General features: G+C 48.1%; 4 protein-coding genes across 4 annotated transcripts; 3 read left to right on the top strand and 1 right to left on the bottom strand.

The window, feature by feature from the left end:
• Positions 1 to 17,520: 17,520 nt before the first annotated feature.
• LOC136110712 (olfactory receptor 14J1-like) lies at positions 17,521 to 18,117 on the top strand. Its single transcript, XM_065854313.1, has one exon. It carries the CDS (start codon positions 17,521 to 17,523, stop codon positions 18,115 to 18,117), a length of 597 nt encoding a protein of 198 aa, XP_065710385.1.
• Positions 18,118 to 35,403: 17,286 nt separating this feature from the next.
• Positions 35,404 to 36,369, top strand: LOC136110966 (olfactory receptor 14A16-like). Its single transcript, XM_065854723.1, has one exon. It carries the CDS (start codon positions 35,404 to 35,406, stop codon positions 36,367 to 36,369), a length of 966 nt encoding a protein of 321 aa, XP_065710795.1.
• A 4,263-nt stretch (positions 36,370 to 40,632) lies between these two features.
• LOC136110955 (olfactory receptor 14I1-like) lies at positions 40,633 to 41,550 on the top strand. Its single transcript, XM_065854705.1, has one exon. It carries the CDS (start codon positions 40,633 to 40,635, stop codon positions 41,548 to 41,550), a length of 918 nt encoding a protein of 305 aa, XP_065710777.1.
• A 13,675-nt stretch (positions 41,551 to 55,225) lies between these two features.
• Positions 55,226 to 58,812, bottom strand: LOC136110711 (olfactory receptor 14C36-like). The gene is made up of 2 exons (XM_065854312.2): positions 58,734 to 58,812; positions 55,226 to 55,842 (listed from the first exon to the last, which is right to left on the bottom strand). Exons 1-2 carry the CDS (start codon positions 58,810 to 58,812, stop codon positions 55,226 to 55,228), a joined length of 696 nt encoding a protein of 231 aa, XP_065710384.2.
• Positions 58,813 to 71,292: the final 12,480 nt, after the last annotated feature.

The raw sequence follows: 71,292 nt of genomic DNA, 5'->3' as shown, positions 1-71,292 counted from the left end.
CCCTGGGCAATGGGTCATCCCTGGGAAAACACTGAGGAGCAGGGATGTTCTGGGGGTCTGCAGTGGGGTGCATGGGAGCATACTGGGGCACACTGGCATGTTCTGGGGCACACTGGGATGCCCTGGAGTTTCATGGCCATGGGAGGGAGGGTGTGGGCCCAGCAGAACTTGTGACACCTACCGCAGCCCTCTTCACTCACCCAAGTTTGAGTCCCCCCTGTAGAGAGACCATGAGACCTCACTGGTCACTGGGATGTCCCAGCCCCAGCGAGGGAGGGGAGGACCAAAGTGCCCTCAGTTCCCCAGACTGGATGTCCTCCAAGTCCTCCCCACTACTTACATGCAGGAGAGAACCTCCACTTGCTTCCAGCAATGTTCCTGGAAATGCCTATGAAAGAAGAGAAAGGGGTTGGTCTGGGTTGGAGACAAATGGGGCTGTGGGTGGGGCACAAGTACCCCCAGCTCCTCCCAGGCCCGTGGATTCTCCCTCATCTGAGCCTGAAAATCCCTTCTGCTCCCCCCAGCCTCACTCCTCCAAGTTTCAGCTGGGATACCTGTTCATGCAGGTACCAGGGCTCGGGTTGGAGAAAAGGATAACATGGGAATTTGGGGCCTCCAAGGAGAACAGTGCTCTGGTTCCAGCCCTGTCCCTTCCAGGGACTTGGCCACAGCTCACCAAAGGCCCTTGTCCCCACTGACTGTCCCTTCAATGCCTCCATCCTCGGCTCAGACCAGCGCTGTCCCTGAGCAGGACATGGCCATCCAGAGGGACAAGATGGTCCCTGCCCTGGCACAGTCCTGGGGTGCAGGGACCCTGCTCTGCAGAACAGCCCTGGGCACCCCTGGGGGCACACCCAGATGCAAACCTACACAATCATCCCTGGCAGAAAGCAGCCATCATGCCCTGTCTCTCTAACGATGCATCAGGGAAGCCCTGCTTTGGAGCACCTCCTCTGTCTCTAACTTAGAGAAACTAAGAGTGTCCTCCTGACAGATCCCATAATCTGTGGCATGCTCCAGTTTTCAGAGGTCCTTCCAGGAACTGAAGCTGAATTGCCCTGCACCCAGTGACTCACCACATAGAGGGCTGTGAAGATTTCTCCCTCAGTAATCTCTCAGCATCCTCCCACCACAGACTGTCCTTAAGCCATCTCAGCCTCACAGGTCTCTTCTCATTGCCTGCAGGGAGTGATCCCAGCCCAGCTCCTGGACAGAGCTGTCTTGCTGTGCTGTGCTGCCCATTTACCATGAGCTCCCTGTGTCCCAGGAGCCCAGCCCAGCTCAGCAGCAGAGGACCAGCCCAAGGTGATACTTCTGTGTCCTCTGGGTTTCCTCCAGATTTCTCTGAGCTCCAGGGGAACCTGCAGTGAAACAAGCTGAAGGAAATAATGATGTTCCTTTCCTCAGCTGGGAAGAGACAATTTTTAACTGTAGTGTCACTTCTCCCATAAGAAAAGGAATTAAATCCAAGAACCACATTATTGTCGTCTCATATTTGACAGAACACCCAGACAGAGACAGGGAATTATCTCATTTACCATTGCTGAGAGAAGGCGTTCAGCCCCCATTCCATGTAGTCCTCAGCTGCCCCCACTCACACACATCACAAACCCACAGGAGGTGGATTCCTCTGTTCTCAGCTCAGGTGCACACACAATAGACACCTGCATGAGAGCGCCTTGTCTCATCTCCCATGGTAATTAATGGAGATGGAGGCCAGGACTGATGTGCTGAGATACAAAGACCTGGTGACCTCTGAAGTACTGGAGCTGGTCCAGGTTATGTGGAGCTAGCTGCCAGCTCGAGTGGAGCAATGCTGAGAGAAAGGGCAGCATGTGGAGGTAACTTATTGTAGGCTGGTGGGGAATCTTTTGGGCCGACAGAAATGGTACCTGATGCCCACTTCTAGGACAACAGAACCTGTCTCTATTTGTTATGTTCTGAGCAGCTTAAGCAGGGAATCATCTGATGAAATGGAGTCATGAACCATCAGGAGAGATAAATTCCTTTCATTAGCCAGGTTTACTAGATCTCCATTGACTATACTAATGTTTGTGTCAAGAACATCCCCACTTTGCCTGATAAAATTCAGGGCAGTTACTCCGCTTAGCACCAGTTACAGGCCTCCAGTCTTACATGAGGTGCCGAGGGTCTCACACGCAGCTACAAATATCTGGCAGGGGCAGCAATGGTCCTGTACCAGGAAGCCATCCCCATTCAGACATTCAGAGTGTGTGACAAACACCCCAGATGGCATTGCAGAGCTATTTGGTGCCTATGTACAAGAAACTGGTTGCCACCACTGCAGTGTGTCAAGGTCTGTCCCTTCTCTATCCAGCAGATGTAGGGCAGTCCATGAGTAGGAAGCACATCACACTGGGGTCTCTGTGCACGTACCTACATTTTCAAACTTTGTTTTTTCTCTCCACGAACCTTTACTCACCTCCTGGATAACACAGTCAAGGACAAGCGAATAAGGGGGACGCTGTTATGAGTGTTTACTACAGGCCACCTGATCAGGAGGAGGAAGTTGATGAGACTTTCTACAGACAGCTGGAAATAGCCTCACCTTCACATGTCCTGGTTCTCATGGGAGATATCAGTCACCCTGACATCTGCTGGGTGGGGGATACAGCTACACAAGCACAGTCCAGGAGGTTCCTACAGATCATTGGTGACAACTTTTTGGAAATGATGGTGGAGAAGCCAGAGAGGAGAGGTGTGCTGCTGGACCTTGTCCTAACAAATCAAGAAGAACTGGTTGAAGAACTGATGAGTTGGGTCATGAACTGGCTGGATGGCAGAGCTCAGAGGGTTGTGACCAACAGTGCAGAGTCTTGTTGGAGGCCTGTAGTTGGTGGGGTTCCCCAGGGATCAGTACTGGGTCCAGTCCTGTTCACCCTGTTCATTAATGACCTGGATGAAGGGACTGAGTGCACCTCAGCAAGTTTGCTGACAATATCAAACTGGGAGGAAGGGCCGACACAGCAGAAGGCTGTGGTACCATCCAGAGAGACCTGGAAAGGCTGGAGGAGTGAGCAGGGAAGAACCTGATGGTGTTTAACAAGGGCAAGTGTAGGGTCCTGTAGCTGGGGAGGAATAACCCCGGGCACCAGTACAGGTTAGGGGCAGACCTGCTGGAGAGCAGCATTGCCAAGAAGTACTTAGGAGTTCTGATCGACAACAGGTTGACTGTGAGTCAACAATGTGCCGTTGTGGCCAAAAAGGCCAATGGTATCCTGGGGTGTATTAAGAGGAGTGTGACCAGCAGGTCGAGGGAGGTTGTCCTCCCCCTCTGCTCTGCCCTGGTGAGCTCACATCTGGAGTTACTGTGTCCGGTTCTGGGCTCCCCAGTGTAAGAAGGACAAGAAACTACTGGACAGACTCCAGCAGCAGGCTATGAAGATGATTGGGGGCCTAGAGCACCTTTCTTATGAGAAGAGACTAAGAGACCTGGGTCTGTTCAGCCTGGAGAAGAGAAGGCTGAGAGGGGATTTCATCAATATTTATAAATATCTCCAGGGTGGGTGCCAACAGGATGGGACCAAACTCCTTTCAGTGGTGCCCAATGATAGGATGAGGGGCAACGGGCACAGACTGAAGCATAGGAGGTTCCATCTGAGTATGAGGAAAAACTTCTTTACTTTGAGGGTGCCAGAGCCCTCGAACAGGCTGCCCAAAGAGGTTGTGAAGTCTCCTTCTCCGGAGACATTCAAGACCCACCTGGATACATTCCTGTGCAATCTACTCTAGGTGTACCTGCTTCAGCAGGTGGGTTGAACTAGATGATCTCCAGAGGTCCCTTCCAACCCCAGCCATTCTGTGATTCTGTGAGATGTCTTGACTGAGGGCAACCTCAGCTGCAGTGACCATGAAGCAGTGGAGTTTAGGAGTCAGGAGTCAGCTGATCGGAGCCAGCGCAGCGAGAGCCAGAGCCGGCGAGGTTCAGTCGACTACGAGGTTTAGCCGAGATTAGAAAGCCCAGAGGGAAACGTACAGGGACAGCGTGACTCCCGGCGGTCCCGATCCCCCCGAAGCCCCGGTAGCCATTGCGAGAGAGCGGCTGACGTGGCGGGGGGCGTTCCCACGGTGACGGCGACCACACCTCCTCCTCTTGCCTTGAAAAAACCTTTGGGAGGGCAGCGACTAGCCGCTGACCACCAGGTGCAGAGAGGAGCAACTAGCTAGCGCAGCGGGTGTGGCAGCTAGCGCAGCGGGTTGCAGAGAGCACTTGTTTTTCATTCCCACCGACTTATTGCCAGCGTCCCAGACCGCTGATGACCATGGTCGCCTCCAGAAGGAGAGCATGTCTCAAAAAGACTGTGGCAACGCAGGCTGAAGTTCTGTCCCAAACGGTGGCTGTTCAGGTCTCCGGCTGCAAGGAGTGCCAGAGCCTGCTGCTGCCGGAGGAGGGAGGCCAGCACTCCACTTGTGTGAGGTGTGAGCAGGTGCAAGATCTGCTCGACATGGTTGTGAAGCTTAAGGAGGAGGTTGAGACGCTGAGGTCCATCAGGGAGTGCGAAAGGGAGATCGACTGGTGGAGTAACACCCTTACGTGCCGGTCGGAAAGGCCCCAGGGAGGTACCCCCGAAAAGGAGATGGACCTCCTGCCCTCCCGGACAGAGGCGGAGGTCCTGAGACAGCCCCACCCTTGTCGCTGTCGGGCAGAGGTAAATGACCTAAAAAAAGATGAGGGTTGGAAGCTTATTCCAGTTCGGCATCACAGGCAGCCCCCCTCCCGGCCTGATTTGCCTCCCCAGGTGCCCCTCTGTAATAGGTTTGAGGCCCTGGATCTTGAAGAAGAGGTAGGTGAGGAGGTGGTGCCAAGCCTGCCTACAAGATCACATAGGAAGAGGCGGTTGACTACACAACTGAAGACTACCTCTGATAAGAAAGATAGAAGGGTGATTGTAATAGGAAATTCCCTTCTGAAAGGAACAGAGGGCCCAATATGCAGGGTTGACCCTCATCTTAGGGAAGTCTGTAGTCTACCTGGAGCCCGGATCAAGGATATTGCTAGAGAGCTCCCCAGACTGGTGCAACCGACAGACTACTACCCGCTGCTGGTCTTCCAGACAGATGGGGAGGAAGTTGCTTCCCGTAGTCTGAGGGGAATGAAGAATGACTTCAAGGTCTTGGGAAGGATGGTGAAAGATTCAGGGGCTCAAGTGATCTTCTCTTCACTCCTTCCCTCTTCAAGTGACGATGTGGGGTGGAATGGGAAAATTCAATCTCTAAATGGTTGTCTCCAAGACTGGTGCTACAGGCAGGGCTTTGGTTTTTTTGATAATGGCTGGTTTTATAAGACTCCAGTCCGGACAGTGTTATGCAGGAAAGGCTTATCTCGCAGAGGCAAAAGGATGCTGGGGCAGGAATTAGCTGGGCTCATTTGGAGAGCTTTAAACTAGGCTCGAAGGGGGATGGGGTTGTAGTTGGGCTTGCCCCAGAGGGGCAGCATTCTAAAACAGATGAGGACCGGGTGGCCTCCTGTGCCCCTAGGGAGAAATTGGTGTGCTCTGCTCGCTCCCTGAAATGCCTGTACACCAATGCGCGCAGCATGGGGAATAAGCAGGAGGAGTTAGAATCCTATGTTCGGTCGGGAGATTATGATCTGGTGGCAATTACAGAAACGTGGTGGGACAGTTCACATGACTGGAATGTGGTCATGGATGGCTATGCCCTTTTCAGGAAAGACAGGCCAGCCAGGCGTGGTGGTGGAGTTGCTCTCTATGTGAGAGAGCAACTGCAATGTACTAAATTCTGCCCAGGAGCAGATGAGGAACGAGTTGAGAGTGTATGGGTCAGGATCAAGGGACAGGCTGGTAGGGGTGATACTGTTGTAGGTGTCTATTACAGGCCACCAGATCAGACTGAGGAAGTTGATGAGGCCTTCTATGCGCAGCTGAGAGTGGCCTCACAGTCACAGGCCCTGGTTGTTGTGGGGGATTTTAACTTCCCTGATGTTTGCTGGAAGGACCATTCAGCCAGCCAGCCACAGTCCAGGAGGTTCCTCCAGCGCATTGATGATAACTTCCTCATGCAGATGGTGGAGGAGCCGACCAGGAGAGGTGCACTGCTGGATCTCATCCTCACTAACAAAGAGGGTCTGGTTGAAGCAGTAAAGGTTGAGGGCTGCCTGGGTTGCAGTGACCACGAGATGGTGGAGTTCAGCATCTCGTGTGGCAGGAACAGAATAGCAAGTAGAATTGCAACCCTGGACTTTGGCAGGGCTAATTTCGGCCTTTTCAAGCAACTGCTGAGGGAAACCCCATGGGCAAGACTGCTTGAAGGAAAAGGAGCCCAAGAGAGCTGGATTGCATTCAGAGATTGCTTCTTCCATGCTCAGGATCAGAGCATCCCCACACGTAGGAAGTCGAGGAAGGGAGCCAGAAGGCCTGCGTGGTTGAATAGGGATCTGTTGGGTATGCTCAAGCAGAAGAGGCGAGTTTACAGGTCATGGAAGCAGGGACTGGCCACTTGGGAGGAATATAAGGCTGCTGTTAGAGGATGCAGGAAGGCAGCTAGGGTAGCCAAGGCCTCCTTAGAATTACAGCTGGCGAGAGGGGTCAAGGACAGCAAGAAGAACTTTTTCAAATACATAGCAGATAAAACTAATACCAGAGGCAATGTAGGCCCACTGATGAATGAGGTGGGTGCCCTGGTGGCAGAAGACACAGAGAAGGCAGAATTGCTGAATGCCTTCTTTGTCTCTGTCTACTCCGCTGGAGGATGTCCTGGGGAACCCTGTACCCCTGAGACCCCGGATGAAGCCAGGTTAATGGAGGAGTTTGCTTTAGTCGATGAGGACTGGGTTAGGGAACAATTAAGTAGTCTGGACGTCCATAAATCCATGGGTCCAGATGGGATGCATCCGCGGGTGCTGAGGGAGCTGGCTGAAGTCATTGCTAGACCGCTATCCATCATTTTTGCCAAGTCTTGGGAAACGGGAGAGGTGCCCGAGGATTGGAGGAAAGCAAATGTCACTCCAGTCTTTAAAAAGGGCAAGAAGGAGGACCCGGGTAATTATAGACCGGTCAGCCTCACCTCTGTCCCTGGGAAAGTAATGGAACAGCTTATCCTTGGTGCCATCTCAAGGCACATCAGGGATAAGAGGGTCATTAGGGGCAGTCAGCATGGCTTTACCAAGGGTAAGTCATGCTTGACCAACCTCATAGCCTTTTATGAGAATGTAACAAGGTGGATGGATGATGGCAGAGCGGTGGATGTGGTCTACCTTGACTTCAGTAAAGCCTTTGACACAGTCCCTCACAGCATCCTCACAGCTAAATTGAGGAGGTGTGGTCTCGACAATAGAGTAGTGAGGTGGGTTGCAAACTGGCTTAAAGAGAGAAGCCAGAGAGTGGTGGTCAATGGTGCGGAGTCCAGTTGGAGGCCAGTATCTAGTGGAGTGCCTCAGGGGTCAGTACTGGGGCCAATATTATTCAATATATTCATTAATGATTTAGACGAGGGAATTGAGTGTACTATCAGCAAGTTTGCTGATGACACTAAGCTGGGAGGAGTGGCTGACACGCCAGAAGGCTGTGCCGCCATCCAGCGGGACCTGGACAGGCTGGAGAGTTGGGCGGGGGATAATCTGATGGAATTTAACAAGGGAAAGTGTAGAGTCCTGCATCTGGGCAGGAACAACCCCAAGTTCCAGTATAGGTTGGGGCATGACCTACTAGAGAGCAGTGTAGGGGAAAGGGACCTGGGGGTCCTGGTGGACAACAGGATGACCATGAGCCAGCACTGTGCCCTTGTGGCCAGGAAGGCTAATGGCATCCTTGGGTGTATTACAAGGGGGGTGGTCAGTAGATCGAGAGAGGTCCTCCTTCCCCTCTACTCCGCCCTGGTGAGACCCCATCTGGAATATTGTGTTCAGTTCTGGGCCCCTCAGTTCAAGAAGGACAGGGAACTGCTGGAGAGGGTCCAGCGTAGGGCAACAAAGATGATTAAGGGAGTGGAGCATCTCCCTTATGAAGAAAGGCTGAGGGAGCTGGGGCTCTTTAGTTTGGAGAAGAGGAGACTGAGGGGTGACCTTATTAATGTTTATAAATATATAAAGGGTGAGTGCCATGAGGATGGAGTCAGGCTCTTCTCAGTGGCAAACAATGATAGGACAAGGGGCAATGGGATCAAGCTGGAACACAAGAGGTTCCACTTAAATTTGAGAAAGAACTTCTTCTCAGTGAGGGTAACAGAGCACTGGAACAGGCTGCCCAGGGAGGTTGTGGAGTCTCCTTCCCTGGAGACATTCAAAGCCCGCCTGGACACATTCCTGTGCGACCTCACCTAGGCGTTCCTGCTCCAGCAGGGGGATTGGACTAGATGATCTTTTGAGGTCCCTTCCAATCCCAAACATACTGTGATACTGTGATACTGTGATCCTGCATGGAGGAAGCAGGACAATAAATAGGACTAAAACCTCTTCAAGGTCCTGCTTGGAAGAATCCCATGGGATAGGACTCTATGCAGGGGGGTCCAAGAGAGATGTCTAATATTTGAATGTCACTTCCTCCAAGCTCAAGATTGATATAAGCAAGATATCAGGTAAAGGGAGTAAGAGTCCAGCAGGGATGAGTAAGGAACTCCAGTCAAAACTCAAGTGGAAGAGGAATGTTTATGTAATGTGGAAAAAGGGACAGACCACCTGGGAGGAATATAAGGAGGCTGTTAGAGTATGCAGGGATGCAGTGAGGAAGGTCAAACTCCACTTGGAAGTAAGTCTGGCCAGAGATGTCAAGGCCAATAAGAAGGGCTTCTTCAAGTACATCAGCAGTAAAAGGAAGCTTAGGGAAAATGTAGGTCTGCTCCTGAATGAGAAGGGTGTGCTGGTGATGGATGATACAGAGAAGGTAGAGCTACTGAATACCTTAATCTCTCTGTCTTTACTGCTAAAACTGGCCCTCAAGTATCCCAGACCCTAGAGATGAGAGAGAAGGTCTGGCAAATGGAAGCCTTTCCCTTGGTTGAGGAAGATCAAGTTAGAGATCGTTTATACAAACTGGACATCCACAAATCCTTGGGCCCCAATGGGATGCACCCATGAGTGCTGAGGGAGCTGGCAGATGTTATTGCAAAGCCACTCTCCATCATCTTTGAAAGGTCTTGGAGAACAGGAGAGGTGCCTGAGGACTGGAGGAAAGCCAGCATCACTCCAGTCTTCAGAAAGGGCAAGAAGGATGAAGCAGGAAACTGCAGGCCAGTCAGCCTCACCTCCATCTCTGGAAAGGTGATGGAACAGCTCATTCTGGACATCACCTCCAAGCATGTGGAGGAAAAGAAGGTTATCAGGAGTAGTCAGCATGGATTCACCAAAGGGAAATAATGTCTGACCAACCTGATAGCCTTCTGTGATGGTATGACTGGCTGGGTAGATGAGGGGAGAGCAGTGGATGTCGTCTACCATGACTTCAACAAGGCTTTTGAACCCATCTCTCACAAAATCCTCATAGGCAAGTTCAGGAAGTGGGGGCTGGATGAGTGCACTGTCAGATGGATTGAGAAGTGGCTGGATGAAGGAGCTCAGAGGGTCATGATCAATGTACAGAGTCTGATTGGAAGTCTGTAGTTAGTGCGGTTCCCCAGGGGTCAGCTCACTAAACTGGGGAGTAACTGTTTCCAGCATTGTGGTTTGTCCTACCAGAGTGTGGTTGACTATAAAGGCAAAAGTGTTCCCCTTTGGAACCTCCATTCCTCTACCATAAGAAGAAGACAGGCAGACAAAGGAAGGGGCTGGCTTCCCGTTTGCAAGGAAAGGATTCAGCTGAGGCAACACAGGCTTCTTCTCTCAAGCTGGAAGCTTGTCTTCTCAAGACCACCCACCTTTTGGTGCAGGGGAGTGTGATTCCTCTTGAGATGTCCTGGCCTATCTCCTCACTCACGTGGTTCTCTAGGCACCCACTTCTCTGACACATTCAGTCTTTATCAAGAGACACTCCACATCCACATGAACTGGAGACCACCTGATCTGGAAAGGAGGGATAGGGGGAGCAGGCAAGGAAACAGAAGAAATTCTGATTTATTGCTATTTTGTATGGAAATGCTCACTGTTTTTCTACAGTCCTGAAATGTCTCTAATCTTCCAAAGCAGACTTGAAGACTGAAGGAAAGTGATGCACGGAGCCTTGGCTTGTAGGCGCATTTTAGCTGTTGATGAGCCCTCTGCTGCCATGTTCCTGAATTGCAGATGCTGAAAGAGTGAAGAAATGAAGTGAAAGGAAGAGGCAAAACCCAAGCTTCTGAGAGTGTTTGGGACCTCACGACAGGCCATCACTGACAAATCTGTGAAGGAAACAGCCAGTCAAGGTCCCTGTCCCTGGAGGATGTTGAGGCAAAAACGTGGAGACACTGTTTACAGGTGATAAAGGCAACGTGGAGGTGGCTCTGAAGCCATGTAAGTCCTTGACGTTTGTTTATCATCAGAATGGCCGAGCCTTGAGCCCCAAAGTTAGGTGTAGGAGACCCTTTCTCTCAAATCTTTCCCAAGGCTCTGCCCGTGCCCATTGTGATTGTACGTGAGTTTCAGGGGAGCAAGTTTGGTGCCAAGTGCTGTTGCTTAAACCATAAGGCTGTGGTTTTCTGAGGAGCTGGCAATACATGTGAGTTCCTCTCAACCTGTCCACGTTTTTTCGTCGACCTGGCAATGGTCCTCAATCACCTGAGCTGTCCCAGTCCCAGGGTTGCTTCAATCTTTGATTTGGATCCCTAACCCATCACTCCGGGAGGTTAATGCATCCTCCAGGCTCATGGAAGTTTCCTGAGGTTCATCCAAGTGTGGAGAGTGAAAAACAGGAAGTGTGCAAGGTCAGCTCATGGGGCATGACTGAGAACAGCCACCCCAGCAGCAGCCATTCCCCGTCTCTAAGGTGCAGCCATGCCCACAAGATGGAAATGCCACTGCCATTTGTCACTAGTCCAAGAGGACCCTTCCTTCCTTCTTCCTTGTTTCCTTCCCTCCTTCCCTCCCTCCATTTTCCTAGGAAAAACTTCAATTTCTCTTTCACCCCCAGATATCAGTTGTTTTCCATTTCTGGGTTCAGTCATGGTTGTAAGGATCTGCTAAAGCCATCAATCATAACCTTGTTTCTCCCTGACATCCCCCAACCCTCTCTCCCACTCCTACACATGACCAGTCACTGCTGCTTGGGGCTTCTCACTCTTCAGAAGTGCCTTTGAGCTTCCTGAGTCTTCCTGGTGCTTATTAGAAACTTCCTCGCTCCCTCCAGAGCTCATGCTGAGCTTTCTTGTCCATAACAGGGCCTTTATGACCATCTCTTATGGAATGGTTGTATTTTTATGATCTTCTGTGCAAAAAAGAATCCATGGAAGAGCATCAAATATATCAAAAGTCATGCCAAGTAAAATGCCATAAAGACCTGATGAGTTACCCCCATGGCTCTGTCTCTCCTCCAAGGAGTCTGTCCTGAGGAGGGGATCCAGCCTCTGCGACTCTCTGGAGAGACACATGAGCCATGTCCATGCACCTGGAGAGGAGAATATTAACTTTTGCAATACCACTCTTCATCTGAAACACTTAGATAGGTACTAGTGGATGAGGTATCATGCGTTATAGTGCAATTGCCTCTTTACACTGGCATTGCCCAGAATGGCTGCCACAGATGCAGACTCCAGTGTTGCAGACATTTATACTTAGGAAAATTAATCTTGTTTTGTTTATTAGTTTTTGTTTGTTCTGTTTGTTTACTTTTTTTTTTTCCCAGTATCGACATTCTTAGAGAAATTACACAAACGCTGGAAGGCTTATCAATGCATTTTTACACGATTATCCACAGAAGGCCCACCAGCTTTACATCCCATGAAATGCGAAGCCAGAGGCCAAGGGAAGGATGGCTTGGGCTCTGTTCTAGGATCTGGAAACTGAAGTGTGCTCCCATCTCCCCGACACCTTGCCCTCCTCCGTGAAGGGTATGAGAAATTCTGCCAGCGAGGTCTGAAATCACAGTTATGACAAGTGCCTTACATCTAACTGCAGACAGTGTTGTCCTGCCAGCTCAGGATTTGAGCTTCCATCCTTGAAGTGATTTAGAAGATGTGTAGACATGGTGCTTAGGGATAAGGTTTAGTGGTGGACTTGGCAGTGTTATATTTACGGTTGGACTTGATGTTCTTAAGGGTCTTTTCCAACCTAAATTATGGTTTGAGTTGAAATCATTTCAATTCACACAACCCCCAGCTTCCCTCAGAGTCTGGTTGTTGTGTGGCACCACTCTCCTGGCTCTCCAGATGGGGGGAATGGTGCCTGCATTGGCAGTTTTCCCCTCCCTGAGGTAAAAGACCTTCAACGAGAGAACATTGTAGAGATTTGGGTTGCAGAGATTTGAAGTAGTCCTTTCAAAATCTGAGCAGGCTCAGTTTTGGAGTCCTTGAAAAATAGGGACAATCTCAAGGATGTTTTTGAAAAGTGGTGCTATGACTAATAAGAATAAGAGGGAATTCCTTATTCTTGATGAATGATGATGAACTAAAGCTCTTTAATTTCATTCCCAACAGTCACTCTTGCTTTTCAAAACAACTATGTCTCAGCAGTTAGCTTCTTGCATGAAGTTTTTAGAATGGTGATATCCTTTCAGTTCTAACATTTTTTTTTTCATTTAAAGAGTACAAATCTTCTTGGACAGTATTGCCCCCAAATAATTCCTCTCCCATAACTTTTATTCTTTGTTTTTCTAGCATGAGGGGGCAATGGCATAGGGGAATTGTTTCTTTTTGAGTCATATAACAGGTCCCAGATTGGTGCAAAGGCAAAAAAGAAGGCAGAATACATGGTGTATGCTCACACACACACCACACCGCTACCTGCATTTCTAATGTCTGAAGTCCCACCTGTGCAGCAGAGCCTGGAGTTCTGAGCTGCCTTCATTTGTTTGGTTTGATTCTCTTCACAGCCTGAAGCATCACATGTGTCAGGACACAAGCCAGGATACCCAACGAGGACTCACCCTGCTCTGCACTTCAGGTTTCGGTGTTCCCCGTAATCTCAGGAGACATGGCATGCCAATTCCTGGGTTCAGCAGCTGGTCAAGTGCCTCATCTCCACTTTGTAAAAGGCCTTTTTGATGCCTGGCTGACATGCAGGTTCTGTACACAGCCTGCTCTGAAAGGGTAAACAAGGCAGGCTGTTCTTTTTGGAAGGGTATTAGGACAGGAAAAAAGAATAACTTGACTTGCAGTAAATGAAAAGTGACGCAAAAGTTGTGGTCAGAACTATTTGGGGTATTTGTTAAGCAGCTCTATGCCTTGTGTGAACTATTTCTGTGGTCAGATAGAACCTCAGAGCTTTCTCTAACTTGAAAACATGAAGGGGAAGGAAGGACACCATCATTCAGGCTGGAAGGGACCTTAGGAGGTGTCTTGACCAACCTCCTGTCTAAAGCAGGGTCAGACCAGAATACTCAGGGCTTTAACCAAACACACCTTGGACAATTTCTGGGACAGTGTGTGTGCACACTCCCCAGGAAACAGATCCCAGTGCTTGACTGTCCTCACGATTGAGAAGTTTCTCCTTTTATTTAGCGCCCTTCCAAGCCCAACCATCCAGCTTGTTTGTTACGCATCTCCTTATACACTGACACAGACCATAATATCCTACCTTGGACACAAGAATATTGTGGGGATGATGGTGAATGCCTTGCTGACTTCCAGGTAAAAGACTACCTACCACTGTTCTCCCCATGTGGAGCAATCCTGTCCTTTCCTCACAGAAAGCCAAGAGGATGGACAGGCACAATCTACCCTGGGTAAACTTCTCTGCCTTCTCTTTCAGACACCCTGAAATTGGATCCAAGTGGGCATGTCCTGGGGCACAACCCTTAGTCCCCCTGATCATCCACTGGCCATTTTTGAAAATGATATGCACAGGGTGAGTGCTGCCAGTCCCAGTCTCTATGACCTTTCAGAGATGATGAAGAGTGGCCTCAATGTGACATCGTCCTGCTGTCTCAGCTCCTGGGATGCTGCCCCTCCTGTCCCATAGACTGGTAAGGATTGTGTTAGTTCCAGTGACCGTGACTTGATCCCCATGAACCACTGGTTGTTCTCCTCCAGATTCCTGCCTCCAGTCACAGAGGCCTGAGAGACCTTGCTGGTGAAGATGGAGGACAAGAGACACAGAGAATATCACTTCTTTCCCTTATTAAATTCATGAGTGGCCACACAGTGTCTTTATTTCTCGTTTAACTGTTCCTGCAGTAGTAACAGCTCATTATGGGCCCCTTGAATTGCCTTACAGGTCTGGACTGAGTTTTGATCCAGACTGTTGCTGTGCCTGGAGGCTGCTGTCCTTGCAGACCAGATGAACTAACTTCTGCCACCCTGCCTGGCAGTTCACTCCATCCGTGTCACAGCTCTGTGTGCAACACTGACAGCTCCAGCTCACCCAGTCAGGTCCCTGGCTGAGGACATTGCCTCACATCTGAGCTGAACCACTCCAGCTGTGGCACCAGGCAAGCTCTGTCTCACAATAAGGAAACCTGGTACCAAGTGCCCACAACCCTGTTTGTGCAAAGGTATTCTTCAGAGCACACACATGACATGGTCAAAAGATTGCTGAATGTCTTTCTAGTCCTAGGAGTAGAACCCCAGAATAAAACACCTAAATTAATTCAACTGAAGATATTCCCACCTGCCACCTTGGAAAAATTAGATCCTTTGCTGTAACCTTTCTGGTGTCCTGTCTGATGATGGGACAAGAAAAGATCATTCTCACACCATTTTATTTTGTAAGAAGAATACAATGCTGGCAAGAAGTGTCTGTGCAGAGGAGAGAGAATCAACATCACTGATTACTTCAGGTTGTTTCAAAGGATGTGCCCCTGGAGCCCCAGGGACACCTGGAAGGAGCCCAGAGGGGACAGAAAAAGGGACATCACAGGCTGCTCCTGTGCTGCTGAGCTGGGCTGGGCTCCTGGGACACAGGGAGCTCATGGGAGCGGCAGCGCTGCAGAGAGACAGCTCTGCCCAGGAGCAGCTCCTCTGCACACGCAGCAGGGCTGAGGGCTCTGCCTGCAGCACCCAGGGCAGAGGAGCCAGGCAGAGAGAGGTTAAAGACAACATGGGCTGGGAGGATGCTGAGAGCTCACTGGAAACTAAATCTTCACAAATATGAAGCCTGTGGCTGCAGGGCATTGCATCTACAAATCATGGCAGAATCTCTGATAGCTGTCACATTGCAGAGCCTACAAGAGACGCAAGTACAACTCTTAGAGATTCCCTCATGCAGAGGAGAGGATGCACTGCAGAGCAGGGGTTGCCTTCTGCACTGTCAAAGTGACAAGACGTGAATGCTGTGTTCTCCCCAGCATGGCTGTGGGGTGTAAATGTAAATGTGCAGGCAGGGGTGCCCAGGGCTGTCCTGCAGAGCAGGGTCCCTGAACCCCAGGACTGTGCCAGGCAGGGACTCTGCCGCCTGCCAGGGTCAGCGCTCAGCCTGCCCAGAGAGATCCCCACAGTGCTGTGGGGAGAAGCCGTGGGTGGAAAGAGGGACCACATCGGGGCAGGGTCATTCAAGGAGAAAATCAATGCAGGGCTACTATAAAGATAAGGAGCTCTCCTGAGTCTGTTGAGTCAGACTCTTAATCAAGTGGGGTAGGGGTGAAGAGTGAGGGAGGCTGGGGATAAAAGGATAAATGGAAAAAGAGCTCTGAAGATTTAACAAGTCACTGAGATTCCTGAAGTGCAACTCTGAGTGTTCAGTACACCTGTCAGGAGCCTCATAACACCCCTTCAGACACTCCTCTGCCTGTGGACAGCATCAGCATTGCCTTTGCTGGACCTATCAGGCTAAGTCCAACCAATGCAGATCCCTCCCCTGAGCAGCCCCCTCACCTCCTCTCCCACCCAGCAAAGCCTCTGTCCTCAGGGCCGGGGGCTCCAAGGCATGAAGCAGCTCCTCTGCAGCCTGAGTTCCAATTCCTCTGCAGAGCACAGGGGCTGAGAGCAGCTGCTCGACAATATTGGTGTCTGGGAAGTGGCTGCACAGCTGGGGAAGGGTGACACTGTCTGAGTGCCCGGCTGCCTCTGCTCTGGCCTCTCTCACACCCACCCTCACGGGATGTTTCCTTCTTGCTCCCCTGCTCTGGGTCACTGCTGTTGTGATCTTGTTCTTGCTGTCAGGTTCTCTGGGGATGGGAGTTTCAGCTGCAGAGTCACAGCCTGATCTTGTGGGCCCTTTCCTGCAGGTGTGTCCATGCGAACACGTGTTCCAGCTTTGCTCTGACCTGTGGGGCTGTGGGCAATGAAGTCTGTGAGGCTGGACAAGAAACTGAGACTCCCTGAATCAAATGCTATTAGGACACTTTGCTATCTCCTTGAGGTTTCCTTCCAAGCTGTGAGTTTCCCTCCAGGATGCAAACCTGTCCTACAACATCTTCGTATTATCTCAATACCCCATGGAGAACCACAGAGATTCTACAAGAAAGAAAATATTATTGGGTTTGTTAAATGAGCCATGTGTGCCCTGTGTTAAACAAGGGGTGCTGAGACCTTAGAAAAGAGTGAGATGTGTAGTGGTCTGAGGTGGATCCCTCTGCTCTCAGCAGGTCTTGGTGGCTTTTCAGGGTAACATGGGAGTGTGATCACCCTCCATCTCAGAAACATGCCAGCCCAGAGCAGCTGGGAGCAAGACAGAGGGACAGACCAGCTCCCCTCACTGTGCACTAAGCCACAGGCATCCTCTTGCCTTGCAGGACTTGCTCCGTTCTCCCTGAGTGCAGCAAAAATGCTGATGGTTTCTGACATCCAAGAACATTCCCCAGGATGGGAGGGGAGAAGGAGCTGTAAAAAAAACAAACCTTTCAAACTTTCCTCTGTCACCTCAGTTCCTCAGCACTGGGCGTGCAGATACTGACAGGTATTTCTGGACCAGGAGCAGCTTCATGTGACAAAGCTGAACCCCAGGACTGTCCCCTGCCCCCCGTTCCCATGACCCCACTGCTGCAGAGCAGGGCTGACTCCTCAGCAGCCAGCGGGCACAGGCCCTGCTCCTCACGGCACCTCCAGCCAGCACCACCCGGAGCTCAGACACGGAGCTGAAGGTAGGTCTCTAGGAAAACAAAAAGGGTGGGTGTAGCGAGAGAGTGGTGTATTAGAAATGGCTTAAACTTTGCTCAGAGAAGTCTTCCCTAACGTCTCACTGTCTTTTCCTTCTATGCTTGGACACAGCAAATGTCCAACAGCAACTCCATCACCCAGTTCCTCCTCCTGGCATTCACAGACACACGGGAGCTGCAGCTCTCGCACTTCTGGCTCTTCCTGGGCATCTACCTGGCTGCCCTCCTGGGCAACGGCCTCATCATCACCACCATAGCCTGGGACCAGCACCTCCACACCCCCATGTACTTCTTCCTCCTCAAACTCTCCCTCATTGATCTGGGCTACATCTCTACCACTCTCCCCAAATTCATGGTCAATTCCCTCTGGGACACCTATACAGGATGTTCTGCCCAAGTCTTTCTCTTTGTCTTTTTCTTTTCAGCAGAGTATTGTCTTCTCATCATCATGGCCTATGACCGCTATGTTGCCATCTGCAAACCCCTGCACTACAGGACCCTCCTGGGCAGCAGAGCTTGTGTGCACATGGCAGCAGCTGCCTGGGGGACTGGGTTTTTCAATTCTGTGCTACACACGACCAATACATTTTCAATACCGCTTTGCCAAAGCAATTCTCTGGACCAGTTCTTCTGTGAAATCCCCCAGATCCTCAAGCTCTCCTGCCCAGGAACCTACCTCAGAGAAGTTTGGATTGTTGTGGTCAGTGTCTTAGCATGCTCCGGGTGTTTTGTTTTCCTTGTGCTGTCCTACGTGCAGATCTTCAGGGCCGTGCTGAGGATCCCCTCTGAGCAGGGACGGCACAAAGCCTTTTCCACATGCCTCCCTCACCTGGCTGTGGTCTCTCTATTTTTGATCACTTCAATATTTGCTTATCTGAAACCCTCATCCATCTCCTCCTCATCCCTGGATTTGGTGGTGGCAGTTTTGTACTCAGTGGTGCCTCCTTCAGTGAACTCCCTCATCTACAGCATGAGGAACCAGGAGCTCAAGGATGCAGCATGGAAACTGATAAGTGGGTTTATTCTGAAGCAACAAACTGTGTAGCAGTTATAATGTAATTCACTGCAGGCCCGTCCTGTCTTTATTTTTTTGTTCTTGTTGGTTTTTAATTTGTGATAATATTGTCATCCCTTTTTGAATTCAGTGTCTGCTTTTCTGTCCTGCTGAACTGCATGTGTCAATGAGGATCTGTGCTCTCTGTGTCTTTATAGGAAATAAAGGCATCTTTAGACAATTTTGTTTTCTGAGATCCTTCCTCCAAGGCCTTTTTGGAGCTGCAGGGACAGTTTCAGTGTCATGAGCAGAGAGCAAAAGAGTCCCGGCACAGAAACACTGCCAGGGAACACCACCACTCGATCTTCCAGAACTGTTCTATTTCCACTTCTACACTCTCTTTCTGATCCCTTGTGTTGGTGTAAAGCCTGAGTTCTCTGGCATTTTGGTCACTGTTGGAAAGTAAAATGTGGGAAAGCAAGATGTGCGGTTCCAGCCACCTGGATGATAAAGGAAGATCAGTACTAACATGACCATCTGGACGGTTGAAGGCATAACACTAACATAATAACACATAAAGGGCCTTGGACAGGTTACTTTGAAGTACGTTGCTCATAGTTTTCAAAAGTTATAGCCCAGACTCATGAGAATGGTATCTCGGGCCAGATAACCACCCCCAAGTGCATGGGATGTGTGAATGTCCTTGGGCCTGGTCTGTGAATGGGTGGAAAAACAAATGAGACAAACATCACATGCGTTTAGTGTGTTTTTAATAACAATTAGTGGAAAAACACCTTTTGTAAACACCTTAGTCCAGGCCCGTATCTGTAAATCCTATAAATTGTCAATGGTGAATAAAGAAGGCAGCCTAGGCCTAGGTCAGCTCTCTGCTTGCCCAGGCTCTGCACTCCTTCCTGAACAAGGTCTCTGCCTCTGCGTGAATTTCTGTCTGTGTCCTGGTATGCGTTGTTCTAATCGCCGCAAATGGTGACCCGTGTGAGTGTGTGACACCTGGAGGCTCTTCATCGAGCAGTGTGTTTGGCAGTGACCACACCATCCAACGGGTGAGTAAATTTTATTTGTGGCCACATTAATCCCTACGGTATAGATAGGGACAAGCAGTCCTCATTGAATGAGAGAGCTGCGGGATTGCGTTAGTATGGGGCAAGCTGCTTCTCAGGAACATAAAATGTATTTGCAGGTTTTACTGCAGCTATCACGTTCTTCTGGGTATCATATTTCCGAGAAGCAGGTAGCTTCACTCCTGGTGTGGGTGAGAGAGCATTGTGCTTTGTTTCTGAGTAAGGGGACGTTTGACAGTAAAATTCGGAAACAGGTCGAGGAACAGCTACACGCACAAAAGAATTCAGTTCCCAGTAGTTTACATATTACTTGGAGATTTGTGTACTCTGCACTATCGCAGTTGCAGTCGGCAGAGTACATACTGAAAGGGCAAATGGGGAGGATGGACAAAAAAACACAAATAAGCAGGTTGCTAATTATTTGAGTCTTGACAGCATTCATCCTTCTGAGTCACGCTCTGTAGATCTCGGAAAAGAGTCAGTTTTATATCCATCATTAATGCCGTCACAGATAAGGCCGGAATTTGTGTGGAGCTGGGTCAGGAGTCTAAAACTCTGCCCTTAGCACCTCCTTTGCCTGATTTTAATGATGCTTATACAGCACGCAGTAACCCCTTCATGACTAAGACAGCGGAACACAAAGGGGTGATGTGAAATGCTGTGAAAAGGCTATGGAGCACGGCGATTTTTCTTTCGCCTTTCCAGTTACTTACAAACCATAACAACCACCAGAACATGACGTAATACCTGCTTCTTTGTATTGCCTTTCTGAAAATCAAGCAGCTTGTCAGGAACGTGAGTTAATTTTTTTCTTGGTTGTTGTTACAGTTGTTTCTTTGTGATATTGTTTGTATAAGTGCACTGTAAGCCTTCTCCCCACTTTTCCCACTCGCGCCGCAAGCCACTCTGTGCTTTCCCCCCAACCCCCCCCTTCTCACGGTTTTTACTTACGAGATGGGGTCGGGAATGACTGTTTTCAGTCGTGTTCCTAAGAAATTAGTACTGGGAGGTGTTTTAGAACATAGGAAACCACTTGGAAATATGAGGAAGGAAGATCTTGTGAAATATTGTAATAAATGGTGGCTGCTGTGTAAGTTCGATGATTGGGAAAAGTGTCCGGAGAATAGAACCTTGAAGTATAACACTTTGTTTTTTCTAAAGCAAGAAGAACAGGACAAAATAAAACTCTACAAGAGATCATTGAATCATTTCAGACAGTTTTACAGGCGGAATGGTTTGAACTTCAACAAGATGGGAGAGATTTAAGTGATAACATACAGGTCATAGAAAACTTGCTGAACTCTGCGAGATACTTTTCCTTATTAACCTGTTTTCTTTGTAGGTATCTGTTTAAGTATATTACTGTTTAATAGGTCTTTGTCTGTTATATGGTACAGTAAGTTCATAGACTGTTAAATAATGAGAATCCATGGACTCAAAATGTGCGTTTTGTGATTATACAGAAGATCGTGAATAATTCGGTTCTTTACTGCGTGAATGCCGTGATAAGGTTTTGTGTGTGACAGCTGTTACTTCTCTTTCTAGCATGCTAGCTTTATTCCAGCATCCAGACTTGCACAACTCTGTGATGGGCTGTGTCTCATCTCGATGTGCTGGATTTGGCTCTTTTGTATGCACACCGAGTAAAGAATCCTGGTTTTGGGATAACAGTTGTATCACCCCAGACGAGACACTGATAAAAACCTTGCCCGGTCCAGCTTGCTGTGTCGGCGGGGGGGGCGGGTGCCGATGGGGCTCCAGCCGCACTGCCCTATTTTGTCAGGGACACCCAGCGGTGCCTCCACCTGGTTGAGCAGTGAGCGGCCCAAAGGTGCAATGCTAAAATCGAGATATTGTCTTGAGTAAGTGTAACTGTGATCTATCTGCATATTTGAACTTGGTATTTGGTTTTCATATCTGAGCTCAGCATTTTAATTTGCATATTTATATTTGGTACCAAAAGAGCTTTGTTTTGGGAGATAATTACAAAATGGGAACCGGTTCCGCTACTAAAATACCAACTTGCTCCCCCTTAGGATGCATCCTTATACATTAGAGTAATTGCTCTTGTTATTATTTAATAATTTTGAGACCAGAAAAGAATTTAAGTAATTAAACTCTGATTCGCATTGAATTTATGTGTTTGTTGGAGGTATGGGAAAGAAAACTAAATACTATGATGGATGTGAACTTGGAGGAGGTTGTATTTAAAAGTTGCTAGACTATGACCTGATTTGGATCTAGGAAAATTAAACTAAACGATTGATGGTTAATATGCTGTTTATTGACATCTGTAAGACATTGCAAATGGTAAATGCAGCTAAGGAATGTAACTATTGCTCAGCTAATTAAAATTGCATATAGAGTGTATTATGGCTGGAATGAAATGGGAAAATAAAAAGCAAAATGTCTCAGGCCTGTATCAAGCTGCAAGATAAACTTAGCTTCATGGCAGCTCGCAATTAGCACCAGCAGTTAACACCACCTGTGTGGCCTTGCTTGTATCTGAACTCCAGCAAGAAGAAAAAAAAAAAAAAAAAAGAAAAGCCTGGCTGCCCACTTTTAAAGCGGTGAAAAGGGTTTTTTTTCTCTCCCTCCCACTGCAGCGATGTTGTAATACTGAATGGAGCGCTCTGAGGGTGTCAGGGAATCCACGGACCCACCGTAGTCCCCCACATAACCCTAAACCTTATCAAACACTAACCCTTATCTAAAGTTTAAAGGCAACCCTAGCGGATCCATAGTTCTAATGAAACTGAGAAATTAAACCAAAAATCTTTTAATAGACTTATCTTGTGGTAACTGGTTGTAAAAGACATCTTAGTAAATTCACCGTGATAGTTTTTGAAATTGTGGGAAAGACCATTTTTTGAAACCAATGGAATGCTAAATTTGGAACAAGGATTTAACAGCTGAATTCTTGTGTTTGCCAGAAAGCCCTATACCTCTCTTGGGTCAAGATTTGTTAAGTAAATTGTAAGCTCAAATAACATTTTCTGAGAATTATGTTTAGTTGCATGTCCCACAAGAAGCTGCTTGGATGGTGCAGATCTGCTTGCTGCATGTGAGAAATCTCCAAGGAAATTTTGGATGCTGTATTTCCACTAGTATGGGCAACCAAAGTATTGGTAAAGCAAACACTACACTGATGGAACTGAAACAGGACTTCAGTCCGGTAAGGGAAAACAACACCCAATAAATATGACAGCCAAAATGGAGTTAGAAACTTTGACGAATAAATTTATGACAACCTTTGTGGCAGGATGCAAACCCCCCTCTCTCCCCCTCCCTCCTTGGATATGGAAGGAGTAGACACATTTCCCTCTCTCTCTGTTATTTGAGGGCAACAGCTTCTTTTGTTTGGCCCCAGAGCACCCTGGCCAGGGCTGTTAAGAGAAGGGAGTGCTGAGGTGCCAGGGAGCCACTGGGCACCCGCGGCCAGTGTGGGGGTGTTTGGAGGCTTCAGGGGCACCCACAGTCAGGGTGGGGGTGCAGAGAAGCTTCTTGAATGCCCACAGTCAGATCTGATCAGCCAATAAAAAACGTGACTCTCATTGAGACTCCGCCCATTGTCGTGGGTCTCTTGGAACACGAGCAAGATGCTGCTGCCGAGAGCCCCCCCAGGATGGAGACTCCGCTTGCCTTGCTGCCGCGTGTGTGAGTAAAACTTCTCACAGCATTGCGAGTATATTTATACTTTACATGCACATATGCACATGTAACTTTCCGTGCTCAATATGAGCACATGTAAAATTAATCTTCGCATAATCGCGGGTGTATTTTCCTCCCGTGCTTCCACATAAGCACGTGTAACTTTCCGTGCACATTTGCACGTGTAACTTTCTGTGCTCAATACGAGCACATGTATAAATTATTGCCTCACAGAATCATGGGTATATTTTCCTCCCGTGCTTCCACATAAGCACGTGTAATATTCCACACACATTTGCACGTGTATTAACCCTCGCAGGATTGCGAGTGTATTATAAATTTACCCTCGCAGAATCGCGAGTGTACACTTCCCGTACTCACTACAAGTACGTGTAGCTCTTTAAAAATAATCCCGCACCATCTTCAGGCAAGTGTGTGCTCCTCCCGGACTCAGAGACAGTTCCGGCATTGTTTTGGTGAAGCCATGTGTATACACTCTGTGGACCGTCTGTTGTATTAGTTGCTGCCCCTTAATAATTTTCCTCAACTGATATCCGAACCTGTATTTAAGTCACTTTTAGAGTCCTAAAACCCTGTTTCTCACCGGTTTAGTAAAAGTTGTTTTGGACCCTGTTGTCCCTTCAACTAACCTCGGGGTGCCTCTGTGACAACCTTACAAGCTAACTGCATTCGATTGGACTTGCAGATTTGTCTGTTTATAGCTACAACGTAGAAACAACCTGTGGCTTTTGCGGGACAGAATGATGAGAATACAAACAGACTGATATACGTGGAATGGATATTTTGCCCAATTCTTTTCGTAAAACTGTTACTGAGCCCCTGGAATTGATTGTTACTCTGATCAAAAAAAGCAGAGAATGGATTCAGGCTTTAGCAGACCGTGATCCATCTGCCATATATGTACCTTTTGTGAAAGCAGATTTTGATTTTTTTATTCACAATCTCTGTCCTTGCAAATTGCGCAAGCTGATTGTCTTAACAGCATAGCTTTTGGCATGCCTAAATGTAAACTGCTTCAAAATCTATGTGTCGTTAATATCAGACCACAGACCGCACTTGTATTCAGTCCTATCCCAAATGCTCGCACAATTTTTGTTGATGGTTCAGAGAAGTCTCATAAAGCTGTAGTGGTCTGGCGTGAAGATAACGATTAACATCATTCTGTTTGTCCTGGTTTTGTTAAAAAACAAGTTTCTCTTTTAGTGAATTTTTGCCTGTCAGCTAAAGCCTTCATGTTAGCTGCATTTTCCTGGAGAACCCGACACATGTTTTGGTTAAACCTAGCAATGGAATGCAAACTTATTGATAAGCATGGATGGACATCTCGCGAGAGGGGCAACGAGAAAACTGATGACCGAGAGACTGACCAATGGTGTATAACATTCCATTCACGTGAATACTTCATATAAAAGTGCGAGATCACGAGGATCTTGGCCCTTTTTCCTCATGCCTGACATTAGGAGAGGACCTTGCTGGTCGTCCCTGTGAACTGAGGCCAGTGACAGACTGAATCCAGCTCCGGTTGGCTACAGAGTCTAGTCCAGGACTTTGGGTGCCGGCTCTGCAGTTGCTGAGACTTACAAGATTGGTTTTGTATGTTTTGTATTATTTTCTCTATTCTTATCAGTAGCATTAGTAAAACATCTTTAACTTTTCCAACTCCCTTCTCTCTGTCCTTCTTTCCCTCCCGATCGCCTGTCCTGAGTGGGAAGGGGGGAGAGAGAGGGGCAAAAAGGGGGAAGTGGGGGGGAGCGGAGGTTAACAACACATCTGCCAGGGTTTGATTGTCACCCCGCAATCTTAACCCTCGACACTGTTAAAATTGTTGAAGGCTCAACCTAATTAGTGGAGCTTGGTGCAGTTTTGCGTGCCCTAGAGATTTTTAGGGAGGAACCTCTAAATTTGGTTTGTGATTCTGAGTATATAGTCAAGGTCCTACAGCACATCCCCTCCACTTTTCTTAAAGAAATCTCACAACAGCAACTCTTTGATATGTTTGTATCATTGCAAACTGCATTACATCTTTGCAAACACCCACTGTTTGTTACGCATATACGCTCTCATACAACTTTACCAGGTCCCATAACTGAAGGTAATGCTGTTGCAGATTCTTATACTGTAACTACAGACCGTTTCCAGTCTGCCAGGGCTTCACATGCTTTCAGAATGCTGCTGCCTTAAAAAAGGTGTTTGGTCTCACTCTTGAGCAAACGAGAGACATAGTGAGCTCTTGCCTGGAGTGTCAAGGTCCGATTACAAGCTCGCCCTCCCTTGGAGTGAACCCTCACGGACTCTCAGCTAATGACATTTGGCAGTCTGATGTTACACAGGTTTCATCTTTTGGCCTTTTGAAATATGTACATGTTTCTAAAGATACTTTTTCAGGTATGCTTTGCGCATCTGCGCATAGAAGTGAGAAAAGCAGAGATGTTCAACGCCACTGGAGCTGCTGTTTTGCTATGCTGGGAGTGCCACAACAGATTAAAACTGGCAACGGTCCTGGATACACTGCTAGATCCACGCAATATTTTTTACAGCAATGGGGTGTTTCACATGTCACAGGTATTCCACATTCTCCCACCGGACAGGCTATCACTGAACGAGCACATTCCACATCAAAACAGATGTTATTAAAACAAAAAAGGGGGAATATTGTGGGACAGGATTTGGCTGGCATCAGCAAAACTCGCAGCACTTATCAATTGATAAAAGGAAATGTGCTGGAGCTTGTTGGTCACAGACCCTGGTGACGAAAAACAGAAACAGTACTTAAAGACGGGATGTGCTAAACCCTTTGTGTAGATAAGAATTACGAGTTACTAAGGTTGTCAAGAAGGAATTGCTGCTGCTGCTACACTAAGGAGAGTGTATTAATCAAGATAACAACTGCCTAAACAAACATTAGCCAATCAGTAGATATCTAGCAAGAATAACAAACCAATCACCGTGTGACGCACTGTTTAGGATAGGTATAAAATAGGTTAGAAATTACACTAAAGTTGACATTTTGCTTGCATCAAGCTGTGTCCCGTCTCTCCATCGCGGCAGAATATGATGCCTCAGGAACAGTTAGACAATGCAACATATACTTTAAAGTTTTTGAATTGTACTGTGCATCCCTCCTCTATCTCAGCAGTGGAAAAACACTTCCGTGTTCCAGATTCACTGTCTCAGAGACCAAAGGTTTTATACTCGGATCCCCTGCACAACAGTCAGTGGCAAGGGCCTGTAGAGTTAATCACCTGGGGGAGGGGGTATGCTTGTGTTCTTCTTCCAACAGGACCAAAGTGGCTTCCTACGAAATATGTTAAACCTTTCTATGAGTTGGACAAACATGATGCAGGACCTAATGCCAGAGATAAAACATCTGTCCCTGTAGCAGAGGGCAACAAAGAAACAGAAGAGACCAAAGGAAGAGGCACTAGCATAACAGAATGATACAGATTTGCATTATTTGGACTGGGGACTAACTGGTGAAAAAACTTTCAATGCATTTGTTTTCCTTATTAGTACGGCTAACCAGCTTTCTCCAATATTTGTTAATAACTGTAATTGTTGTAATTTGTATTATTCTGTTCTATTGTAGGTTGATTTGCAACAAGAAAATGACACATGAGGTATGATGATCCACAGTGGGCATTCAAACTCACCAACAGAATGCCCCCTTTTGACTTTGGAGGCAAGAGGTGACTGTACCACCACTCCAAAGTAGTTTGTCAGATGACTGTGGTCACAGGCTCGATTGTGAGGCAGTTACACATTCCCCTGAAATCTGGGGCTTTCAATGAGGAGGTTGATGGCTCTTTAGCACCTTCTGTGCCCCACTGTGCCTGTCCCCACATAGGTGTATCTAGGTGTATCTAGGTGTATCACCTAGAATGGTACCAAGGTGTTGTCAACCAGCTTCACCTCTACCAACTGATGGGTCAGGAGGGATGGGACCCTTGGTCAATTGACAGGGTCCTTAACAAAGGAGGTGCCCAGACTAGCCGAGAAGCTTCTGGACTATGTTGTGATGTCCACAGCTGCATCTGGCCAAACAATGAAACAGGGTTTCTGCCGAAGACCTCCTTTGAGTGGTCTTCTCGGAGCTGCGGGTCTGTAAACTGGAGTCCTTTCCTTAGACAGGAACACCATCTAAGGAAACGTCCTAGGATTAATGACACCTCACTTCTTTATTTGAGTGAGTGACTATTTCTTGTGAGTACCCTAAGTAAAAGGCCTCTAGTTTTGTTTCTTGTGAGTGACTACATGTACGTTGTGGATCCCCATTATACTCACAATATTGTATTTAAATTATCTCCTTAGCTGATATCTGAACCTGTATTTTCTGTTATCAGAGTGCTAAATATGTGTAATACTGTTGAAATTGAATTATAGTGTTTATGAGGGATATGAAGTAAAATAACAATCTTAGCTAATGTGCAAGGCCTGATTTAGGATTTAGCCAGTACCCTGCAAATAATTACATAGTTTGTAAAAATCAGGACTGTAAGACAAATGGCTAACATTATCTAATAGCATAAAGTGATTAGACCCTAAAACCTCATTGTCAGCTCTCAATCTGCATATATGGGGTTTTGTAGGAATTGGATATGCTTGTGTGATATTTTTTCTTGTAATTCTTCAAATCATCTGGAGAATGATACAGAATGCAAAGAAGAACAAAACCAGGGTCCTTACTGCACTCATTGAGAACCTGAGGTTTAAAACAAAAAAGGGGGAAACGTTGGAAAGTAAAATGTGGGAAAGCAAGATGTGTGGTTCCAGCCACCTGGATGATAAAGGAAGATCAATACTAACATGACCATCTGGACGGTCAAAGACATAATACTAACATAATAATATATAAAGGGCCTTGGACAGATTACTTTGAAGTACGTTTCTCATAACTGTAAAAAGTTATAGCCCAGACTCGTGAGAATGGTATCTCGGGCTGGATAACCGCCCCCAAGTGCATGGGGTGCGTGAATGTCCTTGGGCCTGGTCTGTGAATGAGGGGAAAAACAAGTGAGACAAGCATCACATGAGTTTAGTGTGTTCTTAATGATAATCAGTGGAAAAGTACCTTTTTGTAAACATCTTCATCCATGCCCGTATCTGTAAATCCTATAAATTGTCAACGGTGAATAAAGAAGGCAGCCTAAGCCTAGGCCTAGGTCAGCTCTCGGCTTGGCCAGGCTCTGCGCTCCTTCCTGAACAAGATCTTTGCCTCTGCGTGAATTTCTGTCTGCATCCTGGTATGCGTCGTTCCTAATCGCCGCAGATCACTAGATGTCCGTTTGCAGGGATGACTTGCAGAGTCCTTCCCAGATGCCGACCAGAGTCAAAGAGGGTCAGGACGCTCGGGATTCCTATTTTTATAGGATGTATCACGTGAATGGGATGGAATACTTAATTGGTCAGTTTTAGTCACCTGTTCTAGTTCGCTCCTCCTTGCCCCTCTTGCAGGACGTGCATCCTTATCAACCACCTTGCATTCCATTTTTATGTCTACTAAAACATGTATCTAGCTTTCAGAAAAGTGCAGTTAGTAAAAAGACTTCAGCTGAAAGGGAAATTCACTAAAACAGAAACTTGTTTTTTAACAAAACCAGGACAAAGTACTTGGGTGGGTGAAAAGAGAGGAAAAGAAAATGGAACTTAAACAACAGGGGTGGTTGAGGGATTTTGCCGATACCTACCAAGCAGCTCTTCATCTGGGCAGCAGTGGCTGGTGTGAGACAGGAAAGAAACAGATGAGCCAACCTAACTTAAATCTGACTTACTTCCAGACTTGTGGAAAAGCTGAGTTTTTTACCTACTGTGGGGAAGGGACAACCTGTGATGGAAGGAAATATGCGTTCACCCATGCTGGGTGGGACCTCAGGAGTTCTCTAGGCCAACCTCCTACCTACAGCAAGGGTATCTATCACATCACATCACATCACATCACATCACATCACATCACATCACATCACATCACATCACATCACATCACATCACATCACATCACATCACTCAAACTTACTCAGGAATTTATTCATTCTGGGTTTGAAAACTTCCAAATGTTGACATTGCAGAAACTTTCTGGACTACCTACTCCAAGGTTTGACTGCCTTCATGTTTCTACCAGAAACAAGATCAGAGCATCCCGACATGTAAGAAGTCAAGGAAGGGAGTCAGGAGACCTGCGTGGTTAAACAGGGAACTGCTGGGTAAGCTCAAGTGGAAGAGGAGAGTTTATAGATCATGGTCACTTGGGAAGAATATAAGGCTGTTGTCAGAGGGTGTAGGGAGGCAACTAGGAAAGTTAAGGCCTCCTTAGAATTAAACCTGTCAAGAGGGGTGAAGGACAACAGAAAGAGCTTTTTCAAATACATGGCAGGTAAAACTAACACCAGAGGCAATGTAGGCCCACTGATGAACGAGGTGGGTGCCCTGATGACAGAAGATACAGAGAAGGCAGAGTTACTGAATGCCTCTTTGTCTCTGTCTGCTCTGCCGGAGGCTGTGCTGAGGAGCCCTGTACCGTTGAGGCCCCAGAGGAAGTCAGGAAAATGGAGGAGTTTGCCTCAGTTGATGAGGGCTGAGTTAGGGAGCAATTAGGCAATCTGGACATCCATAAATCCATGGGTCTGGATGGGATGCACCCACGGGTGCTGAGGGAGCTGGCTGAGGTCATTGCTGGACCACTCTCCATCATCTTTGCCAAGTCTTGGGAAATGGGAGAGGTGCCTGAGGAGTGGAAGAAAGCAAATGTCGCTCCAGTCTTCAAAAAGGGCAAGAAGGAGGACCCGGGTAACTATAGACTGGACAGCCTCACCTCCATCGCTGGGAAAGTAATGGAACAACTTATCCTTGGTGCCATCTCAAGGCATATCAGGGATAAGAGGGTCATTAGGGGCAGTCAACATGGCTTCACCAAGGGCAAGTTGTGCTTGACCAACCTCACTGACTTTTATGAGGACATAACAAGATGGATGGATGATGGCAAAGTGGTGGATGTGGTCTACCTTGACTTCAGTAAACCCTTTGACACAGTGTCCCACAGCATCCTCACAGCTAAACTGAGGGAGTGCAGTCTGGATGACTGAGTAGTGAGGTGGACTGAGAAGTGGCTGAAGGGAAGAAGCCAGAGAGTCATGGTCAATGGGGCGGACTCCAGCTGGAGGCCTGGATCTCGTGCAGTGCCTCAAGGGTCAGTACTGGGGCCTATATTATTCAATATAGTCATCAACAATTTGGACAAGGGAATAGAATGTACTATCAGCATGTTTGCTGATGACACTAAGTTGGGAGGAGTGGCTGACACTGGAAGCTGTGCTGCCATCCAGAGACCTGGACAGGCTGGAGAGTTGGGCAGGGAAAAATTTAATGAAATATAACAAGGGAAAATGTAGAGTCTTCCATCTGGGTAGGAACAACACCAGGTTCAAGTATAAGTTGGGCAATGACCTATTAGAGAGCAACATAGGGGAAAGGGACCTGGGGGTCCTGGGGACAGCAGGATGACCATGAGCCAGCACTGGGCCCTTGTGGCCAGGAAGGCCAATGGTACCTGGGGTGGGTTAGAAGGGGGTGGTCGGTAGGTCAGAGAGGTTCTCCTGCCCCTCTACTCTGCCCTGGGGAGACCACACCTGGAATATTGTGTCCAGTTCTGAGCCCCTCAGTTGAAGAAGAACAGGGAACTGCTGAAGAGAGTCCAGCACAGGGCAACAAAGATGATCAAGGGAGTGGAGCATCTCCCTTATGAGGAAAGGCTGAGGGAGCTGGGTCTCTTTAGTTTGGAGAAGAGAAGACTGAGGAGTGACCTTGTTAATGTTTCCAAATATATAAAGGGTGAGTGTCACGAGGATGGAGCCAGGCTCTTCTTGGTGACAACCAATGGTAGGACAAGGAGTAATGGGATCAAGCTGGAACACAAGAGGTTCCACTTAAATTTGAGAAGAAACTTTTCTCAGTAAGGGTATCAGAACACTGGAATTGGATGCCCAGGGAGGTTGTGGAGTCTCCTACTCTGGAGACATTCAAAACCCGCCTGGACATGTTCCTGTGTGACCTCACCTAGGGTTACTGCTCCAGCAGGGGGATTGGACTAGGTGATCTTTTGAGGTCCCTTCCAATCCCAAACATGCTGTGATTCTGTGATTAAAGAGTTTTTCCTTGCTTATTTCAGCTTTTGTCCATTGGACGTCATTCTCTCATATGACATGACAGGGAAGAGTTTGGCTCCATCTTCTTGAAGTGTTGTCAGAGGAGACCTCCTGAGAGAGGAACCTCTAGCATGTTCCTAGGAGCTCTGTTAGCTGTCCCTGAACAGAGGGTGCATTGCTGAGAGGCTGATGAAGATTTTCCAGTCCTTTGATTATTCCTCTCTGCTGCTCTTTCACATGAGCACCACTGACACTGCCTCAGGAGACCTGGAAATTATCAAGCATGACTACATGATTCTAGACCCAGTGTTCAAAGCCATGATGGCACAGGTGGCTGTCTCAGTCCTGCTCATTAGGGGAAAAGTTCTGAGCAGCAGACAGATCCTTCATGTAGGTAATTGTTTGCATGACCTGTGTAAGCAAGAGGGTTTCTATGACCATGAGACCCTCTCTGAGGATCAACAACTGCTTGGAAGAGATGAGATTCACCTGAAAAATGGAGCTGAAGTGTCTTTGCCAACAGGCTGTCATTAAACAGGGAATGACTGGGGAAGAGATGCAATGACCAATAATTGTGTGATAAAGTGATTGACGCTGTTGACAAGGAAAGGGTTTTGCATGATGAAAACAGAAGGCACATAGCAATCAACAGAACAGAGCTGAGGAGGAATCACATCAAACGTATGAACATAAATAAGGAAGTGCCTATAGGACAGCAAGATAGAAATGCTCTTCTGCCCCTTCTGAGAAATCAGCATGACTGGTCACGTCTCTTGAGTGCTTGCACAGCAATGCATGCACTGTGGAGAACGAACAAGAGGCATTAAAAGTCTGCATGTAATTACAGTGACACAGTCTCATTTGGGTAACAGAGGTGTGGTACACCACTCACATAGCTGGAGTGCTGTGATTGATGGATAGAGGCTCTTCAGAAGGACAAGAGGTGAAGATGAGAAGGAGTTGCTCTTCATGAGAGACCACAGCACAAATGCATGGATCTCTGTCTGGGAAGAGGTGAGAACAAATGAGTTAGTGGACAGAGCAACAGGGGTGACATCGTGAAACACAGCTGGGCACAAGCTATCTAGGAGGCTTCTGGACGGTAGCAATGGCAACTTCCCAAGCACTGAGATATGAAGCGAGGAAAGCCAGAGCCCACTGACGGCTACACCTGGGAAGGGATGTGAACAGCAACAAAAGAGGATTCTAGAAGAACATCAACAGCAAGAGGAAGGCGAGGGAAAACATGGGGCCACTGCCAAATAGGCCTGGAGTCCTGGTTACATGGGACATGGAAAAGGCTGAGGGAGGTATGAGACCATAGTCAGTGGTGCCCAGTGACAGGACAAGAAGCAAGGGCACAATCTAAACAGAGGAAATTCTACTTAAACTGCAGAAAGCACTTAATTATGGTGTGGATGTTGATCACCGGACAAGCTGCCCACAGAAGTTGTGGAGTTCCAATATTCAAGGCCCATTTGCTGGACTCTCCTCTGATCTTCACCTACAAGGGCTCACTGAGCTTGTCTGTGCCCTGGGCTGAAGGAATTGGTGCACACTTTGGCTGCAGCACACCAGGTGTACCTCCAGGCAAAGCTCTGACTTATAAAGAAAACTCATAACAAGTGTCTAAGACCCCATTGGTTCAAAGGCTTTGCTTCCAAACCGAGACATGCTGGACTGGTCGGCAGATGGAAACCTAAAGCTTGAAAGTGGTTGCCAAGAGAGTGAGCAACTCCTGCTGTACCCATGGCCACAGACAAACAGGGCTGGCAAGTGCAACACTGGAAAGAAGCTGGTTTACTTCAGTGGTGGCTCTGCTGCCTCTGAGGTATTTCAGCAGAGGTGTCACTGATCTGCAGGAATGACAAGATGCTGCTGAATGGCCCACTGTGAAAATGGTTTATCTGCTGCTTGACTGTATTTTCAACGGAGTGAGTATGAGGTGGTGGAGAGAAAAAACAGCAGTTTGAGAATTTAGGTGAAGAAGTGGAAATCCCAGTGTGATGGCCCTCGTGTTCCTGGACTGCCCTACATCTGCTGCCTAGAGAAGGGACAGACATGCCACACTACAGTGGTGGCAATTAGTGGCTCGCACAAAGGCAACGAATCTCTGTGCAGTGCTGTCCGGGTGTCTGTCACACACTCGCTCTGAGTGGGAATGGCTTTACTGTGCTGTACCTACCAGCTCCATGTAGATACGTGTGAGAGCCTTGACATCTCACCTAGCACTACAGGCCTCTAGTGGGGCATTAAATAGAGTAACTGCCTGAAATTTGATTAGGTGATGTGCAGGTGAAAACCATCATTATAGTCAATGGCAATCTAGTTAACACAGCTAATGGAAAAGACAGAGAGAACCTTGGCTGTCCTTGTGATACAGGACACCTTTTGGTCAGATGGCAGCATTGGCTGACAAACAAATCATAAATAAGGACAGTGCCAGTGGGATGAACAAGCTTGGACAACCTCTGGAACCTCCAAAGTCACCAGGTATTTCATCTGAACACCTCACTCCTGACCTACATCTTCATTACTTACCATGGAAGCTGAGACAAAGAGCTCACATACAGGTGCCTATTTAATGCACACTTGAACAGCAGCAAGAGGAATCCCAGCTCTCAGGGCTTTGTGGCAGCTGTGGCAGAGAGTTGAGTCCACTTCCAGCACTAACAATAGAAACAGAGGATGAGATATTTTAACTGACTGAGCTGACTCCTCTCAGAAGTGGTAAAGCAGGTCCCTGCCTGTCATTGTCTAGGTGTCTGGTCTGATAATAACACCAAAAAAAAGGAATTTTTAGGTGTAACTCTATCTCTGAGAGAAGAACTGACACTGCTGGGAATAAGAGTTTCTCCCCAGCTGAGGGAGGGAGCATCAGTGATGACTTCAGCCTGTTTCACAGCAGGTTCTCCTGGAGCCCCAGGGACACCTGGAGGGAGCCCAGAGGGCCAAGAAATAGTACCCCTTGGGCTGTTCCTCTGCTGCTGAGCTGGGCTGGGCTCTGGGATGGAGGGAGCTCGTGGCAACCAGGTAGCTCTGTAAAGAGACAGCTCTGCCAAGGGCCAGCTCCTCTGCAAATGCAGCAGGACTGAGGGCACTGCCTGCAGCACCGAGGGGAGAGGAGTGAGAATGGAAGAGCTTAAAGGTGATCTCTTGTTCATGGAGAAACCTTCACAAGTTTTGACACAGTAAGTCAGTGGGAGTGGGGAAATTCAGATGAGCATCAGGGAGGGATCTTCTAGAGCTGGTACATCCCATGACTGATAAGACCTGTCAAGATGACTGTCTTGACTGGTCTGGTTTAGAGAAGGAGGACACACTCTGGAGCAAGGCTTCCCTGGTGCACCATGAGAGGAGAAAGGCATAACAACTGCCTCCTCTGAGAGATGGCTGCAGCAGTGTGAAGCTGGGTGTGCAGGATAGGTGCCAAGGGCTGTCCTGCAGAGCAGGGTCCCTGCACCCCAGGACTGTGTGCCGGGCAGGGACTTTGCTGCCTGCCAGCGTCAGTACTGAACCTGCCGGGGAGATCCCCACGATGCTGTGGGGAGAAGATGTGGGTGGCAATAGGGACCACATCAGGGCATGCAGGGTCCTGCTGTTGAGAGGGTGCTGCATGGAACAGCACTGCTGACAACTCTGAATCACCCGCAGGGTATTTCTCAAGGGACTTCTCAAGAAGAAGGTCAAAATGGAGATTATCTAAAAGGGAAGGAGTTTGTGCTTTGAATTTTCTGTTCTTGGTTGGCTCAGAGTACAGTGGGAGTTGAGGAGAAGGCACTCAGATCCCAGTTCTCATTAGGATATCCTGAGTTCCCCCTGAACCCCTGCCCATAAAGAGATGCCTCTGGGCAGGGCCTCCACTGCCAGGGGGTTCTGCAGGGCAGAGCAGAGCAGACAGTAAGTGAGATGGGGACTATGAGCACAAACAGGGATGAAACATGGAGAGAGAGAAGCAGCTCCTGGCATGGGCAGCTCCAGGCAGCAGAGACATGAGTAGGGACAGGGAAGGAGCTGCTGACAGAAATGCTGTTGGAGGACGAAATTCAGGCACGTCCCTGCCATCCCCCACAGCGCAGACACTTTCCTGGAGCAATTTCCAGGTCTCACACCCAGCACAGCATCTGCCCCCAGAGTCGTGGGGTTTCACGCTGAGTCCTCTTGGAAGCGTGACCCCAAAGAAGAGAAACTCCTGAGTACCAGTCTGTCTGTCCTTGTCATTCCTGCCTTGACAGGAGCATTGGGATATTTGTGTGTCCACAGCAGAGCCCCCTGCTCCCAGAGACAGCAGCACAGAGCAGAGCAGAGCTCATAAAAGGGACATGAAAGAGCCAAGGCAGTCTAGGGGATTTCCATGAGCAATGGAATAGATTTTCCTCAAAAAACTCTGCCCGAACTGCTCATTGCCTTTTCCTCCTTGGACAGGCCATTATGACCAGGGGCAGAAGATGTCCAACAGCAGCTCCATCACCCTGTTCTTCCTCATGGAGTCTGGAGACACACGGGAGCTGCAGCTCTTGCACTTCTGGCTCTTCCTGGGAACCTACTTGGCTGCTCTCCTGACCAATGGCCTCATCATCATCACCATAGGCTGTGACCAGCACCTCCACACCCCCATGTACTTCTTCCTCCTCAACCTCTCCCTCCTTGACCTGGGCTGCATCTCCACCACTCTTCCTAAATCCATGGCCAGTTCCCTCTGGAACACCAGGGCCATTTCCTACATAGGATGTGCTGCACAGCTCTTTCTGTTTGTGTTTTTCATTTCAGCAGAGTACTTTCTTCTCACAGTCATGGCCTATGACCGCTACGTTGCCATCTGCAAACCCCTGCACTACGGGACACTCCTGGGCAACAGAGCTTGTGTCCACATGGCAGCAGCTGCCTGGGCCAGTGGGTTTCTCCATGCTCTGCTGCACACGGCCAATACATTTTCACTGCCACTGTGCAAGGGCAATGCTGTGGAGCAGTTCTTCTGTGAAATCCCCCAGATCCTTAAGCTCTCCTGCTCAGACGTCTACCTCAGGGAATTTAGACTTCTCATGTTTAGTGCTGTTGTCTATTTGGGGTGTTTTGTGTTTATTGTGCTGTCTTATTTGCAGATCTTCAGGGCCGTGCTGAGGATCCCCTCTGAGCAGGGACGACATAAAACCTTTTCCATGTGTCTCCCTCACCTGGCCGTGGTCTCCATGTTTTTCATCACTGTCATATTTTCCTACCTGAAGCCCCTCTCCTTCTCCTCCCCATCCCTGGATCTGGTGGTGTCTGTTCTGTACTCAGTGGTGCCTCCAGCAGTGAATCCCCTCATCTACAGTATGAGGAACCAGGAGCTCCAGGATGCAGTGTGGAGACTTGTGACTGGATGCCTGCCAGAAGCTACAAAGTGTCCCTGTTCTTCAACATATGACACATAACATAACTCATCTCACTGTCTTCATGTCAACAAACCTGTTCAAGGAGCATCTGGAGGATGCTCTTAGTCCTATGGTTTAGGTCATCCTGCAAGGAGCAGGGAGTTGGACTTAGTGATCCATATGGATCCCTTTCAGCTGGTGATTTTCTATGACTCTGACCTGCAAAGCTTCTGAGGGTGTACTGCGTATATAACTTATTAAGACATTAAACAGTATTCATCCCAGAATGAACAATTGACGGAAACTGCTCATTCCTGATTTTCACTTGGACACAAGCTATTGACTGTTACTCTTTTGACACAGCCGTCCAGTCAATTCCTTATCCATCAATCCATCACACCAATATCTCAGCATTTTATAGCTGGTGGCTGTATGAAAGGTCTTACAGAAGCCCAGATAAATGACATTCATAGCTCTTCCCTTGTCTACTGATGCAGTCACTCCTTCAGAGGAGCCCACTAGCTTAGTCAGGCATTATTTACCCTTGGTTCAGCCTTGTTAACTGTCTCTCATCACCTCTGTGTGTTCCATATGTTTCAACAGAGCTTCCAGGAGGATCTGTTCCTTGACCTTTCCTGGCACAGAAGACAGGCTGAGTGGGTGGTAGTTCCCAGGGTCCTCCTTTTTACACCTTGGGGTTTGGTTGGTTGGTTTGTTGTTTTTTTGTTGGTGATGGTGTGGGGGTTTTTGTTTGTTTCTAATTTACGTTAGATCGATATGATTTCCCATTTTCCATTCACTGGGGACATCCTGTGATCCAGAAACACCTTGATAATAACACCGTCAATGGGATGAGTAAAGGACAGGAGAGAGAACCAGCAGAGTTCAGGAGCAGAGACACATGAGTGCACACCCCGATGGGACACGCTTCATAGTCCTGGTTGGTCTGTATCTACCAGGTAGAGGTGGGAGAGCCCTTGTCTCAGCACAGTGCTGGTGACCAGTCACTGACCCAGAGAAAGCGGGTCTGTCCGAGATGCCCTGGGGGGTCTGTCCCACACCTGCTCTGAGTGGGGATGGCTTTCCTATAGGTGCTCTGCTGTCCCTGCCAGACAAATGCAATTGTGCTGGAGAGCCCTGTACACACCTCAGGTAGCAGCACAGGCCTGGACTTGGCCATGACATTGAGCAGCTGTCCTGAATTAGGTTGGGTAATGGAGGGATGTCCCTGAGACAAATGCCATTATTCTTAGTGGAAGCCTAGTAAATACAGGTGATGAAGGAGGACAAAGGCTGAGCTCTTCCTATGGCAATGGCTACATTGGGTCAGCTGTATATAGGTTTTAGACAAGAACATACTGAGGAGGGACAGGTTTCTTTGTCCCAAACATGATCAACTGCTGTCCTTTCATTTGTCCAAAGGAATTCGTCACTGGTCTCAAAAATGCTGTTCCCAGAAACTGCCCTGTTTCAGCATTGCTCCACTGGACCTTGAGTCTGCCTGCATGTATCGTGGACCACCACTGACACCCCAGATGTCACTGGTTGTTTGGGTCTGAACACCTCAGCTGTCTGGACAACAGCTGAGACAAGCAGCTCCCAGGCAGAAGGTGCCTATTTTGTACCCACTTGAACTGAGGCAAGAGGAATCCACCTCCTGTGGGTCTGTGGCAGCCATAGGTGAGAGCTGAGTCCACTGCCAACCCCAGGACTACAAACCCAGGATGAGATGCCTCAACTGACTCAGGTGAATCCCTTCCCTCAGCAAGGGTAAAGCAGATCCCTCCCCGTCCCTGCCTGGGTGTCTTGTCTAATGCTGAGAAAAGGTGATTCTTATGTTCAACTTTTTTCTTATTAGGAGAAATGTCACTGCTGGAAATAAGTGTTTCTCCACAGCTGAGGGAAGGAACATCAGTGATGACTTCAGCCTGTTTCACAGTAGGTGCCCCAGGGACACTTGGAGGGAGCCCAGAGGGGACAGAGGAAGGGACATCACGGGCTGCTCCTGTGCTGCTGAGCTGGGCTGGGCTCCTGGGACACAGGGAGCTCATGGGAGCGGCAGCGCTGCAGAGAGACAGCTCTGCCCAGGAGCAGCTCCTCTGCACACGCAGCAGGGCTGAGGGCTCTGCCTGCAGCACCCAGGGCAGAGGCGCCAGGCACAGAGGGGTTAGAGGCAGTTGGGGGTGGGAGGATGCTCAGAGATTACCGAGGGAGAAAGTTTCACAGTTTCACATGGTAAGTCTCTGGGTGCAGGGCAATGCAGCTGCAGTTCCTGGAGGGATTTCCTAGAAGTGATTAATCTGACAGCTTATGAGACCTGTCAAGAGGACTGTCTTCATTTCTCTAATGTCAAGGAGGACATGCTCCAGAACAGGGCTTGCCTGCTGCGCCATCAGAGGGTCAGGGCATGGCAGCTGCCTTCTGCCTGGGCACAGTTGCAGGTGTGTAGAGCCAGGTATGTAGCCAGGGGTGCCCAGGATGTATTCAGAGCGGGGTCCCTGCACCCCAGGGCTGTGTGCTGGGGCAGGGACTCTGCTGTCTGCCAGGGACAGCACTCAGCCTGCCTGGGAGATCCCCACAGCGATGCGGGAAGAAGCTGTGGGTGGAAGAAATGACCCCGAGCAGGGCAGGGTAGGGTCCAAAGGGTGCTGAGTGGGACAGGTTTGCTCCCAGCTCCAGGTTATCCTTGAGCATTTCCAAGGGAACTTCCAACAATAATATGAAGGAAATATTTTCCTGAAAGCTGCAGAGATTTTGCTTTGAGTTTTTCACTCTCGATTGGCTGGGCGGGCAGTGGCAGCTTCTGACAGAATAACAGAATCTTTGGGGTTGGAACAGACCTCTGGAGATCATCTAGTCCAAGCCCCTGCTAAAGCAGTCCTGACCCTGCACCCACAGAGCTGCCCTTGGCCAGTTCCCTGCTGCCAGGAGGGGTCTGCAGAACATTACTGAGCACAGAGCGGGTGGGATGAGGTCTGTGAGCACAGACAGGGAGGTGACAAGGGCACGGAGAGGGAGGTGACCTGGGCACAGGAAAGCAGCTCCAGGGACAGCTGCAGGCAGCAGAGACATAGGCAGAGAGGCAGAAGGAGCTGCTCCCAGAAATGCCAAGGGAGTGGGGATTTGGGCACCTCCCCAACATGTCCTGCAGTGCAGATGCTTTCCCAGAGCAACCCCCTGGTTCCTCCCACCCAGCACAGCCTTTGATCCCAGGGTTGTGGGGCTTCAGGCTGAGCCTTCTCCTCGGCAGCCCAACTCCCAGTGAGGAGAAACCCCCAAGTTCCTGTTCGTCTGTCCATGTCCTTCCTCCTTTGACCTGACCATTGGGGCATTTATCTGTGTTTCATGTCTTGTTCTGGTTGCCTTTGGCTCAACATTACCTGGGACTCTGGGCATGTCGATGTGTGGGGCTGGCAATGAGCTGAGCCTCACCTCAGGACACCCCAACTTTAGGAATTTTGACTTTTTCCCTGGGGGCTCTGCTGGGCTGCAGGCTGCCCCCAGCCTGCACAGATCTCCCATGGACTATCTCTGCCCAGAGAGGAGCCCCATGGAGAAGACACTTTGGCACTAGGCCATGGCAATGTGGCTCATCGTCTGTATGATGCAATGAGCCCTGAGTGTCCCTGGCTGGGAGGGCAGAGCTGAGATCCTGTTCATGTACAATGAGAGCGGTCAGTGGTTTGGAGATCAGCCCTTGGAAACCGTATTGCTCTGCTCTCAGCAGTGTCCAGTTTCTGCTCAGGGGAACATCTGGGTCTGATCGTCCTCCAGCTCAAGGAGGCGCTGGCACAGGGCAGCTGAGACCAGGACTGATGGACAGACCAGCTGTCCCCACTGTGCACTAAGGGACAGTCCCTTTGCCTGTCAGCACCCACAAGGTTTCACTTGCAGTGAAAGGCATTGTTAAGGCATTTTTGCCTTAACAAACAAACAAAACCTCCTCGGCTGTGGTGGGGCAGTTAGAATAAAATAAACAGAACAAGATCTCTACACCTCTGCTCTGCCATTAGGTGAAATGGGAGAGACTGTGCTTAAATGGTCTTTGGTATCATGAGCTGATATAATCTGAGATCACCCTGTTCTTCTATTTCCTTGTTGCTGTAGGGCAGCACTGAATTCAGTATAGTCCACAACAAAGATGCCTCTTCCCAATGACACCATCAGCCAGCACCAACCACAGCTCGTGAAAGGGACCTGAACAGGGTAAGTCAGTCTAGGGGATTTCCATCAGAACTGGAACACATTTTACTCAGAGAACTCTGCCCTAATTTCTCACTGTCTTTTCCTCATTGGACAGGTCCCCATGACCAGAAAGAGCAAATGTCCAACACCAGCTCCATCACCCTGTTCCTCCTCCTGGCATTCACAGACACACAAGAGCTGCAGCTCTTGCACTTCTGGCTCTTCCTGGGCATCTACCTGGCTGCCCTCCTGGGCAACGGCCTCATCATCACCACCATAGCCTGTGACCAGCACCTCCGCACCCCCGTGTACTTCTTCCTTCTCAACCTCTCTGTCACTGACCTTGGCTCCATCTCCACCATTGTCCCTAAAGCCATGGGCAACTCCCTCTGGCAGACCAGGGCTATCTCCTATGCGGGATGTGCTGCACAGCTCTTTCTCTTTGTCTTTTACCTTTCAGCAGAGTTTTTTCTTCTCACAGTCATGGCCTATGACCGCTACGTTGCCATCTGCAAACCCCTGCACTATGGGACCCTCCTGGGCAGCGGAGCTTTTGTCCACATGGCAGCAGCTGCCTGGGGCACTGGGCTCCTCTATTCTGTGCTACACACGGCCAACACATTTTCATTACCACTTTGCCAAGGTAATAGCGTTGAACAGTTCTTCTGTGAACTTCCCCAGATCCTTAAGCTCTCCTGCTCAGATGCCTACCTCAGGGAATTTAAACTTCTTGTTTTCAGTACTTTTGTCATTTTAGGATATTTTGTGTTCATTGTGGTGTCCTATGTGCAGATCTTCAGGGCTGTGCTGAGGATCCCCTCTGAGCAGGGACGGCACAAAGCCTTTTCCACCTGCCTCCCTCACCTGGCTGTGGTCTCGCTGTTTATCAGCACTGGCTTGTTTGCTTTCCTGAAGTCCCCTTCCATCTCTTTGCCATCCCTGGATCTAGTGCTGGCAGTTCTGTACTCGTTGGCGCCCTCAACATTGAACCCCCTCATCTACAGCCTGAGAAACCAGGAGATCCAGAATGCAGTGTGGAAACTGATCCCTGGATGACTTCCAGAAGCTCTCGACTGTCCATCTGTTTTAATATATGACTCATAATATAAATCATTACAGGTCCACCCTTTCTCATTAGTTTGTGGTTGTTGTTGTCAGTTTTGTGTTCGTGTTGTCTTTTGTTCTGCCTTTTCTTTTTTTAACTTTAATAATGTTCTCCACAAAGGAATGTGGACGACCCATTTCAACTTCATTATCTACTTCGCTAGTGTGACCCTGTGACTATGTGAACATGGGGCTCTACTCTGTTTTTAGTTAAAAATAAATAAATAAATGTACCTGCAATGACTTGTCTTTCTGACTGATACCCAAGCATCTACAAAAGAACCAAAAGTCCTTCCTCGCAAGTTCCCTACAAAGTGCAAGGGGAAAAGAGGGACCTAAAACTTTCCACAATGGGCCAATCATGGAGGTGTCCTCCAACCAGGAATGGGGCATGTTCCCATCCCTTAGAAAATCCTTCTCTCCCTCATGACCTGCATGGTGTAGGTGTTTGGGAAAACCCTCATTATTGTGCAGGTGGTGGGAAAACAGCATTTTCACATCCCCATGGACTTCTTCTTGGGACATTTGTTCTCCCTGGAGACACTGTGCATATCCACTCCCCTAACCCAGCTGATGGGCAGCTTTGTGGCTGAGGACAGCACCATCCCTGCTCATCATTGTGTTAGTGCTGTTTCCTGCATCTTGTCCTTGTACAGAGTGCTCACTACTGGTGACCACATCCTATGATCAGTACTGGGCTGTGTGTCATCCCCTGCCCTGTACAAGACTCGTGACCTGGGACATGTGTCTCCAGTGGGCAGACACACTAGGGGCTCCTCTGTCATCTACAGGAATCGTTCCAGTTGTGTCCTGGGTACAGTTCTGTGGCCCCAGCAGAGTTGACCACTTCTGTGATTTACCGCATTGCTGGAGCTCTTATGTAGTGACACCGTGGCACTCAGGCTCTCTCCATTTCCATTCTCCTCTTACTGTTCACATGGTTATCCTCTGTGTGTATCAGATCTCCATGGGTAGGCAGAAGACATTCTCCCCCTGTTCCTTTCTCCTCACCAATGCTGCTGTTTTCTACAACACCCTCATCCTTGTTTCTGTGATACCCAGAACAACCCTCTTTGATAGTTTAACAGACCCCATCCTCATGCTCCTTTTCAATCCCCTCATCTACAACCTGAGGACCAGAAAGTTTGCAGAGAGGGAGACACTTAAAAAATGCTCAGGAAAGCTGTGAGTGGCACAGAGGCCCCATTGGAGTCATGGGCACACAGGAAGAATTCACTTCTGATTCTCTTCTAAACAGTTCCTGATGAGCTAGACAGGTGTTTACTGTGCCCCTGGCACTCCCCTGGAACTGTGAGATATGGAGAAAACTTTTGATGTAGGAAGGGCCAGAGAGGTGCTATTAGAGCTGGCTGCAGTCATTGTGAGATCTTTCTCAAACATCTTGGAAAAACAAGAGAGATCAGGGAGGTTCCAAGATCCTCAGAAAAGGCAAATAACAAACCCAGCTTCAAGAAGGACAAGAAAGAAGACCTGGACTATTACACATAGATCAGCTTCACCTCATTCCCTGTGAAGGTGATGAGGCAAATGCTTTTGCAAACATCTCCAGGCCCTTGAAGGACAAGAAAGGATTGGCTGAAACCACGTGAGAGGAGGAAGAAGGGCATGTTGTGTACCTGGACTTTTGCAAGTCCTTGAATGTAGTATTCCAAAGTCTTAGAGCAGGTTTCTGATGTCTGAACTGAAGATCTGGATGATGAGGTGGGTGAGAAGTTGGCTGGCTAATCAGGAACGAATGCCATCAGTGGTACTGATGGAGCCAGATGCTATCAGCATTCCTCGGTGATACAAAAAACTTCATAAAAATGGCTTAAGAGCCTAGCAATGCTGGAAATTAAGACTTTTTCAGCTATTACATAGAGATTGTTGTTTGTTTGTTTGCTTGCTTGTTTGTTTGTTTGTTTCTTTTTTTCTTTGTTTCTTTCTTGGTTTGTTTCTTCTGCATAGGTTTGTATAAAATTTACATTTTAGGCTTGATTCGGTTGTCCTCACAGAGGTCTCCGCTGCCTCCAAGATACTCTGGGGTAACTGAGGCACCCAAGTGGGAAAGATAAGCCAGGATCCCTTCTGGTTCATCCACTGGTTTGCAGGCACGGTACCTCTGGGATGGTGCAGGGCTTGACCTTCCTCCAGTGCTGCTGGGTGGGCTGTGAAGAGGCCTCTCCAGCACAGAAGTACAATGAGTCCCTTTGGGTGCTGGCTGTGAGGTCACTTCTGACTGGTCAGCACAGGGGACAGAGACACTCTGGGGTCATGAAGGTCATCAGAAAGCTTCCCCCAACAAGACGACACATTTAGGGAGGTCAGGAGGAACCTGTGCAAGAGATGGGAGACTTGGGGGAAGGGAGAGAGACTTTGCCAAAAGACATGAATGAAGAGGTAAAATGGGTTTTGGTGATGTTCTTGTGAAAACACAGACTGTGAAAACATTTCTGTTTAACCCCTTGTCATGGTTTAACCCGAGCTAGCAATCACAACCATGATAGCTGCTCACTCACTCCCACACCCCATCCCGAATAGGGGAGAGAATCAAAAGCAAAGGGAGAAACTCGTGGATTGAGATAAACCCAGTTTAATAAAATAACAAAATAATACTAATATACCACCACGGCTAGTAACACATATAAAATGGAAAATGGAATATAAAATAAGATACTCAATGCAATTCCTCACAAACTTCATCTGCACCAAGCAGCCGGTCCAAGAAAGAGAGAGAGCAGCCTGATCGTGAACACCTGATCCCAGGGGAAGAGAGAAAAGCGCAGAAAGGCCCAGAGGTCATTGCAAAATGGTAAAATGGCAAAAGGTCAAACTAAAAGAAACTCTCAAATGGAACTCCACCGAAACACAGTAGAATTGAAACAGGTCTCAATCTCTGCATCCAGAAAACTCTGCCCTCCTTCAGCATGAAGCCTGATGCTAATGGCATGGAATATTCTCATTGGTCAGTCTGGCTGTCAGTCAAGGTCTGTCCCATCCAGGCCTCCCTTCCCAGCTGCTTCAAACCTGTGGGCACAGAGCTCAGAAAGACCTTGACTTCCAGACAGCAACCATAGACAATAGGCTTTTCTATTCTTTTTGTTCCACTTCAAAACCACTGCAAAGTCACTTGGAGAAAAACGTTATCTCTGTCCTGGGGTGTTATCTTATTTTTCTGAAACTAAATCAATACAGTGACCATGCTAGCTACAAAAAAGTTTCTAACTGCGTGAAGAAAAATAACTCCGTTTCAGTCAAACCAACACAAAGAGTTTTGAGCAACCTTTTCTAGAGGAAGATGTTGGTCAGGGGGGCTGGAACTAGATGATCTTTAAGGTCTCTTCCAACCCAAACCATTCTGTGATTCTAAGGGAAGGGGGAGATGCGTTCCCTTATCCTCTCCACAAGATAGAATACCTACCCCATCACAGCAAAGACATCAATACCAGGGCAAAGAGCATAGCCTTTGTTTGTATTAACATGTTCCCAAGCTCAGCAAAATCAGGAGATAAGTGACACAGACAGAAAACTCAGTGATCTGCACAGACACTCTCCGCCAAATAGCTGCTATAACTGTAGCACCATTAATACAAAACTGCCCTTGTCCATTGCCCCATGTTGGGCACAAAAAGGAATGTAGTGGGTTAACCTGGCTGCCACATTTTGGTTTCCGCAAAACCACTCCACTGCTCAAGAGGACAGAGGGAAGAAAAACTCATTGTTTGAGATAAAGGCAGTTTAATAAAGAAAAGCACAAACTGCCTGTGGAAGCAAAGGAAGCCAAAAGGATTTATTTTCCTCTTGCCATCAGCAGGTGATGTCCAACCCTTTCCTGGGAAATTGGGCATCAGTTCATGTAGCCGTTGCTTCAGAAGGCAAATGCCTTGATTACAATCCCCCCCTGCACACCTCGGCCCTTCTCATGGCTTTTATTGCTGAGCATTGCAAGAGAACAAGCAAGCTCAGGCTGGTCTGACTGTACTGACTGACTTCCATGGTCATGGGGAACCTGAGAATATTCCCTGCTGTCATCAGGGGAAGACTCAGAGGGGAAGACACCACAACATCATTCGGGTTTCCGCTCTCCTGAATGGGAGTTCAGGAGGTCTCAGGTCTGATGTCCTTCTCACAGCACGTTCAGCTGTGGAGTGAGACCACGTTGCTCAAGGCTTTGCCATGTGGGGGCTGGAAAACATCCAAGGACAGAGAGAGCACAACAAAGCTGGGGAAGCTGCTCCAATGCTCTGATGCCTTCACTGAGAAGAATATTTTCCTTCTCTGCAGCCTGAACCTTCCTTATTTCAACATCTGACTATTGTCTATTATCCTTCTACCAGGCATCACCATGACAAGACTGGCTCCACCTTCTGGAAAAACCTCTCCGCAGGGACAGAGAGGCTGTTACAAGATGCCCAAAGCCTTCTCTTCTCCAGGTTGAACAAGGCCCTTTCCCTCAGCTTCTCCTCCCAGCAAGTGTTTCAGTCCCTGTGCATCTTAGCAGCCCTCCACTGAACATGCTCCCAGGTATCAACATCTTCAGGGGTTAGTCTATGCCAGGTGCAGGACCTGCCCTTTGTCCTTCTCTGTCGTGATGTTCCTGACACGACAGCCCTCCTGCCTATGAGGTTTCCCAACTTAGCGTCATCAACAAATGTGGTGAGAGTTGTCTCCTCAAGGTCACAGATTATTAAAGTATTAAACTGCCCAGGTCTCATCAGAGTCCCCTGTGCTGCCCCACAAGCCCCCAGTAAGTCCCAGTAGTCTCGAGATTGGGCACGAGACCCCTTCACCGCTGCTCTGTCAGCCTGATATTCAACTGGTTTTTACCCATCCCTTTGTCAGCCCATCCAACTGTAATGGCCTACCTCGGGTACAAGAATATTGAAGGAGACCATGCCAAGAGCCTTGCTGAAGCTGAGGTGAATGACATTCACTGTTCTCCCCTCACGCAGAAATGCAGTTACTTCATCATGAAGGCCATCAAGTTTGTGAGACATTCATTACCCTTGCTAAGTCCATGCTGATGGCTTTCGGACACATTTTTCTCTTTTAGGTGCCCAGAAATGTCACCCAAGAGGACTCATTGGACAGGTCACTCCTCACCAAAGTGTTCTTGTACAGCTTGTGGTTCTCTGGATGGCACTTTTGGCTGCAACATTGGTTTGTTTTCCCTCACAAGAGACCTCTGTCAATAGTGTGACCTTTCAAAAGGGATATTCTGAAGAGGTGTTGATCTCCTGCAACATCCTTGCCACTGTTGTGCCTGTTATATGATGTATTTAATTTCTGTGATCTTTCATCTATTTTCACCTGTCCTGATATAATGACTGTTTCTAACGTCTTCTTTTCAGGTGCAGACTCTCTAGACAAAGGCCCTTTCCATTATTCTCCAGTTTTCTCCTTCCCTTACTCTTTATTCATTCAGACTCCACTCAACTTGCCAGCCGCTGCTTTGAACTTCAGGTAGTTAAATGTTTGCCTGTTTTGCAGTAGTCTAATTGTCTCCTTAGTCAACTCTTTAATTATGTTTGTATCTTTATTCTTTTATCTGCCTACCTAAAACATTTCTCATAAGATTATCCCTTGTTGAAAGACAACCTCATCAGAGGCAGCTTGTACTTAACTTATGGTGGACGAGTGTGTTTTATTATTTTTGAAGCTTAATTGTGCTTCACTTTGTTTGTAATTAGGAAAAATCACTCAGTGCCTGTGTGCAGCCAGTTTTCTAGAAAGAGCGTTTGGGAGATGATGCAAAGGAGCTGTAACATCCAGCTGCAGAGATGCACGAACAAATCCGATGTGAAGAAAAGTGAGAACAAGTCCAAGGGGGCAACAGGAGAAAGGGTAAGGTTGGGCAGGTGAGGAGGAGCGTTGTCCATACCCTGTTGGACTGCAAGGGACTGCTTTTCCTACCTGTCCAGACCTCCTGAGGAGACATTCTGGATCATTATCAACCAGAGAACGCTACTATCACCTCTTCGCTGAACTGAAAAAGAACATAATACGCCCTTCAAAATAAAGAATAATTTTTGCTAGGTGCATTTTGAAATCTTCCTTCTTAGCTACATTATGAAACAGCTCAAATTAGTTGTTGTGTCTTGAAGACTTGAAGGAAATTACAGGAAGGGAAATAGTTCATTAATACTTTCTGTATTTTAATGAGCCCCAGGGTGTATTTGGCCCTTAGTCCATGAACTACAGATACTGAGAGGAGACTGAACAAATCGCTCAAGAGGTGGAAGTCAGAAGCGCAACGCAAAGTACCTTGAAACATTGATTGATCCCACTGAGGGTCATTATTGACAAAGCCTCTCCATGGACTCGTTAGAGAAGATAATTGAAGGTTGTGAAGGTAGGTAGGAAAATTCACTGTACAGGTCGTTCTGCTATGGAGAAAATCCTTGCTTTGTTTTACCAGCTTTAAGGCCAAACCCTGACCCCAGGCCCTGGGAAGGCAGATCCCCCATGCATGGCTCAGGGCTCTTCTGGAGAAGTGGGGTGTGAGTTCGAGCAAGGCCAAGTGTAGGAAACTGTACAACCCCTCCTGGCTTCCCCAAAAAGGGGCAACGAGAAATCAAAGTCCAGAGCCTCAAAATAGAGTTTATCCAGGTAGGTCTCAGAGACAGATACAACTGCCATAGCCAGGGGGACAAAGAGCTTAGTGCTGTGTGGCCTTTCAGCCTCACCAGAGCCCTTGGCCCTGTCTACTTCAGGTTTGCTTATACTGTTCCCTTCAGGCACCTTTGTCCCTTCAGGCTGTTGACATCCATCTTGCTTTCCTACCTAGCTCTCATCCCAGCATTTCCATACTTTCACTGATGTCTCTCCACCCTCATTGATCTTTCCCTGAAGCACAAAGCCATGGGCTGATCCAGACTCCCTCTGCGTGACCTCTTGTACCACAGCACTGCCCTTGGACTGAGATGTCTTTTTCTGAACCTCCAATCTGAACCTTCCAAGTTGCACTTTGGGGGTGTTTCCTTCTCTTTCCACTACCAAGAAAAGCTCCATTATCTCTGAAAACACCCTCCAAGCAATTGCAGGCTACTGCTGTAGTGCCCTGAGCCTCCACTTCACCAGGCTCAAGAAGCCCAGGTTTCTCAGCCTCTCTCAAAGACCCAAACCCCATCCTGGCAGATCTCTGAAGTTTCTCTAGTTCCTCTCCATTCCTCCAGAACAGGGAGTCTCACACCCAGACACACTAGCCCAGATGTGGCCACCACAGCGCTGATTCAGGTAGGATGACAATTCCGTTGTTTGTTTGGCCACACTCCTCCTAACGCAGCCCCACATGCCCTTGGCCTTACTCATGGTGAGCATGCACCACTGGCTCGTATGGCATCCCTCGTAATGCCCAGGCCTTTCTGCTCAGAATCACTCCTGAGCTGTTCAGGTCCCAGCCTGCCCTCATGTGTGGGGTTATTCTGCCCCCAGGAAAGGACCGGCAACTCCTCCTAAAATATCATGAGGTTTTTATTGCCAAATCCCAGAGTTTCTCAAGGTTCTCCTGGAGTGAAGCTCTGCTTTGCCAGCTGTTAATCAGTCCGTATAAATTTGTGGTGCCCCTGACAAGATCAGAATATCAGGCATTACAAGGCACTCCAGATGATAGAAAGAGGTACTAGTTTAATTGAATAGCTGACCAAGGGAGGAATCCCCATGGTCAAAACCTAAGAAAGGTTGAATGAGAATAGAAAGGAAGCCAAATTCAGGCCAGGGAGGATGTCTTGCTGGTATCCAAGAACGTATGGGAAGGCTGGTTTTTTATGTCTTCCCAAAGCCTCGTCCTCTCCTGGCTTTTCACTTTCGAAGTAAAGGTACACAATGGGCTGCGTTAGTAGGAGTGTGGCCAACCAGACAAGGCAGTTGTCATCCCCCTTGACTCAGCACTGCCAGATGGTTGAGGGAGGTCATCCTTCTTCTCTACTCAGCGCTGCTGCGATTTGTCTTGCTCACTTCCCTCAGGGTTTTCTAGCCCCTCCACATCTTCCAGCCATCCTGCTTTGTCTTCTTGAGAAAAACATATCCAGGAGACCATTCCCACCATGTTGGACCAGGGAATACCTTCTACTTTTCCTTAAACCAAAGACTTTGAGTAAAGGTGCATGGTATTCAAACTCCCCAGTGACCACCAGGGCCTAAAATTGTGATGCTTCCTCCAGCTGTCTGAGGGACAACTCATCCTCTTCCTAACCTTCATCAGGAGGTTCAGTGATCCTGACCAGAAGACCATTGTACATGGAGAGTTAGAGGTCCACATAACAGTAAGCGATAGTAGACCCAGGGCTGTGCCCCATGTACAGCTTGGCCTTCAGTCTGTGTTGTGCTGAGCACACAGTTCTGCGGGTTGCAGGATAAACTGGGTTGCAACAGAGAAGTCTGCAGGAAGCCCCCACCTGCTGCCAATGATTAGGCCAACTGCATGTCCTAATCTTTATGTAAACCTGCAGCAACAAATTTACATGTGAAGAGCCTCTTTTAGGGCCAGTAGAAATGATGACTTGACTTTTTTCCTTGTAAGAAAACAGAGTGATCAGTGGAGCGAAATGGGATAACCCTTCTAGAGATGAGTTCTGCAAGACGAGCTGCACCAGCTGACCAGGCAAACGGAACCTCACCAGGATCTTCCAAGCCACACGCCGTTCAACTCCAGAGACAGAACTGACCTCACAGCCACCTTCGCAGTCCCATGCTGCCTGCTGGAGTAGGAGTTTCTAAGGCACAGCTGAGCTACCACAGCGCTCTCACCTGTCTCCTCCTTTTGGTTTACAAGCTCATCAGACACAGGTCACCCCACATTCCTTTTCCCACACCATGAGACTGCTCTGGGACCTCATGTCCTTCCCCCAAGGTGGCAAGCAGCATAAATTCAGGTTAGGAAAGGGACTGAAGGTGAGGGATTGAGAACATGGGAAGGAGGGCTTTGGGTGTTAGGCTTTCAGGTTAGGGATTAGAGCTCACCTTCCAGGGTTCAGGATTAGACAAAGGTTTAGCAGGAGGGTTTGGAGCCCTGCTAAGGGTGTCTGGTTAGTGTTTAGGGTATAGGCAGGCTTTGAGTGTTAGGGTTTTGTCAGGACTGGGGTCAGGGCTGGGATGAGGGCCAGCATTTTCATGTGAGGGGTAAATAAGGACAAAAGGCAGGGTAAGTGTGAGGGGTTAGGGGTTTGGGCTTTGGTTTAGAGGTAAGGTTTGAGGTTAAGGTTTAGAGTAGTGGATTCGTTTCAAGGTGAGGGGGAGCATTTAGGGGTAGGAAAAAGCTGAAACCTTTGCAGAAAAGAACTCAATACAATCCCTGAAAAAGGTTTCATTTCCAGCATGCTTAGTTTTTTATGAACTTTCAGATTTTGATTATTTTGATTATTATTTTTATTAACAGCACGAAGGCCATGTACCAGCAAGTTGGTCATGTCCTCTTGATTTATGTGAATAATTTTAGGCAGCCACTTATGAAAACAAATTTTCTTCTGTATTTAGAGTGCAACATTCCCTCTATGTACTTCTGTTTCACTGGCTTTTCTCCATCCTCTCCCTTTTCTGTCTTCAAAGAGCTCTCCGAGGGAGAGATTCTTTGCATCACAGAATAACTCAGATTGGAAGAGACCTGAATGTCATCCTGTCTGACTGTGCTGCTTCAGGCAGGGTGAACTCGATGGGGTAGCTCAAGGGCTCCCTGCAGTTTGCCTTTATCCACAAGGCACTATAAAGTGAGTTCTAACCCATCATAGATGGAGATAATGAAAAGATGTTCACAGGTGTTGTCTCAAGTGCTGGTCACTGAGGGATGCCAACAGTGACTGCCTGCCAGGAGGAGTCCGTTCTACTGATGGCATCTGGGCCTGACCATCCAGCCAAACTCCCACCCACATTCTCATCTTTATTTTCCATCCAGATGTCACCAATATGACTATGGTAGAACATGTCAAAGGCCTTGTTAAAGTCCAGGTACACAACATTCCCTACTTTCCCCTCCCATGCAGCTTCTGCACTCTTTTTTGTTTCCTTCAAGTGCCTGGAGATGTCTGGAAGAGCATTTTCCCCATCACTTGCCCAGGGACTGAGGTGAAGCTGCCCAACCTGTAATTCTACCAATCATCTTCCTTTTTAACCTACCTGAAGACAATTTTGATTTTTCATTTCTCAGAGGTCCATGGAACCTCCCTGATAGCCACGACTTTTCTGAGGTGTTTGAGAGATGTGTCACAGAGACACCAGCCAGCTCCACCAGCAACTCTCTGCCCCTTCCCACACCAAAGGCTCTCTCTATATCCCGTCCTTCCAGGTGAGTTTCTGGGACACAGCAAATGCTGTCCAGGTCCTTTGGGCCTGTTCAGAAGACAACAGCAGGTCAACAACTCTGATGGTCTCTGTGTGAACCTCAAAGCTTTCCTAACATTTTTTCTCAGTGCTCAACCTTTCTGGTTCTTGGGCTGCAGATGGAGCAGGGATGTGAGGATGGCGTAGGAAAAAGGCTTTGTCAAACTGTCTCAGGAGTGCTGTTCTGGCATCATCCAGTCAAGCATGAGGGTGCTGTAGAAAACAGTGGCACTGGTGGGGTGAGAGGGCCAGGTGGAGAAGGTCTTCTGCCTGTCTACACCGGGGTGAAGAGCAGCGTTGCGTTCACTGGATGTCCATGTGAATGGAAGAGGAAAACTGGCTCTAAAATGCTGATTATGAAAACATGAGTGTCACAGTACTACTGCAGGAGATCTCCAGCATACATCAAGGACAGAAGGACTGATACAGGATGGATACATCAAGGACAGAAGGATAGCTTATGATAGACAAAAAATGCATTTATGGCAGTAACTTTGGTGGGAACGTGAAACATATCACTTATGTAATGACTAACTTGGCAAATCAGCAAATGCTTGAGCAAGCATCATAGCAAGTATAAATGCAAGCCTGAGTTTGTAGTAAATGTCTCTCACTGTGCCCTCCTGAGAGTCCGTGCCTCATTCACTGCACCCTCACTGGCTCTTTGTTGAAACACAAAACCATGGGCTGATCCTGACTGCCTCTGGGTGACCTCCTGCACCACAGCACTGCCCTTCCAGTGACATTTCTTCCTCCTGATATCCAGTATGCACCTTCCAAGTTGTCCTTTTCAGTTATTTTTTTCCCCCTCTCCAGCCTCTTCCCACTACCATGGAAAGCTCGACTATCTCAGAAACTGCTCTTCAGGCAGGGACGCCAACCCATCAGACTTCTTGTGGTTTTTAGCCTGATCAGAGAGAAGCAACCTCACCATGATCTTCTAAATCCCGTGACTGTTGCTGGCCTTTCAGCTCCTCTGACAGACACGACAACGTGCCTGATACTGTCCCGTCATGTACTCAGGCAGAATGGACACGACAACTCGTCTCCAAACCCTCTTCCTGGGCAGGACCTCTGGCGCACTCTGGCAGAGGTGCTTTCCCAGCCGCGTTCCTGCTGCTGGCCTGTCACCTTCAGAGACAGAGCCGACCGCACAGCTCCCTTCGCAGCCACAGGCTTGTCGCAGGGGAGTGACTTTTGGGGTTCTGCTTATGGCAGAACAATGTTTATATTTCTTAAAGAAAAGCACGACCTTAAAGAGTTCAGCGGCAGGTTTGCTCTATTATTTACTGCATGGGGGAGATATACCAAGCCAAGTAACACTCACCTTCTTTCCAGGTGCATCTGTTTGTTCATGAAGCAAACCTTCTGGCATCTTCTCTGCCTGAGGACTGTTCTCTCCAGGGGCTGTGTTTTGAACCTTTGGAGGCAAATTCTCAGGCGACACGCATATCCATCAACATGCAGACGTTCAGGATTCCTCTTCCTCTGATAACTGCTCGCTCCAGAGCCTGTACTTAGAGCTCCAAAGGCAAACTTTCAGGGGAGACCCGTAATCGCATGCAAAGTGGACTTTCAGGAAACAAAATTTTCAGGAAAAATATTTAATGGAGTAAAATATCAAAAGGTCTGGTGCAAGCAGAGTACCCAATCAAGCATGGAAAACTATAAACTTTTATATCTTTACAGACCATCCAGACCAAGATTCAGTCCAATGGCAAAATTTCACCACCAGGTCATGACCAGATAAAAGTACACTCGTTTTATCAAATTGATCACATGTATTTCCCACTAATGATCTGAGTGGAGAAACATTCTTCACAGGAGCTGCTTTATTTATGTTGACACATTTTCTATGTCCTTCTCTTTTTTTTTTTTTTTATTTCCTCCATCTATTCTCTCTTCAAAAACCTCTCCAAGGGAAAACCTCCTTGAATCACAGAATAACTCAGGTTTGAAGAGAGCCCTGCACATCATCTTGTCTCACTGTCCTGAGCAAGGCAGAGTGAACCAGGTGAGGTTGTTCAAGGCCTTTGCCCAGCATTGCATCATCCACGAAGGAGCTGAAAGTGCACTGCGTCACATCATACAGGGGGAGGATAAAGATGTTCAGCAGTGCTGGCCCAAGTGCTGGTCCCTGAGGGATGTCACTAGTAACTGGCTGCACAGAGGACACTGATGACATCTGAGCTTGATCGTTCCACCAAATTCTCACCTAGCGTGCACTTCTTCAGCCCAGAGAGTGCCAATCTGGCTAGAAGGACACCAGAGGACATCATGTGTGAAGGACTTGCCAAATTCCGTGTACACAACTTGCCTGACTTTCCCCCGCTCATTCTGGTTCAGCAATCCCTTTCTTGTTTTTCAAGTGCCTGTACATGGATGCAGGTGACCCAACCCCTTCCCAGGGATGGAAGTGGGCTGCCCAGCCTTTATTTCTCCCAATTCTGATTTCTGCCCTTCCAGAAGAGGGGTTTATCATCTGCCTTCTCCAAATACGCAAGAATCTCTCTGACTGCTTTGGTACTTTTAGGATGGCAATACAGAATCTTGGGCAAGGGTGACATAGCAAAGAGGGGCACTTGCAATGACCCTGTCCATGGGAACTGAGATGAATCTCACTGGGCCAGTGGGGTTTGTTCCTGGAGCCACACACAGAGACGACTGGGTTCTGTCAGGCATCTACATTTGAGCTGGCCTCAGGGACTCCTTACACATCCATGAATGTTCAAATGCAGTCTTTCCCTTTCACACACAGATGCAGGAGTCACTGTGTCTCCCTGACCTCCTGCTATGAGTCCGAGAGGCTGGGAGACACTTCAGCCCTGCCATTTGTCACCCTACTCTGCACTTACATGAGATACATGAAGAATGGACATGGGATCTTCTGTTCCAGGAAGCACATCCCAGTGCTACATTCAGGTGGTTCCCCAAGGGATGTTACTCTCAGCATGAAGTCATGTCAAGACATTGTCTGTCCCACTGACCTTCATGGAACCCCAAAGAATAGCTGATGGTGTTTCTGCTCAGTCAGGTTCATCACCTCAGAAGCACTTTGTGCATTTGTTTACATCTTGTCTGTACAATGCAAACATGGACATCTGACCTATTCATTAGTTGTGCTGCCAGGGAGGGACAAAGAACCTCTCCAAGCTGAAGTGAGAAGCCAGTGCTGGAAATGGTGGTTGTGAGAGGCCGGTCCATGATGATTGACCTGGGGCAGGTTCTCTAGGGTGTCCAGTGGACACGGGCACAGCCACTCAGTGAGAAAATTATTGATGTTATATATGCTATGCAGAAGATGATGAGCAGGTTATTGCTTTGGAAAGCAGCCAGTCATCAGTCGCCACACTGAATCCTTGATCTCCTTGTTCCTCATACTGTAGATGAGGGGATTCACTGCTGGAGGCACCACTGAGTACAAAACTGACACCACCAGATCCAGGGATGGGGAGGAGAAGGAGAGGGGCTTCAGGTGGGAAAATATGACAGTGCTGACAAACAGGGAGACCACGGTCAGGTGAGGGAGACACATGGAAAAGGCTTTGTGCCGTCCCTGCTCAGAGGGGATTCTCAGCACAGCACTGAAGATCTGCACATAGGAGAAAAAAATGAAAACAAAACAGCCGAATGCCACTGAGAAAGAAATCACAAGAAGCCAGACTTCCCTGAGGTAGGTGTTTGAGCGGGAGAGCTTGAGGATCTGGGGGATTTCACAGAAGAACTGGTCCAAGACATTGCCCTTGCAGAGTGGCAATGAAAATGTATTGGCCGTGTGCAGCAGAGCATAGAGGAACCCAGTGCCCCAGGCAGCTGCTGCCATGTGCACACAAGCTCTGCTGCCCAGGAGGGTCCCGTAGTGCAGGGGTTTGCAGATGGCAACGTAGCGGTCATAGGCCATGATGGTGAGGATAAAATACTCTACTGCAGCTAAAAAGACAAACAGAAGGAGCTGTGCAGCACAGCCTGTGTAGGAGATGGCCCTGGTGTTCCAGAGGGAATTGGCCATGGACTTGGTGGAGATACAGCCCAGGTCAAGGAGGGAGAGGTTGAGGAGGAAGAAGTACATGGGGGTGCTGGTCCCAGGCTATGGTGGTGATGATGAGGCCGTTGCCCAGGAGGGCACCCAGGTAGATGCCCAGGAAGAGCCAGAAGTGCAAGAGCTGCAGCTTCCGCGTGTCTGTGAACGCCAGGAGGAGGAACTGGGTGATGGAGCTGCTGTTGGACATTTGCTGCCTCCAAGTATAGGGCACTATCATAGAAGGAAAAGACAGTGAGAGGTTAGGGGAGGTTTCTCTGAGCAGAGTCGAAATCATTTCTCATACACCCTCCCCCTGCTCCACACACCCTTGTCCTTTCCCAGACCTCCCTCCAGCTCCGTATCTGAGCCCTGGGTGGTGCTGGCTGGAGGTGCCGTGAGGAGCAGGGCCTGTGCCCGCTGGCTGCTGAGGAGTCAGCCCTGCTCTGCAGCAGTGGGGTCATGGGAACGGGGGGCAGGGGACAGTCCTGGGGTTCACCTTTGTCACATGAAGCTGCTCTTGGTCCAGAAAAACCTGTCAGCGTCTCCACTCCCAGGGATAAGGAAACGAGATGGCAGAAGGCAGATTGAGAGGTTTGGTTTTTCTAACAGCTCCTTCTCCCCTCTCACCCTGGGGAATGTTCTTGGATGTCAGAAACCATCAGCATTTCTGCTGCTCTCAGGGAGAACAGAGTGAGTCCTGCAAGGCAAGAGGATGCCTGTGGCTTAGTGCAGAGTGAGGGCAGCTGGTCTGTCCCTCTGTCTTGTTCCCAGCTGCCCTGGGCTGGCACCTTTCTGAGATGGAGGGTGATCACACTCCCATGTTACCCTGAAGAACCTGCAGGAAACGGCCCACAAGGTCCGGCTGTGACGCTGCAGCTGAAACTCCCATCCCCAGAGAACCTGACAGCAAGAACAAGACCACAACAGCAGTGACCCAGAGCAGGGGAGCAAGAAGGAAACATCCCGTGAGGGTGGGTGTGAGAGAGGCCAGGGCAGAGGCAGCCGGCACTCAGACAGCGTCACCCTTCCCCAGCTGTGCAGCCGCCTCCCAGACACCAACATTGCCGGGCAGCTGCTCTCAGCCCCTGTGCTCTGCAGAGGAACTGGAGCTCTGGCTGCACAGGAGCTGCTTCATGCCTTGGAGCCCCCGGCCCTGAGGGCAGAGGCTTTGCTGGGTGGGAGAGGAGGCCAGGGGGCTGCTCAGGGGAGGGATCTGCACTGCGGGGGATCAGTCAGAGATTCCTACATTCTCCCTCCCACAACAGTTCTGGTTTGAGTTTCCTCTCCTTCCCAGATCATGTCACTGCCGCCCGGAGATTTTCCTCCTGGGAGGTGATTCCCTGTCCCATGTCTTTTCCCTGTCAGCGCTCACAGACTCCATCCCAAACTCTGTGCCCTCGCCCTGGCCCTACAGACACCTGCCTGTTTGCAGGGCACTGCCTGGGAGCATCTTCCTGTTTGCAGGTTGAAAATAAAGACAGGTGGGTGATCCTGCTGGGTCCAGCAAAGGCGATGCTGCATCTGTCCATAGGCAGAGGAGTGGATGAAGGCTCATCAGGAGGCTCCTATCAGACCTACTGACTACTTCAAGTTACAGCTGAGTGGTCTCCGTGACCTGTTCGAGAGCTCCTTTTCCATTTCTCCTCTCACATTCCCCAAGAGAAACAAATTGAAAATAAGGACTTGGGAAAGCTCCTTAGCTTTACTGTAATCCCTTCCTTTACCTTATCCTTGAAAAAGCCCATTAGAAATGTCCCTCTGAAGGTGCAGCAGAGAAACTCACCTCTATATAACGTTTTGTCTACACTGGAGAAACTGCAGCGTCCCTCCTGACAGATGCCAAAGCCTGTGGAATGTTCCAGTGTTAGCATCTCTCCAGGAACTGTAGCTGAATTGGGCTATAGCCAGAGACTTACTCTTTTAAGGGCTGTGAAGATTTGTCTCTCAGTGAGCTCTGAGCATCCTCCCAGCCCATGTTGTCTTTAACCCCTCTGTGCCTGGCTCCTCTGCCCTGGGTGCTGCAGGCAGAGCCCTCAGCCCTGCTGCGTGTGCAGAGGAGCTGCTCCTGGGCAGAGCTGTCTCTCTGCAGCGCTGCCGCTCCCATGAGCTCCCTGTGTCCCAGGAGCCCAGCCCAGCTCAGCAGCACAGGAACAGCCCGTGATGTCCCTTTCTCTGTCCCCTCTGGGCTCCCTCCAGGTGTCCCTGGGGCACCTGCTGTGAAACAGGCTGAAGTCATCACTGATGTTCCCCCCTTATGCTGGGCAGAAACACTTATTTCCAGCAGTGCATTTTCCCTCTCAGAGGCAAAGTTACATCTAATTATCATCTTTTTTTTTTCTTTTTTTTTTTCTCTTATTGTTAGACAGGACACCCAGAAAGTGACAGGGAGGGATCTTCGTTACCCGTGCTGAAGGAAGGGATTCAGCTGAGTCGGTGGAGGCTTTTCCTGCTGCATTTCTATTCCCAGCATTTGGAGAAGACTCAGCTCTCTGCCACCCCTGCCACACACCTGCAGGAGGTGGGATTCCTCTTGCCTTTGTTCAGGAGCTCACAAAACAGACACACAACTCCTGTGCTAATTAAGGGAGACAGAGGCAGGAGTGAGATGTTCAGCTGCAAATACCTGGTGACATTTGTGTTCCCAGATACACTGCAGGTAACTGCAGGGTCTAATGGACAAGCACATAGAGACAGGGTGACATCTTGGGGATCATACATGAGCCTGGTGGGAAAGTCCTTTGGCCAAGTGAAATGACAGCACATGTCCAAATAAAGGCCAAAAGGCCCTTTTCCTACTCACTATTGTTATGGCCCTTTATATTCATAGGAATGGCTGCAGTCCTGTACCACACGGACAGCTCGTTCTCTCTCGTGTCCATCAGCGGAATTTACAAGCTCTCCAGTGACTACATTGGCAGTTGTCCCATGGTCATCCCCGCATTGCCTGACAGAACACAGGGTAGGTGTTCCATTTCATGTTCCAATTCAGGCCCACGTGAGATGCCAAGGCTGACATGGACCACACAGCGCCTACAGGAAATCCATTCCCATTCAGGGCAGGTGCATCACAGCTGCCCCAGACAGCACTGCAGAATGTGATTGATTGCCCGTGTAATGTTGACTGATACAGTCAGCCCAAGGTATCAGTCATCAGATGTCATCAGAAAAGCAAGGTTGGTCTCTTCTCTACCCAATAGCTGCAGGCATTGCATGGACAAGCAGCACATCACACAGGGATCTTCACTCAGTCTCTTGATGATACAATCAACAAAAAGACCAAATCCTTTCACAATATGCCCAGATACATCTTGTTTTCAAGGACAGTGTCCTCCAGGCACAGCAATGGTTCATATCAAAACACAATTAAAACAGTGAAAGGAATTGAAGGTCACCAAGATAAGCTGTTGCTACTTCAGAAACAGCTGAAGAAGAATCCTAAATACTGAATTTACTAAGAAAGGTGTAGGTAGACCTGAGATATCTCCATGTCTTTGCATCAGTTGTCACCAGCAAAGTCTTCCAGGCCTTTGTGATTTCAGGCAGGACTCTGGAGGGCAACAGCTGTGGTGGAGGCGGATCAAGACAGGGCTTTCATGAGCAAACTGCAGCCTTACCAGTCCTTGGGACCAGAGGGTTTGCATCCAAGAGCGCTGGGAGAGTGTTTTTCCCCAGTTGATGCTGGTCTGTTATGAACCCAGAAAGAAATGCACTCAGACTCTGAGGTATTGTTTAAAATGCTGTTCATTAGGTCTGGCTCTACAAGAGGGCTATCACAGAAGCAATCTGTGTCGCTTTAGATGGTGGAAACCCAGGTGGTGTAGCACGGAACAAGCTTCCCAGTGTGCACGGCCAGGAGGTGCCCCATGTCTTGTCAAAGCACTGCGACATTTTCTATGATATGAGGTGAGGTGGGACAGCTTGCTGAGCTGTGGTGTTTCAGTTGAAGGATACAGGGTCTGCTGGAGAGAGTCTCAGGGAGGGTGAGGACAAAGGGATCCCCCTGCGTGAAGGATCAGCTCAGATATATGAAGCTCCTCAATGACATGGGCAACAGGTTGAGTTAGCTTGTGTGAATGAGGATGAGAGAGAAGTTGGTAAGGATGACACTGTTTTGGCAGTGAGGACTTGGAAAATGAGATAGAAGAATTCCCCCATGGATACCGATGCAGAGTGTCTCCTGAGGAGGTGTGGACAGATAGGAAAAGCAGATTCAACTCCAGCAGATCCCCACCACAGATGACCTGTGTCCATCAGTGCCAGCCCCTCTCCTCAGACCAGAACAAGAGTCCTGCTCCAGCAGCAGAGCAGCCTGACCCAAATGGGTGTCTGCAGAAAGAGGTTTCTCTTTCTCCTGGATTCCTCCCTGCAGGCACAGAAATGCTCCCTTGCTCTTCTCCAGGGACATCCCTTTCCCCAGGTGAGGGTCCTGGTTCCCTCCCTGTGCTCCCCACAGGGCCCTGAGCTGGCCATGCTGCTCTGCAGAGCGAGGGGCTGTGGTGCCCTGGGGCCATGGGCTGACTCTGCACTGGCCACGCTGCTTGGGCTGGGAAACAGATCCAGCTGGGTGAGGATCACTGCTGCTGAGCCCTTTCCATCTTCCCAGCTGGCTCAGGAGCCAAGGACAGGGCTGGGCAGGACCATGGGGCGACTCTAATGGCACAAAGGGCAGGGGAGGGCTGAACCAGATCCAGCTCTGGGCTTTCCATGATGGTGTCCTGAAACATTCTCCACTCTTACATCTTTTGGCATCCTGGCTCCTCACAGCCCGTCCTGGCACTGAAGGGCCCTTGTTACCCTATGCCCTCCTCAGGTTCACCTCTTCCCCTGGGACACCTTGCATGATCACTCCTTTTACCAGGACTGTTTTGTTTAACCCAGCAGGCAGTTGAACATCACACACAGCCCTTCTCTTACTGCCTGCACCCCAGTGGGATGGGAGAGGGAATCAGGAAAAAAATAAACATCTTGGGTTAAAATGAAGACAGTTTAATGAGACAGAAAGGCAAAACAGCTACAACAGCTACAACAGCTACAACAGCTACAACAGCTACAACAGCTACAACAGCTACAACAGCTACAACAGCTACAACAGCTACAACAGCTACAACAGCTACAACAGCTACAACAGCTACAACAGCTACAACAGCTACAACAGCTACAACAGCTACAACAGCTACAACAGCTACAACAGCTACAATAAATGGTAATAATAATAACAGGAGATATAAACTGAGTCATGCACAATGCAATTGCTCACAACCCATCGAGTGACACTCAGCCAGATCCCAAACAGCGGTCCCCCAGATAACTTTTCTCTAGTTCACATACCAAGCATGACATCATATGGTGTGGAACATCCCTATGGCCACTTGGGCCAGCTGTCCTGCCTGTGCCCCCTCCCAGCTTCTCGTGCATCTCCAGCCTCCTTGATGAAAAGTCCTTGGTTTGGGATAAACACGGCTTAGCAACAACCAAAACATCCCTGGGTTTTCAACATTCTTCTCATATTAAATGCAACACACCGCACTCTACCAGCTCCTAGGAAGAAAACTCACTCTCTCCCAGCTGAAACCAGGACAGTGCCCCCCCTTATTCTGTACCATCTGTGTTGTGCCCAGGTCCCACACTCTCCAATACATTCCAGTTCACCAACAGCACTTTTCCTACCTCTGGATACACACACAGATCTCATTCCTCAGTCTGCAGGCCACGCCTCTAAAATGTCCAATGAGTTCATTTGGTCCATGGCTTTGGGCTCCAGGGGTCATAACAGTCTTTCAGGACAGGAGAGATGGTATCTGCTGTTACACTGTAACCCTAAGCCTAACCCTAACCCAAACTCCTAACCCTAAGCCTAACTCAAACTCCTAATCCTAACCCTAAGCCTAAACCAAACTCCTAACCCTAAGCCTAATTGTAACCAAAATTCCTAACGCTAAGCCTAACCCTAAGCAAACTCCTAACCCTAAGCCTAACCCAAACTCCCAACCCAAACTCTTAAGTCCAAGCCTAATACAAACTCCTAAGCCTAACCCTAACCCAAACTCCTAACAATCACCCAAACTCCTAACCCTAAGCATAACCCAAACTCCTAAGCCTAAGCCTAACCCTAACCTAAACTCCTAAGCCTAAGCCTAACCCTAACCTAAACTCCTAAGCCTAAGCCTAACCCTAACCTAAACTCCTAAGCCTAAGCCTAACCCTAACCTAAACTCCTAAGCCTAAGGCTAACCCTAACTCAAACTCCTAACCATAACCCTAAGCCTAACCCAACTCCTAATCCTAACCCTAACCCTAACCCAAACTCCTAACCCAATCTCCTAACCCTAAGCCTAACCCAAACAACTAACCCTAAGCCTAACCCTAACCCAAACTCCTAACCCTAAGCCTAATTGTAACCAAAATTCCTAACGCTAAGCCTAACCCTAAGCAAACTCCTAACCCTAAGCCTAACCCAAACTCCCAACCCAAACTCTTAAGTCCAAGCCTAATACAAACTCCTAAGCCTAACCCTAACCCAAACTCCTAACAATCACCCAAACTCCTAAGCCTAAGCCTAACCCAAACTCCTAAGCCTAACCCAAACTCCTAAGCCTAACCCAAACTCCTAAGCCTAACCCAAACTCCTAAGCCTAACCCAAACTCCTAAGCCTAACCCAAACTCCTAAGCCTAACCCAAACTCCTAAGCCTAACCCAAACTCCTAAGCCTAACCCAAACTCCTAAGCCTAACCCAAACTCCTAAGCCTAACCCAAACTCCTAAGCCTAACCCAAACTCCTAAGCCTAACCCAAACTCCTAAGCCTAACCCAAACTCCTAAGCCTAACCCAAACTCCTAAGCCTAACCCAAACTCCTAAGCCTAACCCAAACTCCTAAGCCTAACCCAAACTCCTAAGCCTAACCCAAACTCCTAAGCCTAACCCAAACTCCTAAGCCTAACCCAAACTCCTAAGCCTAACCCAAACTCCTAAGCCTAACCCAAACTCCTAAGCCTAACCCAAACTCCTAAGCCTAACCCAAACTCCTAAGCCTAACCCAAACTCCTAAGCCTAACCCAAACTCAAACTCCTAAAACTAAACCTAACCCTAAACCAAACTACTAAGCCTAATCGTAACCTAAACCCAAACTCCTACCCCTAAGCGTAACCCTAACACAACCTCCTAAGGCTAACACTAACCCTAACACAAACTCCTAAGGCAAAATCCTAACCCTAAGCCTAACCCTAAAAGAAGCTCAATAACCTAAGACTAATGCTAAGCCAAACTCCCAATCCTAACCCAAACTCCTAAGCCTAAACATACCCCTAACCGGAACTCCTAACCTTAAGCCTAACCCAAACTCCTAAATCTAACCCTACCCCAAATTCCTAACCCTAAGCCTAACACCTACCCCAAACTCCTAACCCTAAGCATAAGCCTAACCCAAACTCCTAAGCCTAACCCTAACCCTCACACAAACTCCTAACCTAAGCCTTACACAAACTCCTAAGCCTAACCCAAACTCCTAACCGGAACTCCTAACCCTAAGCCTAACCCAAACTCCTAAATCTAACCCTACCCCTAAGCCAAAATCGTAAGTCTAACCATCACCCAAACTCCTAACCCTAAGCCTAACCCTAATCCAGACGAAACCCTAGGCCTAACCCTAACCCAAACTCATAACTGTAAGCCAAACCCTAAGCCTAACCCAAATTCATAACCATAAGACTAACCCTAACCCTAACCCAAGCTACTAACTGTAAGCTTAAGCCTAACCCAAACTCCTAACCATAAAACTAACCCTAACCCAAAATCCTAACTGTAAGCCTAACCCAAACTCTTAACCCTACGCCTACCCATAACCCAAACTCCTAAACCTCAGCCTAACCCTACCCCAAACTCCGAAGCCTAACCCTACCCCAAACTCCGAAGCCTAACCCTACCCCAAACTCCGAAGCCTAACCCTACCCCAAACTCCGAAGCCTAACCCTACCCCAAACTCCGAAGCCTAACCCTACCCCAAACTCCGAAGCCTAACCCTACCCCAAACTCCGAAGCCTAACCCTACCCCAAACTCCGAAGCCTAACCCTACCCCAAACTCCGAAGCCTAACCCTACCCCAAACTCCGAAGCCTAACCCTACCCCAAACTCCGAAGCCTAACCCTACCCCAAACTCCGAAGCCTAACCCTACCCCAAACTCCGAAGCCTAACACAAACTCCTAAGCCTAAGCCTAACTCTAACCCAGACCCTAAACATAAGACTAACCCTGACTCCTAACCCTGAGCCTACCCAAATGCCTAACCCTAAGGCTAACCCTGACTCGTAACCCTAAGCCTGACCCTAACCCTGACTCCTAATCCTAAGCCTGACCATAATCCTGACTCCTAACCCTAACCCAAACTCCTAACCCTAACCCACACTCCTAACTGTAAGCCTAAGCCTAACCCAAACTGCTAACCGTAAGACTAACCCTAACCCAAACTTCTAACCAGAAGCCTAACCATAACCCAAACTCCTAACCCTCAGCCTAACCCTAACTCAAACTCCTAAGCCTAAGCCTAACTCAAACTCCTAAGCCTAACCCTAAGCCAAAGTCCTAAGCCTTAACCCTATCACCTAAGCCTGCCTCCTACCCCTAAGCCTAAGCCTGACTCCTACCCCTAAGCCTACCCCAAACTCCTAAACCTAAGCCTAAGCCTACCCCAAACTCCTAAACCTAAGCCTAAGCCTACCCCAAACTCCTAAGCCTAACCCTAAGCCAAAGTCCTAAGCCTTAACCCTACCACCTAAGCCAAACTCCTAAGCCTAACCCTACCACCTAAGCCAAACTCCTAAGCCTAACCCTAAGCCAAACACCTAAGCCTAAGCCTAACCCTAAGCCAAACTCCTACCCCTAAGCCAGACTCCTACCCCTAACTCCTAAGGCTAAGTCTGACTCCTACCCCTAACTCCTAAGCCTAAGCCTGACTCCTACCCCTAAGCCTAAGCCTAAGCCTGACTCCTACCCCTAAGCCTAAGCCTGCCTCCTACCCCTAAGCCTAAGCCTACCCCAAACTCCTAAGCCTAAGCCTAACCCTACCACCTAAGCCAAACTCCTAAGACTAAGCCTAACCCTACCACCTAAGCCAAACTCCTAAGCCTAACCTTAACCCTAAGCCAAACTCCTAAACCTAAGCCTAACCCTAAGCCAAACTCCTAAGCCTAAGCCTAACCCTACCACCTAAGCCAAACTCCTAAGCCTAAGCCTAACCCTGCCACCTAAGCCAAACTCCTAAGCCTAACCCTAACCCTAAGCCAAACACCTAATCCTAACCCTAAGCCAAACACCTAATCCTAACCCTAAGCCAAACACCTAAGCCTAACCCTAAGCCAAACACCTAAGCCTAAGCCTAACCCTAAGCCTGACTCCTACGCCTAAGCCTACCCAAAACTCCTAACCCTAAGCCTACCCAAAACTCCTAACCCTAAGCCTACCCAAAACTCCTAACCCTAAGCCTACCCAAAACTCCTAACCCTAAGCCTACCCAAAACTCCTAACCCTAAGCCTACCCAAAACTCCTAACCCTAAGCCTACCCAAAACTCCTAACCCTAAGCCTACCCAAAACTCCTAACCCTAAGCCTACCCAAAACTCCTAACCCTAAGCCTAAGCCTACCCAAAACTCCTAAGCCTAAGCCTACCCCAAACTCCTAAGCCTAAGCCTACCCCAAACTCCTAAGCCTAAGCCTACCTCAAACTCCTAAGCCTAACCCTACCACCTAAGCCAAAGTGCTAAGCCTAACCCTACCACCTAAGCCAAAGTGCTAAGCCTAACCCTACCACCTAAGCCAAAGTGCTAAGCCTAACCCTAAACCAAACTCCTAACCCTAACCCTAAGCCAAACTCCTAACCCTACCACCTAAGCCAAAGTGCTAAGCCTAACCCTACCACCTAAGCCAAAGTGCTAAGCCTAACCCTAAACCAAACTCCTAACCCTAACCCTAAGCCAAACTCCTAACCCTAAGCCTAAGCCAAACTCCTAACCCTAAGCCTAAGCCAAACTCCTAACCCTAAGCCTAAGCCAAACTCCTAACCCTAAGCCTAAGCCAAACTCCTAACCCTAAGCCTAAGCCAAACTCCTAACCCTAAGCCTAAGCCAAACTCCTAACCCTAAGCCTAAGCCAAACTCCTAACCCTAAGCCTAAGCCAAACTCCTAACCCTAAGCCTAAGCCAAACTCCTAACCCTAAGCCTAAGCCAAACTCCTAACCCTAAGCCTACCACCTAAGCCAAAGTCCTAAGCCTAAACCATACCACCTAAGTCAAAGTCCTAAGCCTAACCCTAACCCAAACTCCTAAGCCTAAGACAAACTCCTAGCCTAACCCTAAGCCCAACCCATAATCCTAACCCTAAGCCTAACCCAAAATCCTAACCCTAAGCCTAACCCTAAGCCAAACTATGCCTAACCCTAAACCAAACTATGCCTACCCCTAAGCCAAACTATGCCTAACCCTAAGCCAAACTATGCCTAACCCTAACACCTACCCCAAACTTCTAACCCTAAGCCTAACCCTAAACCAAACTCCTAACCCTAAGCGTAACCCACAGCCAAACTCCTAACCCTAAGGCCAACCCACAGCCAAACTCCTAACCCTAAGCCCAACCCTAACAGCTATCCCAAACTCCTAACCCTAAGCCTAACCCTAACACCTACCTCAAACTCCTAACCTGAAGCCTAAGCCTAACCCAAACTCCTAAGTCTAACCCTAAGCCAAACTCTTAACGCTAAGCCTAACCCTAACCCTCACACAAACTCCTAACTGTAAGCCTAACCCGAACTCCTAACACTAACCCAAACCCCTAACACCTACCTCAATCTCCTAACCCTAAGCCTAACCCTAACCCACACTCCTAACCCTAAGCGTAACCCTAACTCAAACTCCTAACCCTATGCCTAACCCTAACTCTCAAACCTAAGCCTAACCCTAAGCCTAACCCAAAATCATAACCCTAACCCTAACTCAAACTCCTAACCCTAAGCCTAACCCTAAACCAAACTCCGAACCCTAGGCCTAACCCAAACCCAAACTCTGAACCCTAAGCCTAACCCAAACCCAAACTCCGAACCCTAAGCCTAACCCAAAATCCTAACCCTAAGCCTAACCCTAAACCAAACTCCTAATCCTATGCCTAACCCTAACACCTACCCCAAACTCCTAACCCCAAGCCTAACCCTAAACCAAACTCCTAACCCTAAGCGTAACCCATAGCCAAACTCCTAACCTTAAGCCCAACCCTAACACCTACCCCAAACTCCTAACCCTAACCCTAACCCTAAACCAAACTCCTAACCCTAAGCGTAACCCATAGCCAAACTCCTAACCCTAAGCCTAACCCTAACACCTACCTCAAACTCCTAACCTGAAGCCTAAGTCTAACCCTAAGCCACACTCCGAACCCTAAGCCTAACCCAAACCCAAACTCCGAACCCTAAGCCTAACCCAAACTCCGAACCCTAAGCCTAACCCAAACTCCGAACCCTAAGCCTAACCCAAACTCCGAACCCTAAACCAAGCTCCTAACCCAAAGCCTAACCCTAACACCTACCACGAACTTCTAACCCTAAGCGTAACCCAAACCCAAACTCCTAACCCTAACACAAACTCCTAACGCAAAATTCTAACCCTAAGCCTAACCATAAAATACTCAATAACCTATGCCTAACGCTAAACCAAACTCCTAACCCTAACCCAAACTCCTAAGTCTAAGCCTAACCCTAACCCAGACCATAACCCTAAGCCTAACCTTGACTCCTAACCCTAAGCCTAACCCTGACTCCTAACCCTAAGCCTAACCCTGACTCCTAACCCTAAGCCTAACCCTGACTCCTAACCCTAAGCCTAACCCTGACTCCTAACCCTAACCCTGACTCCTAACCCTAGCCCGAACTCCTAACACTAAGCCTAAGCCTACCCCTAACACAATCTCCTACCCCTAACACAATCTCCTACCCCTAACACAATCTCCTACCCCTAACACAATCTCCTACCCCTAACACAATCTCCTACCCCTAACACAATCTCCTACCCCTAACACAATCTCCTAACCCTAACACAATCTCCTAACCCTAACACAATCTCCTAACCCTAACACAATCTCCTAACCCTAACACAATCTCCTAACCCTAACACAATCTCCTAACCCTAACACAATCTCCTAACCCTAACACAATCTCCTAACCCTAACACAATCTCCTAACCCTAACACAATCTCCTAACCCTAACACAATCTCCTAACCCTAACACAATCTCCTAACCCTAACACAATCTCCTAACCCTAACACAATCTCCTAACCCTAACACAATCTCCTAACCCTAACACAATCTCCTAACCCTAACACAATCTCCTAACCCTAACACAATCTCCTAACCCTAACACAATCTCCTAACCCTAACACAATCTCCTAACCCTAACACAATCTCCTAACCCTAACACAATCTCCTAACCCTAACACAATCTCCTAACCCTAACACAATCTCCTAACCCTAACACAATCTCCTAACCCTAACACAATCTCCTAACCCTAACACAATCTCCTAACCCTAACACAATCTCCTAACCCTAACACAATCTCCTAACCCTAACACAATCTCCTAACCCTAACACAATCTCCTAACCCTAACACAATCTCCTAACCCTAACACAATCTCCTAACCCTAACACAATCTCCTAACCCTAACACAATCTCCTAACCCTAACACAATCTCCTAACCCTAACACAATCTCCTAACCCTAACACAATCTCCTAACCCTAACACAATCTCCTAACCCTAACACAATCTCCTAACCCTAACACAATCTCCTAACCCTAACACAATCTCCTAACCCTAACACAATCTCCTAACCCTAACACAATCTCCTAACCCTAACACAATCTCCTAACCCTAACACAATCTCCTAACCCTAACACAATCTCCTAACCCTAACACAATCTCCTAACCCTAACACAATCTCCTAACCCTAACACAATCTCCTAACCCTAACACAATCTCCTAACCCTAACACAATCTCCTAACCCTATGCCTAACCCTAACCCTTAACCCTAACCCTTAACCCTAACCCTATCCCAAACTCCCAAGCCTAAAACCTATCCCAAACTCCCAAGCCTAAGCCTAACCCTACCTGTAATAATGCTAACCTTACCCATATTCCTACCGTTTCACCCTAAACCTGAAGTCTAACCTCTTACACAAACATTATTCCCTAACCCCTAACCTTAATCCTTACTGCTAACACTAACCCTAATACTAACCCTTACCACTAACCACATCCCTACCCATAAATCCTAAACCTAATCCTAATCAAACCCTAATAATAACCCTAATCCTACCCCTAACACCTATCCCTTAATCTAAACCTCTAATATTAGTCCAATCACTTACTGTAATCCTAAAGCAAGGCTAAATCTAAGACCAATCTCTAACCCTAACTCTAACCCCAACTCTAAACCTAATGCTCAGCCCTCTTACTCTAACCAGAAATCTATGCCTGAACCTAAAACCAAACTATGCCTCACCCAAAAGCCCTAACCTTAATTCTAACCCTAATCCTAATCAAATCCTGACCTTACCACTAGCTCTAACCCTAAACCGAACTCTAAACGTAACCCTAACCCTAGCCCTACCTCCTAAAACCAACCCCTAACCCCAACCACTTCCACTGACACTACTCTCTGTCCCTAACACTAATAAAATCCTAACCCTAATACCTGAACACCTAACCCAAACCCAAATGCAAACACATATCCGAACCTCAAACCCTAACTCTCAGACTACCCCCTAGCTCCTAAGCCTAGCACTAACCATAATTCCTAACCCTAAAGCCTAACTCTAACACATAACCCTAATCCGAAACATCATCTAACTGAAACACACACTCCTAACCCTAACAGTAATTCTAACCCTAACTCTGACCCTTGCCCTACATTTAATCCTATTTCTAACCTTCAATCTAACCCTCCCCCTTAAACATAAATCAAACCCGTAACCCCAAAATCTAACCCCACTCCCTAATTCCTAAGCCTAACCCTAACTGTAATTCCTAACACTTACCTTTACCCTAAATCGAACCCTATACCTTAACCCTACTACTTAACCATAACTTAAACCTCATATAACCCAATCACAAACTTCTAATCCTAACCCTTAATGCTATGCTCTAACCTCTTGCCCAAAGTTTAATCCTAACTCTAAGTCTAACCCAAAACTTGACCCATAACCCTCACTCAAAACCCTAACCATGCTCCCTAAGCCTATCCCAAACTCTAACCCTAACTCTATCCCCTAACCCAAAACCTTACCTAACACTAACCCTCCACCTTAACTAAAACCTAACCCTTATTTAAATGCTAAACCTAAACCTAATCCTAACCCTAACTCTAAATCTAACCCTAACTTAACCCTTAAATTAAGCCCTAATTTTTACCCTAACTCTAACCTTCACTGTAAATCCTAACCCTAAGTCTAACCCTGAAACCTAATGCTAATTCTAGCCCTAACACCAAACCCTAACCTAATCCTAAGCCTAACTATAACCGTAAGCCTAAGTCTTAATTGCTTACTATAACCCTATCCTTAACCCTAATTCTAACTCTAACCAGAAAAACAAACCCCTAACACTTTTTCTAAACCTAACTCCTAAACCTTAACCCCAACCCTAGCCTGCAAGCCTAATTCTAAACCTCAGACTTACTTTAACAATAACCCCTACACCTTAACACTAACCCAACTCCTATCCCTAGACCTAAAATTAACTCTTTTCCCTAAGGCTAAGTCTAACCCTAGCTCTAATTAGAACTCAAAAACTAACCACTAACCCTAACCACAAACCCTAATCGTAACAAAAACTCTAACTCCCTAATCCCTAAACCTACCTGTAATCTAAACCTAAACCCAACCTGAAGCCTTACCTAATGCTAACTCTACACCCAAGCCCCTAACCCTAAACTAAGCCTCACCATACACCTTATCTCAACCTGACACTAATCCTAATCCCTAATGCTAACTCTAATCCTGACCCTGTGCTTTACCCAGAGCCCTATCTTTAAATCTGACAAAAACTAGCCCCCTCTGATGCTAATACAAACCTAATCCTAACTCAACCTAACATATCCTCTAACCCTAGCCCCTAACACTGAAACCTAACCCTAAACACTAATTCTAACTCTAAACCTAAGCAATATAAGCTAGCTAATAAACAATAATCAACAAATGATAACCCTAAGCGAAACTCTGATCCTGGTCCTAGCCCCTAACCCCAACTCTACCCCTAATTCCAACCCTTACTCTAACCATCGCTCTAACCCTAACTCTTATCCCTAACCACTATTCCAAACACT

Source organism: Patagioenas fasciata, chromosome 21 (assembly GCF_037038585.1).
Source record: "Patagioenas fasciata isolate bPatFas1 chromosome 21, bPatFas1.hap1, whole genome shotgun sequence".
NCBI lineage: Eukaryota > Metazoa > Chordata > Aves > Columbiformes > Columbidae > Patagioenas > Patagioenas fasciata.
Note: the sequence above shows the minus strand (reverse complement) of the source record. Positions and strands in the feature narration are given on the sequence as shown.

Excerpts from the sequence above, each read along its gene's own strand:
- LOC136110712 (XM_065854313.1), top strand. The coding sequence starts at position 17,521 with ATGGCCTATGACCGCTATGTTGCCATCTGCAAACCCCTGCACTACAGG.
- LOC136110966 (XM_065854723.1), top strand. The coding sequence starts at position 35,404 with ATGTCCAACAGCAGCTCCATCACCCTGTTCTTCCTCATGGAGTCTGGA.
- LOC136110955 (XM_065854705.1), top strand. The coding sequence starts at position 40,633 with ATGTCCAACACCAGCTCCATCACCCTGTTCCTCCTCCTGGCATTCACA.
- LOC136110711 (XM_065854312.2), bottom strand. The coding sequence starts at position 58,812 with ATGGACACGAGAGAGAACGAGCTGTCCGTGTGGTACAGGACTGCAGCC. Across the intron at positions 55,843-58,733 it reads TATAAAGGGCCATAACAATA|CTGCAGTAGAGTATTTTATC; the intron begins GTGAGTAGGAAA and ends TTGTCTTTTTAG.